We start from the raw sequence: 72,089 nt of genomic DNA on the forward strand, positions 1-72,089 counted from the left end.
CCCCCCCAGCGGCCCAGTGAGTGAGTGCACTGGCGGTGCTCTGCCGGATTACCGTGCCGGTGTAATGACCCGTGCCCCAGCGTCCCCCTCCCCCCCCCCCAGCGTCCCAGTGAGTGAGTGCCCTGTCGGAGCCCTGAGTCGCTGCCCTGCCGGAGAGGGGAGGAAGGTGGAAGCTGCGCCTGATTACTGTGCCAGTGTAGTGAAGAAAAATGGCAAAAAGGTACTGTACCCTTTCCTACCCTCTGTTACCCCTTCTTAACCCCGTCCACCCCCCCTCACCCCTGTCATCCATGTCCACCCCCTGTCTATCCCTGTCACCCATGTCTACCCCTCCCTGTCCACCCCCCTGTAACACATGTCTACCCCCCTATTCACCCCTCTATCCCTTTGTCACCCCTCTTTTATCCCCCATGTCATCCTTGTCCACCCCCGTTATCCCTGTTCACCCCCATATCTCCCGTGTCCACCATCCTGTCATCCATGTCCACCTTGGCCACCTCTGTCCATTCCTCTGCAACACATGTTTCCCCCCCCCATCCACCCCTCTGACCACCCCCCAGTCTACATCTGTCACCATTGTCCCTCCACCCTAATCACCCCTCTGTCCCTCCTGTCATCCATGTCCACCTTGGCCATCCCCCCTCTGTCACCCATGTACACTCCTCTACCCCCCATTCCATAGACCTGCATACGGGGGGCGGTGGGGTGACATCACACGGTGGCGGGGGTGGGGGGGAGGTCATGATACTCTGGCCCCGTGGTCGCCACCCGGCTGTTTGTGAGCTGGCACCGCTGTGTGCAGCTCAAACAGGTGGGTGGCGAATACAAGATTGCGGGGGTCCCCAGCGGCGGGACCCCCATGGGGAGACATCATATCCCCTATCCTTTGGATAGGGTATAAGATGTCTCAGGGCCGGAGTACACCTTTAAGATGTTAGCCGAGCTTTCTTACAATCTTACTGAGGAACCTTCTGACAATATTTTACCATTTCTTCTCACACTGTATGGTCACTGCAATTCTCTGTAAAGACGAGGTTACTCATTCCATTAACCCCTTAAGGACCCGGGCTTTTTCCGTTTTTTCATTTTCAATTTTTCCTCCTTAACTTAAAAAAATCATAACTGTAAAATTTTTTCCTAAAATTCTATATGATGGCTTATTTTTTGCGTCACCAATTCTTCTTTGTAATGACATTAGTCATTTTACCCAAACATCTACATTGAAACGGGAAAAAAAATCAATGTGCGACAAAATTGATGAAAAAAAACTCTATTTTGTAAGTTTTGGGGGCTTCCGTTTTTACGTAGTACATTTTTTGGCAAAAATTACACCTTATCTTTATTCTGTAGGTCCATACGGTTAAAATGATACCCTACTTGTATAGGTTTGATTTTGTATCACTTCAGAAAAAAATCCTGACTACATGCAGGAACATTTATACGTTTAAAATGGTCATATTCTGACCCCTATAACTTTTTTATTTTTCTGTGTTCAGGGTGCTATGAGAGCTATTTTTTTGCGCCGTGGACTGAAGTTTTTAGCTGTATCATTTTTGTTCTGATCAGGCTTATTTATCACTTTTTATTCACTTTTTTGTGGTATAAAAAGTGATCAAAAATGCGCTATTTTGGACTTTGGAATTTTTTTGCGCATACGCCATTGAACGTGCGGTTTAAAAAGCAGTATATTTTTATAATTCGGACATTTCTGCACGCGATGATACCACATATGTTTATTTTTATTTACACTGTGTTTTTTTTATTCTTGGAAATGCCGGGTGATTCAAACTTTTATTAGGGGAAGGGATAATTGAAAGGGTTAATGATTTTTTTTTTTTTACACTTCTCTTATACATTATTATAGCTCCTACAGGGCGGGCTATAACATTGCATTAACTGATCTTTACCACTGATTGATGCATCTCCATAGGAATGGATCAATCAGTGTTTTTGGCGATTGGATGCTCAAGTCTGGATCTCAGGCTTGAAGCATTCATTCGGCGATCGGACAGCGCAGGAGAAGGTAAGAAGACCTCCTCCTGTGCTACAGCTGTTCGGGATGCCGACATTATACCGCGATGATCCCGAACAGCTCCCTGAGCTAGCCGGGCACTTTTACTTTCGTTTTTAGCTGCGCGGCTCAGCTTTGAGCGCGCGGCTAAAGGGTTAATAGCGCGCGGCACTGCGATCAGTGCCGCGCGCTGTTAGATGCGGGTCCCGGCTTCACTATGATGCCGGGCCCACCGCCATATGATGCGGGGTCCTTAAGAGGTTAAAGTGGTACTCCAGTGGAAAACTAGATTTATTTTTTAAATCAACTGGTACCAGAAAGTTTAACAGATTTGTAAATTACTTCCATTTAAAAATCTTAATCCTTCCAGTACTTATAAGATGCTGTATGCTCTAGAGGTATTCTGTCTGACCACAGTGCTCTCTGCTGACATCTCTGTCCATGTCAGGAACCGTCCAGAGCAGGATAGGTTTGCTATTGGAATATGCTTCTGCTCCAGACAGTTCCTGACATGGGCAGAGGTGTCAGCAGAGAGCACTGTGGTCAGACAGAAAGGGAATTCAAAAAGAAAAGAACTTCCTCTGTAGTATACAGCAGCTGAGAAGTACTGGAAGGATTAGGATTTTTTTTATAGAACTAATTTCCAGTGGAATACGCCTTTAGGGGTGTGAAGTTCTTTATGGGAGAAGCACAGTTACTTATGAGTGTCCATGGGAGGTTATGCCTTATCTTTATGTCTACCATGCTACTGTGGTGTCCCAGTAAAGGTACATTGTGTCAAGGTATTTTAGGACCTGTCAGATTGAGACCTCCAGTGTCCTGGGGGCTCCCCTGCAGGGACTCAACCATTTCTAATCTGTATTTGCGCTGTTATAATTTAGCAATCCGTTAATAGGTGTCTGTAGCTTTAAGTATGTTGCCTAGCAACCTCAGGCTTAGTTAGGGTATGTGAGAGTGGAGGACTGAGGGCTAGACTGAACTTTTGTGTAAGGTGTTATATTATGTTATCACTTGTATGTAACTTTATTGTAAATCCTAAAGGGGATACAGACAACTCTATGATCCACAGCTGCCTGGCCAATGGGCTTTAGTTCAGCCTTCCCTTATAAAGGGTGGCATTTCCTGTGAGAGGAATAGAGGAGGAGAGGAGTAAAGCAATTCATTCAGTTCAGAGTACAGAGTGAAGAATCCGCAGAGGAGTGAGAGCAAAGATGAGAGAGAGAGAGATAAGAAAAGCATGAAGTAACCCCAACTAATATCAAGCCTTTACTTCAGCCTTGATCAGAGAATTCCTAAAGGACAATTCATTATCTTTCGGCGAAAAGCCACAAATCTACCGACACTTCAGTAAGTGACTTTGATCTCAAACCTAATATAGCGCAGACCTAAAACTCCTAGTCCGGCCGTAAGAGCCAAGCATATATGCAATATCAAGTCCAGGCACTGCAAGCTGTGTGGTCCTCTAGAGACTGTCTGGTAAACCTTTGGGAGACTTTGGTTGAGCGCTGTGGAGATTGTACCACCTATCTTCAAGTTAGTAAAGCCTCCGTTAAACTGCAACCTAGTGTGGAATCAATTCTTTCCTTGCTAGCCTGTGGGGAGACGGAGTTCCCTGGACCTGTAGTACCCCGGGAGATACCAAGACTACAGTGGCTTCACGCGACATTAAGGGTTAATACCATCCGACCCTGGGTTCATAACCCCCCCCCAAGAACCAAGTAGCTAACCCCAGCATAGTGGCGGTCACGGGTTTCACTCGTGGTTACCACACTACCAACCAAAAGAGTACAGTTTGTGTTGGTGGAAAATGCACTGAGCAATGGGGCAGTCAACGTGGTGGAACCTGGAGGCCTGTTTGTCTGTCAGTGTTAAGGTTTCTGCCAGTGGGCACGTCAGAGAGAGCACTGGTAACCAGATAGGACAGGGTGCGGGACAATCAAGGGCCAGCTATCACCAACAGACCACTGCAGACAGTGAACATTAGAGAGGAAGAAATGTGAGGAGGGGGGTCAGCAAAATGTGCAAGAACCCCTTGAATTGACAGGTGCCCTCCATACAAAAAGCTTATTTGTTGCAATGCCAAGAAATCTTACATTTGTGTTAAGCATTCGGGTCTTATATACGAAACATTTAAAGGGGTACTTTTTTTTGATCAACTGGTGCCAGAAAGTTAAACAGATTTGTAAATTACTTCTATTAAAAAATCTTAATCCTTCCAGTACTTATTAGTGGCTATATATTACAGAGAAAATTCTTTTCTTTTAGGATTTCAATTCTTTCATGACCACAGTGCTCTCTGCTGACACCTCTGTCCATTTTAGGAACTGTCCAGAGCAGCATATGTTTGCTATGGGGATTTTCTCCTGCTCTGGACAGTTCCTGACATGGACAGAGGTGTCAGCAGTGGGCACTGTGGTCATGACAGAAAAGAAATCCAAAAAGAAAAGAACCTCTGGAGAATACAGCCACTAATAAGTACTGGAAGGATTAAGATTTTTTTTCAATAGAATTAATTTACAAATCTTTTAAACTTTCTGGCACCAGTTGACTTAAAAAGAAAAAAGTCCACCAGAATACCCCTTTAACCCCTTAAGGACCCAGCCATTTTACACCTTAGGACCCGGCCATTTTTTGCACATCTGACCACTGTCACTTTAAACATTAATAACTCTGGAATGCTTTTAGTTATCATTCTGATTCCGAGATTGTTTTTTCGTGACATATTCTACTTTAACTTAGTGGTAAAAATTTTTGGTAACTTGCATCCTTTCTTGGTGAAAAATCCCAAAATTTGATGAAAAATGTGAAAATTTTGCATTTTTCTAACTTTGAAGCTCTCTGCTTGTAAGGAAAATGGATATTCCAAATATTATTTTATTTTATTCACATATACAATATGTCTACTTTATGTTTGCATAATAAAATTGACGAGTTTTTACTTTTGGAAGACATCAGAGGGCTTCAAAGTTCAGCAGCAATTTTCCAATTTTTCACAAAATTTCCAAAATCACAATTTTTCAGGGACCAGTTCAGGTTTGAAGTGGATTTGAAGGGTCTTCATCTTAGAAATACCCCACAAATGACCCCATTATAAAAACTGCACCCCCCAAAATATTCAAAATGACATTCAGTCAGCATTTTAACCCTTTAGGTGTTTCACAGGAATAGCAGCAAAGTGAAGGAGAAAATTCACAATTTCCATTTTTTACACTCGCATGTTCTTGTAGACCCAATTTTTGAATTTTTACAAGGGGTAAAAGGAGAAAATGTATACTTCTATTTGTAGCCCAATTTCTCTCGACTAAGCACATACCTCATATGTCTATGTAAAGTGTTCGGCGGGCGCAGTAGAGGGCTCAGAAGGGAAGGAGCAACAAGGGGATTTTGGAGCGTACGTTTTTCTGAAATGGTTTTTGGGGGGCATGTCCCATATAGGAAGCCCCTATGGTGCCAGGACAGCAAAAAATACCCACATGGCATACCATTTTGGAAACTAGACCCCTTGAGGAACGTAACAAGGAATAAAGTGAGCCTTAATACCCCACAGGTGTTTCACGACTTTTGCATATGTAAAAAAATTTAAAAAAATTTCAATAAAATGTGTGCTTCCCCCCAAATTTCACATTTTTGCAAGGGTTAATAGCAGAAAATAGCCCCCAAAATTTGTAACCCCATCTCTTCTGAGTATGGAGGTACCCCATAAGTTGACATGAAGTGCACTATGGGCGAACTACAATGCTCAGAAGAGAAGGAGTCATATTTGGCTTTTTGAGAGCAAATTTTGCTCGGGGGCATGTCGCATTTAGGAAGCCCCTATGGTGCCAGGACAGCAAAATAACCCCCACATGGCATACCACATTGGAAACGAGACCCCTTGAGGAACGTAACAAGGGGTACAATGAGCATTTACCCCCCACTGGTGTCTGTCAGATCTTTGGAACAGTGGGCTGTACAAAATTTTTAATTTGCGCAGCCCACTGTTCCAAAGATCTGTCAGACACCAGTGGGGTGTAAATTCTCACTGCACCCCTCATTACATTCCGTGAGGGGTGTAGTTTCCAAAATGGGGTCACAAGTGTTTTTTTTTTTTTTGCGTTTGTCAAAACCGCTGTAACAATCAGCCACCCCTGTGAAAATCGCCTCAAATGTACATGGTGCACTCTCCCTTCTGGGCCTTGTTGTGCGCCCCCAGAGCACTTTGCGCCCACATATGGGGTATCTCCGTAGTCGGGAGAAGTTGCATTACAAATTGTGGTGGGCTTTCTTCCCTTTTACCTCTTGTCAAAATGAAAAGTATAGGGCAACACCAGCATGTTAGTGTAAAAAAATTTTTTTTTTTTACACTAACATGCTGGTGTAGACCCCAATTTCACCTTTTCATAAGGGGTGAAAGGAGAAAAAGCCCCCCAAAATTTGTAAGGCAATTTCTCCCGAGTACAGCGATACCCCGTATGTGACCCTAAACTGTTGCCTTGAAATACGACAGGGCTCCGAAGTGAGAGAGCGCCATGCGCATTTGAGGCCTGAATTAGGGATTTGCATTGGGGTGGACATAGGGGTATTCTACGCCAGTGATTCCCAAACAGGGTGCCTCCAGCTGTTGCAAAACTCCCAGCATGCTTGGACAGTCAACGGCTGTCCGGCAATACTGGGAGTTGTTGTTTTGCAACAGCTGGAGGCTCCATTTTGAAAACAGTGGCGTACCAGACGTTTTTCATTTTTATTGGGGAAGGAGGGGGGCTGTGTAGGGCTATGTGTATATGTAGTGTTTTTTACTTTTTATTTTATTTTGTATTAGTGTAGTGTAGTGTTTTTAGGGTACAGTCACACGGGCAGGGGGGTTACAGCGATTTTCCCGCTGCGAGTTTGAGCTGCCGCGCAAAATTTGCTGCATCGCAAACTTGCAGCCTGATACTCACTGTAAGCCCCCTGCCCATGTGAATGTACCCTGTACATTCACAAGGGGGGGACCTCCAGCTGTTGCAAAACTACAACTCCCAGCATGCACAGTCTATCAGTGCATGCTGGTAGTTATAGTTTTGCAACAGCTGGAGGCACACGGGTTGGGAAACACTGAGTTAGGAAACAGACAATGTTTCCCAACCAGTGTGCCTCCTGTTGTTGCAAAACCACAACTCCCAAACATTCTCAGGCATGCTGGGAGTAGTAGTTCGGCAACATCTTTAGAGCCATATGTTGCCGAACTACAACTCCCAGCATGCTTGGAGTTGTAGTTTGCAACATCTGGAGGACTACAGTTTGCAGACCACTACTACAGTGGTTCCCAATCTGTGCCCTTCCAGATGTTGCAAAACTACAACTCCCAGTATGCCAAAACTGTCCAGGCATGCTGGGAGTTGTAGTTCTGCAACATCTGAAGGGCCAGATGTTACAGAACTACAACTCCCAGCATGCCTGGACAGTAAGGGCATGCTGAGGATGTGTAGTTTTTCAACATCTGGAAGGGCACAGTGGTCTCCAAACTGTGGACCTCCAGATGTTGCAAAACTGCAACTCCCAGCATGCCCAGACGCCAAGGGCTGTCTGGGCATGCTGGGAGTTGTAGTATATAGGGTCCCAATACAGCAATGCATGTCGCTTTACGGCGACGTGCATTGCTGTAAAGGGCCCGACCGCGGCTGAAGATCTACTCACCTGTCGCCGCCGCCGCCATCTTCCCCGCCGGGATCCGGGTCTTCAGGGACGAGGTAAGTACCGGGGCCGGTCCCCAGCACTCCCCCGTCCCCCGCCGCATCCTCCAGTCTTCCTCCCATCCTCTCCGGACTTCAAGGGGCCGGGCAGGACGGGAGGAAGTAACCGCCCCCCCTCCTGCGATTGGTCGGTTAACTAACCGACAGATCGCAGGGAATAGGAGGAGGTGGCAGGCTTGCCTCCTCGCTCCTAGGCTCCAGCATGGTCCTGGCTGTCTGTGACAGCCGGGATCATGCGAAATTACCGGGCGGTCGGGTCCCAGAGACCCGATCAGCCCGGTATCGCCGCAGATCGCAAGGGCGATTTCCCTTGCGATTTGCGGCAAACGCCGACATGGGGGGCATACATGGCTCCCCTCTGCGTTTGCCCTGGATCCCTGCTGAAGGATTTCTGCAGGGATACGCTTCCGATCTCCGCCGGGTGAGCGGCGGAGACCAGGAAAAGACATGACGTATGCATACGTCATGGGTCCTTAAGACCCAGGGTGTGATGGCGGATGCATACGTCATGGGTCCTGAAGAGGTTAAAGTACTGTGCACAACGTATATGTGGTTTATTGCTGGGGTATGCGTGCTGTTTAACAAAACATGGTGGCCGGGAAGTCTGACCATGAGGCTATTTGGTAGTAAATAGGCAATAGCATGAGGAACTTATTCTATGACCATTACATTGTTGGGTCTACATCAGATGTCTCAAACTGGTGGCCCTCCAGATGTTGCAAAACTTCAACTCCCAGTATTCCCGACAGACATTAGCTGCAGAAAATGGCTGTCTGGGCATGTCCAGGCATGCTGGGAGTTGACGTTTTAAATCATCTGGAGGGCCACCAGTTTGAGACCCCCGGTCTATATGCTTATTTTAAAATAGGCGGAAAGTGATGACTGTGTACTGCCGGTGTGAACTGTGACTTGTTGAGACATCAGCATTTGTGGCTTGTGTGAGGACACACCACTGGTGGAGAGATGTGAGAGCGACATCAGCCACCATAGAGCCACATGGAGCGACATCAGCCACCATAGAGCCACATAGAGTGACATCAGCCACCATAGAGCCACATGGAGCGACATCAGCCACCATAGAGCCACATGGAGCGACATCAGCCACCATAGAGCCACATAGAGCGACATCAGCCACCATAGAGCCACATAGAGCGACATCAGCCAACATAGAGCCACATAGAGCGACATCAGCCACCATAGAGCCACATGGAGCGACATCAGCCACCATAGAGCCACATAGAGCGACATCAGCCACCATAGAGCCACATGGAGTGACATCAGCCACCATAGAGCCACATGGAGCGACATCAGCCACCATAGAGCCACATGGAGCGACATCAGCCACCATAGAGCCACATGGAGCGACATCAGCCACCATAGAGCCACATGGAACGACATCAGCCACCATAGAGCCACATGGAGCGACATCAGCCACCATAGAGCGACATCAGCCACCATAGAGCCACATGGAACGACATCAGCCACCATAGAGCCACATGGAACGACATCAGCCACCAGGCCAGTATTTTACCGGCACAGCCTTTATTTTGCCGACCCTGCCGGTTATTTTTATATAAAAAATACTGGCAATTCAATGGCCGGTATTTATCCAACCAATCCGACTCCTGGAATGGATCCAACCAATCAGATTCCCGGAATGTTGCACCATATACTATACCAGTGTTTCCCAACCAGAGCGCATCCAGCTGTCGCAAAACTGCAACTCCCAGCATGCCCGGACAGCTGTTGGCTGTCCGGGCATGCTGGGAGTTGCAGTTTTGCAACAGCTGGAGGCACCCTTGGTTGGGAAACACTGGTTTAGAGTGGGCAGCAGAAGAGACAGCTGGAGCCGGGGGACAGACAAGTACCATCCGTGACATGAAAAGCACCTAAATAAGAATTGCTGAAGCAGCACAGGGACTACAAAGTGTTAACCCTGAAGTAGGATCATCTGAGAGAGATTAAGAGGTTGTATTATAATAGTCTGCCCCTGCTACGAGGGGCAAGAACTAGTATTAAAGGGGTTCTCTGGTGCTTACACATCTTTTCCCCTAACCAAAGGATAGGGGATAAGATGCCTGATCGCGGGACTCCCGCCGCTGGGGACCCCAGGATCTTGAACGCGGCACCCCGTTTGTAATCAGTCCCCGGAGCTGTCACGCCCCTTCCCGTAGGCTTGCATTGAGGGGCGGAGCGTGACGTCACACAGGGGCGGAGGCGTGACGTCACACGCCGCCGGCCGTGTGGTTGCCGTTAATCAGACCCGGAGCGAACACGCTCCGGGGACTGATTACAAACGGGGTGCTGTGTGCAAGATCACAGGGGTCCCCAGCGGCGGGACTCCCGCGATCAGGCATCTTATCCCCTATCCTTTGGATAGGGGATAAGATGTCTAAGCACCGGAGAACCCCTTTAAGATATTGAGCCCTCGGCTATGAGAACATTTGATCTGTCTTAGACTGCATTCACACTTTGTTTTTACATTACGAGTGCCAGATACGGCTGGGGGAGGGGCAAACCGGGCTCTCCCATATCCCAGCTGGACCAGCACTGAACTCCATTTACTTTAATGAGCCGACCGGAGTCAAACGCTGACTCCGGTCGGCTCATTTTTGACCCGTATGCGGTTTCCTGACCTCTAAAAAAACGGGAGATACATTTAACATTAAAACTAGATTAACATGCCAATCAGACCATGTTATGTATGTTATACAATGTATCTGTTCGTTACAATATGTAGGACGCACCACACAGCCCCTCCATAATCGATTAAATAAACATCGTTATAATATCCGTAATACATTTTTATTACATGGAGTCTCCAGGCATTGCGCACAATCTCATCCTGATGTACAGCATCCTATAACCATCACACCCATAGAGGCAATTCCAACACATATCTCAAATCGTATTGAACAGTAGAAAAGAAAAGAAATGTATTGGATATATCGAATGGGTACTTTAGTTCCGGATGGACTTAATGAACTCTCAGAAGTGATACTGTAAAATTATCCCATTCATTCCTTGGAAACAAACACAATAAATACACTTTCAACTAATCCAGATATATTCATACTTATATGCTTCATTTAATGCCACTCGCAGCCATTTAACTCTTTCAACTGACAGTTTACCTATTTTCCTTACCTTATTTCCTGAGTACATCCCGGGATATGCGCTTGTTCTAAAGCCGTTAGCAGCGATCGTTATATCCCCGCTCGCTCTCCCCTGTACTAGCCTAATAATGTACATAAACATGGTAAATGTCTCTACTTCGGCTGTTACACACTGCCATCTACTGGTGGATTTTCATCATAGCACTCAGCACTTTTTTATTTAACCCCTTAAGGACTGAGCCCTTTTTCACCTTAACCCCTTGGGGACGGAGCCCATTATGACCCTAAGGACGGGAGCATTTTTTGCAAATCTGACCACTGTCACTTTAAACATTAATAACTCTGGAATGCTTTTACTTATAAATTTGATTTCGAGATAATTTTTTTCGTGACATATTCTACTTTATGTTAGTGGTAAATTTTCGGCGATACTTGCATCCTTTCTTGGTGAAAAATTTGAAAATTTCATGAAAAATTTGAAAATTTAGCATTTTTCTAACTTTGAAGCTCTCTGCTTATAAGGAATATGGATATTCCAAATAAATTATATATTGATTCACATATACAATATGTCTACTTTATGTTTGCATCATAAAATTGATGAGTTTTTACTTTTGGAAGACATCAGAGGGCTTCAAAGTTCAGCAACAATTTTCCAATTTTTCGCAAAATTTTCAAAATCGGAATTTTTCAGGGACCAGTTCAGGTTTGATGTGGATTTGAAGGGTCTTCTGGTTAGAAATACCCGATAAATGACCCCATTATAAAAACTGCACCCCTCAAAGTATTCAAAATGACATTCAGTAAGTGTGTTAACCCTTTAGGTGTTTCACAGGAATAGCAGCAAAGTGAAGGAGAAAATTCAAAATCTTCATTTTTTACACTGGCATGTTCTTGTAGACCCAGTTTTTGAATTTTTACAAGGGGTAAAAGGAAAAAAATCCTCTCAAAATTTGTAACCCAATTTCTCTCGAGTAAAAAAATACCTCATATGTGTATGTCAAGTGTTCGGCGGGCGCAGTAGAGGGCTCAGAAGCGAAGGAGCAACAGGGGGATTTAGGAGAGTGAGTTTTTCTGAAATGGTTTTTGGGGGGCATGTCCCATTTAGGAAGCCCCTATGGTGCCAGGACAGCAAAAAACCCCACATCGCACACTATTATGGAAACGACACCCCTCAAGGAACGTAACAAGGGGTACGGTGAGCCTTAACACCCCACAGGTATTTGACAACTTGTTGTTAAAGTCGGATGTGTAAATTTAAAAAAAATATTTTTCCACTAAAATGCTGGGTTTTCCCCAAATTTTACTTTTTTACAAAGGGTAGTAGGAGAAAATGCCCCCCCAAAATTTGTAACCCCATTTCTTCTGAGTATGGAAATACCCCATGTTTGGACGTCAAGTGCACTGCGAGCGAACTACAATGCTCAGAAGAGAAGGAGCACCATTGAGCTTTTAGAGAGATAATTTGTTTGGAATGGAAGTCGGGGGCCATGTGCATTTACAAAGCCCCCCGTGGTGCCAGAACAGTGGACCCCCCACATGTGACCCCATTTTGGAAACTACACCCCTCACGGAATGTAATAAGGGGTACAGTGAGTATTTACACCCTACTGGCGTTTGACAGATATTTGGAACAGTGGGCTGTGCAAACAAAAAAATTTAATTTTCCATTTTCACGTACCACTGTCCCAAAAATCTGTCAGACCCCTGTGGGGCGTAAATGCTCACTGTACCCCTTATTACATTCCGTGAGGGGTGTAGTTTCCAAAATGGGGTCACATGTGGGTATTTATTAACCGCTGTAAAATCAGCCACCCCTGTGCAAATCACCAATTTCGGCCTCAAATGTACATAGTGCGCTCTCACTCCTGAGCCTTGTTGTGCGCCCGCAGAGCATTTTACGCCTACATATGGGGTATTTCCGTACTCAGGAGAAATTGCGTTATAAATTTTGGGGTCTTTTTTTCCTTTTACCTCTTGTGAAAATAAAAAGTAAAGGGCAACACCAGCATGTTAGTGTAAAATTTTTTTTTTTTACACTAACAGGCTGGTGTAGACCCCAACTTTTCCTTTTCATAAGGGGTAAAAGGAGAAAAAGCCCCCCAAATTTGTAGTGCAATTTCTCCCGAGTACAGAGATACCCCATATGTGGCCCTAAACTGTTTCCTTGAAATACGACAGGGCTCCAAAGTGAGAGAGCGCCATGCGCATTTGAGGACTAAATTAGGGATTGCATAGGGGTGGACATAGGGGTATTCTACGCCAGTGATTCCCAAACAGGGTGCCTCCAGCTGTTGCTAAACTCCCAGCATGCCTGAACAATCAGTGGCTGTCCAGAAATGCTTGGAGTTGTAGTTTTGCAACAGCTGGAGGCTCCGTTTTGGAAACACTGCTGTACAATACGTTTTTCATTTTTATTGGGGGGGGGGGGGGGGGACAGTGTAAGGGGGTGTATATGTAGTGTTTTACTCTTTATTAGGTGTTAGTGTAGTGTAGTGTAGTGTTTTTAGGGTACATTCACACTGGCGGGTTACGGTGAGTTTCCCGCTAGGAATTTGCGCTGCGGTGAAAAATTTGCCGCAGCTCATACTTGAAGCAGGAAACTTGCTGTAAACCCGCCCGTGTGAATGTACCCTGTACGTTCACATGGGGGGGGGGGGCAAACCTCCAGCTGTTTCAAAACTACAACTCCCAGCATGCACGGTCTGTCAGTACATGCTGGGAGTTGTAGTTTTGCAACAGCTGGAGGCACACTGGTTGGAAAACCTTCAGTTAGGTTCTGTTACCTAACTCAGTATTTTCCAACCAATGAGCCTCCAGCTGTTGCAAAACTACAACTCCCAGCATGCACGGTCTGTCAGTACATGCTGGGAGTTGTAGTTTTGAAACAGCTGGAGGCACACTGGTTGGAAAATACTGAGTTGGGTTCTGTTACCTAACTCAGTATTTTCCAACCAGTGTGCCTCCAGCTGTTGCAAAACTACAATTCCCAGCATGTCTGATCACAGAAGGGCATGCTGGGAGATGTAGTTATGCAACAGCTGGAGGTACGCAACTACAACTCCCAGCATGCCGAGACAGCTGTTTTCTGTGTGGGCATGCTGGAATTTGTAGTTTTGCAACATCTGGAGTGCTACAATTTAGAGACCACTGAACAGTGATCTCCAAACTGTGGATCTCCAGATGTTGCAAAACTACAACTCCCAGCATGCCCAGACAGCAAACAGCTGTGTGGGCATGCTAGGAGTTGTAGTTTTGCAAGATCTAGAGGGCAGTATAGAGATCACTGTGCAGTGGTCTCTAAACTGCAGACCTCCAGCTGTTGCAAAACTACAAATTCCAGCATGCCCACACAGCAAACAGCTGTCTGGGCATGCTGGGAGTTGTAGTTTTGCAACATCTGGAGGGCTACAGTCTAGAGACCACTATAGTGGTCTCAGACTGTAGCCCTCTAGATGTTGCTAGGCAACTACTCACCGACTTCCGTCGCATCCGGGAGCCGTCCTCTTCTGCCGCACGCCACCGCCGATCTCCGTCGCCGACCGCCGATCTCCGTCGCCGACCGCCGATCCCCGTCGCTCCGCTGCCTCCGCTGCCTCCGGAGGGGTAAGTGGACGTCGGCGCCCGGTCCTCTTCATTTTCCCCGTTCTGCCCCGCCTATTGTGGGAGGGCAGAACGGGGAAACCGAAAGTAAACCCCTCCGCCCCTGATCTGCTATTGGTGGTCGCGTCTAGACCACCAATAGCAGAAATAGGAGGGGTGGCAACTCTGCCACCTCACTCCTATCGCTTTAGGGGGATCGTGGGTGTCTTAGACACCCGCGATCCCCCTTCTATTCCGGGTCACCGGGTCACCATAGACCCGTAATGACCCGGAATTGGCGCAAATCGCAAGTGTGAATTCACTTGCGATTTGCGCCGATCGCCGACATGGGGGGGTCTAATGACCCCCCTGGGCATTTGCACGGGGTGCCTGCTGATAGATATCAGCAGTCACCCCGGCCCGGTCCCCGCCGGCGCGCGGCGGGGGCCGAAATTCCCACGGGCGTATGGATACGCCCTTCGTCCTTAAGTACCAGGACGCAAGGGCGTATGCATACGCCCTTCGTCCCCAACAGGTTAAGGACTCAGCCGTTTTTTGCAATTCTGACCACTCTCACTTTAAACATTAATAACTCTGGAATGCTTTTACTTATCATTCTGATTCCGAGATTGTTTTTTTGTGACATATTCTACTTTAACTTAGTGGTAAAATTTTATGGTAACTTGCATCCTTTCTTTGTGAAAAATCCCCAAATTTGATGAAAAAATTGAAAATTTTGCATTTTTCTAATTTGAAGCTCTCTGCTTGTAAGGAAAATGGATATTCAAAATAAAAAATAATTTTGATTCACATATACAATATGTCTACTTTATATTGACATCATAAAATTTATGAATTTTAACTTTTGGAAGACAACAGAGGGCTTCAAAGTTCAGCAGCAATTTTCAAATTTTTCACAAAATTTTCAAACTCGATATTTTTCAGGGACCAGTTCAGATTTGAAGAGGATTTGAAGGATCTTCATATTAGAAATACCCCACAAATGACCCCATTATAAAAACTGCACCCCCCAAAGTATTCAAAATGACATTCAGTCAGTGTTTTAACCCTTTAGGTGTTTCACAGGAATAGCAGCAAAGTGAAGGAGAAAATTCAAAATCTTCATTTTTTACACTCGCATGTTCTTGTAGACCCAATTTTAGAATTTTTGCATGTTGTAAAAGGAGAAAATTTTTACTTGTATTTGTAGCCCAATTTTTCTCGAGTAAGCACATACCTCATATGTCTATGTAAAGTGTTCGGCGGGCGCAGTAGAGGGCTCAGAAGGGAAGGAGCGACAAGGGGATTTTGGAGAGAACATTTTTCTGAAATGGTTTTTGGGGGGCATGTCACCTTTAGGAAGCCCCTAGGGTGTCAAAACAGCAAAAAAAAAAAAAAAACACATGGCATACCATTTTGGAAACTAGACCCCTTGAGGAATGTAACAAGGAATTAAGTGAGCCTTAATACCCCACAGGTGTTTCATGACTTTTGCAAATGTAAAAAAAATAAATAAATAATTACCTAAAATGCTTGGTTTCCCCAAAATTTCACATTTTTACAAAGGGTTAAAGCCGAAAATACCCCCCAAAATTTGAAGCCCAATTTCTCCTGATTCAGAAAACACCCCATATGGGGGTGAAAAGTGCTCTGCTGGCGCACTACAGGTCCCTGAAGAGGAGTAGTCACATTTGGCTTTTTGGAAGCAAATTTTGCTCTGGGGGCATGCCGCATTTAGGAAGCCCCTATGGTGCCAGGACAGCAAAAAAAAAAAAAACACATGGCATACCATTTTGGAAACTAGACCCCTTGGGGAATGTAACAAGGGGTAAAGTGAACCTTAATACCCCACAGGGGTTTCACGACTTTTGCATATGTAAAAAAAAAAAAAAAACATTTTACCTAAAATGTTTGGTTTCCCCAAATTTTTACATTTTTACAAAGGGTTAAAGCAGAAAATACCCCCCAAAATTTGAAGCCCAATTTCTCCCGATTCAGAAAACACCCCATATGGGGGTGAAAAGTGCTCTGCTGGCGCACTACAGGTCTCAGAAGAGGAGTAGTCACATTTGGCTTTTTGGAAGCAAATTTTGCTCTGGGGGCATGCCGCATTTAGGAAGCCCCTATGGTGCCAGGACAGCAAAAAAAAAACACATGGCATACCATTTTGGAAACTGGACCCCTTGGGGAATGTAACAAGGGGTAAAGTGAACCTCAATACCCCACAGGGTTTTCATGACTTTTGCATATGTAAATTTTTTTTTTGGGCGGGGGGGGATAGGGTATTTTGGTATAAAATTTGGAAGTCAATGTACCCTGGACTGGTACATTGGAGCCGAATTCTGGGGAATGAAAATTAGGGCAAAGGATGGAAATTTTTGTACTCCATGGAAGTGTGATACTCCCTGAAGCAGTCTATGCAGAGGCCCGGATTATCTGGGCAAGTGTCACACTGAATGATGGTGTCCCTCCGTCTCCCCTTCCTGTAACACACTCTGCATTTCTTCTGGGTTCGTCCCGACCTTCTAGAGTTGGGGATCACACCAGGAAAGTGTTGGCCCGGGACGATCCGGGGACCTAAATTTCCAGAGGTGCTCTGACCCGCTCCTTGGCGGTCACCAAAGATGAGGGCCTTTAGAACTACCTCTTGGAACTCCAGGTATGTCCCTGTGTTGCCAGCGTTCTGGTACAGTATAAAAGAGTTGTACATGGCAACCTGTACCATGTAGACCGCAACCTTTTTATACCATAACCGTGTTTTCCGCATGGCATTATATGGCTTGAGGACTTGATCAGAAAGATCAACTCCCCCCATATACTGATTGTAGTCCAGAATACAATCAGGCTTGAGGACCGGTCCCGCGGTACCTCGCACAGGGACAGGGGTGCTGCCATTCCCATGAATTGTGGTGAGCATAAGGACATCCCTCTTGTCCTTATACCGGACCAACAACAGGTTCTCATGGGAAAAGGCACGGGACTCACCCCGGGGGATAGGAGCATGTAGGGGATGGGGCGGAAGGCCTCTTTGATTCTTCCGGACTGTCCCACAAGCGACCGTGGAACCCAGCGGCGAGGGATGTGAAGAGAGGGATACTAGTATAAAAGTTATCCCCATAAAGGTGGTAACCTTTATCTAGCAATGGGTGCAAAAGGCCCCAAACGATTTTCCCGCTAACACCCAGAGTGGAGGGACATTCTGGGGGTTCAAAACGGGAATCTCGTCCCTCATACACTATAAACTTGCAAGTGTACCCAGAGGTACTCTCGCAAAGTTTATACATCTTCACGCCATACCGCGCTTCCTTGGTTGGGATGTATTGCCGGAAGCTGAGTCTCCCCTTGAAGCTGATGAGCGACTCATCAATAGAGACCTCCCGCCCCGGGACATAGGCCTCCCAAAATCTGGCCCCGAAGTGATTGATGACCGGCCTGATTTTATACAGGCGGTCATACGCAGGATCAGTTCGGGGGGGACATGCCGCATTATCAGCATAATGCAAACATCTCCAAATGGCCTCGAACCGGGGACGTGTCATGGCCATACTGTAGAGGGGTGTCTGGTAAAAGACGTCCCCACTCCAATATTGCCTGACACAGGGTTTTTTAACTATATCCATATGCAGCGCGAGGCCCCAAAAGGTCCTCATTTCGGCTGCATCGACTGGAGTCCAGCCGCCGGGTCTAGCTAAAAATGAGCCCGGGTTAGCGGCGACGAAGTGTTGGGCATACAGATTCGTCTGTGTAACCATCAAATTAACAAAGTCGTCACTGAAAAAATGACCGAAAAAGTCCTTTTCAGTGAACCAGACGTCCCCACTCCAATATTGCCTGACACAGGGTTTTTTAACTATATCCATATGTCTGTGTCTGTGTAACCATCAAATTAACAAAGTCGTCACTGAAAAAATGACCGAAAAAGTCCTTTTCAGTGAACCAGACGTCCCCACTCCAATATTGCCTGACACAGGGTTTTTTAACTATATCCATATGCAGCGCGAGGCCCCAAAAGGTCCTCATTTCGGCTGCATCGACTGGAGTCCAGCCGCCGGGTCTAGCTAAAAATGAGCCCGGGTTAGCGGCGACGAAGTGTTGGGCATACAGATTCGTCTGTGTAACCATCAAATTAACAAAGTCGTCACTGAAAAAATGACCGAAAAAGTCCTTTTCAGTGAACCCGACAATGTTAATTTTGATTCCTGAGTCGCCAACAAACTCAGGAATCACGGGCTCGTGGTCCGCTGGCTCAGCCCAGTCAAGTTCTCCGGTACGAGGTACCAGTGACCTTGGCAGGGGGGCTTCACTAGTATGAGCGCCAGGGGGACTCATACTAGCATGGGGCACAGGGTCAAGGGCAGAGGAGGTTTGCGGCACCGCACGGCGGCGTCTCCGCCACCTTGGCTCATCATCTGAACTAGATGATGAGGAGGACGATGAAATAAGGAAGCTGGGGTCTTCATCATCCTCTGAGCCGCTCTCGGTATCGGAGGCAATTCGGTCATATGCCTCCTCCGCCGAGAACACTCTGCGGGCCATTTCCCTACTCTAATGTGGATACGGGGGGGGGGGGGGGGGGTGTGTGTGTGTGTGGAAAAACTTTATTGGTGTATGTGCTGCGTGTGGTGTGGTGCGATATTACCTCCCTAACCCTCCCTAGCCTAACCTAACTAAACTAAACTAACCCGCCCTAACAGAAAGAAAAAAAATATAAAAATGGGGACTTTTATTTTTTTATTTTTTTTTAGAAAGGGGACTTCTAACGCAAAAAAAGACCTGCGCCACAAAAAAGCGTTTATCTAATCAATGGTGTGCGCACTGATTAGCGCTTGTGGCGGCAGGGGGCGCAGAAGTCAGTGGGGGGTCCGGCCACTCAGCCCAGAACAGTGGCTGGTGGCTTGTACACAGACCCCCACACAAAAAAAACGAAAAATAAAATTAAAAAAACGCTTAATCCCGAAAAAATGCACCCGCCTGAACCCAAAAAAACCGCTGATCAGTGATAAATCACCGATAGCGGTGGGACAGGCTGCACACACAGGTACGGTCCGTCCACACAGTACACGCCTGCTACTGGTGGCACGGAACACCTATGGGTGCAAAAAAAGAACGCGGTAACCGAAAAAAGTGCCTTTACCACCAAAAAAAAACGCTGATCAGTGATAAATCACTGACAGCGGTGAGGCACGCCGCACACACAGGTAAGGTCCGGCCACACAGTACACGCCTGCTACTGGGGGCACGGACCGCCTATGGGTGCAAAAACACGCTAGAAAACCCGAAAAAAAGCGCCGGCACCACAAAAAAAACGCTGATCAGTACTACGGGACTGATCAGCGGCGGGTGGGCTTTAACAAACGTTGGCGGACCGCTCTTTTATAACTAAGAGGGTCCGCACACACGCTTAGGAAAAAAAAAAAGAAAAAAAGATCTGCGCCCAAAAAAAACGCTGGCGGCAGACCGCAGCGACCCAGCAGGGCCGGGGTCACGCAGCTAAAGGTGCTACGGACCCACGGACACCCACTGAGGTACGCTGGAAAAAATAAAAAAATAAAAAACACTTTTTTTTTTTAACCCTAACCTGTCCCTACCTAATCTAAAGCTATCCCTGGGGATTTCTGTGCCAAGGGGCCACAGAAAGGGGGCAAGGGGCACTTTTTTTTTACTGAGGGGATGGTGGGCAGCACGGGGCTCCGTCCTGCACACCAGATCTCTCTGAAATGGCGGGCAGAACGGAGCAACATGCTCCTAGCCCACCAGATCCCCTCCCATTACATTGTGATTGGTATGGCCACTTTGGCCACCCAATCACAGCTGTACTGAGGGGGGTGGCCACAATGCCAGCCCCCAGTACAGCATGGATGGTGATTGGTGGTGTATACTACACCACCAGTCACCATCTATATCCAGGTCACAGGGTCACACGTGACCCTGATGACCTGGAACCGCTGCAGAACGCCGGTTAGTAGTTACCGGCGTCCTGCAGCGATCGCCGGTATAGGAGGTCCTCCGGACCTCCTCCGGCACACTGCCGGGATGTCTGCTGATAGAAATCAGCAGACATCCGGCTCCGATCCCCGCCCGGCGAGCGGCGGGGAACGGAATCGCAGCGCATCGCTCGTTGAATTGGCGAGCGATGCGCTGCGATCGCCGACATGGGGGGTCATCATATGCCGGGATGCCTGCTGAACGATTTCAGCAGGCATCCGGCTCCGGCGCCCCTCCGGCTAGCGGCGGGGGGCCGGGATATGACAGGACGTACTCAAACGTCCTGAGTCCTTAAGGACTCGGAAAAGGGGTCGTTTGAGTACGTCCTGCGTCCTTAAGGGGTTAATTAAATAAATGTATTATATTGGTTTTTATTTAGACAATATATCAGGCCTTTCATTACAATTATTTTACTTATTTATTCAATTGTTTTATGCTATTTTAGTTTTATTAATGTGTATGTTTTTTGCACACAGCTTCTACGGCACTCCGGAAGTTGTCATCGCCCCCCCCCCCCCCCCCCTTTTTTTTTTTTTCTTCAATTGTTGTCTTATAAAAGCAAGTATTTTCCAGTATGTACACTATGCCTGATGAAGATCCCTGTTCGGGATCGAAACGCGTTGCACTGTATATAATAAAACAATTTCATTCAATCCTGGACCAGCGCCGTCATTGAGAGGAACTCTTTTTCCATTCATTTCTCCGGTTTCCTGACCTAGAACCGTAGTTCTGCTGCTCAGCAGCAGCGTGAGTTAACTCTTTCCTTGCTTGGCTCCTGAATGGTATACATGGGTCCAGGGGCGGATCCAGAGTCGAGTCTCGGGAGGGGCACTATTAGAGTATTTTGTGTTGGCGGACAGAAAACAAGGTGTTGCTTACGGAACTTACAATATTATTAAATGTATCATACAGTCCTAACCTTCTTTAAGACTCTTAGGCCATGTTCACATGTCAGAATAATAATCAAATATACCAATTGCCACAGAATGGGAAAGTGCTAAAGAGGTTTTTACCATTTAAAACTACAGCTCCCAGTATGACCTAAGCAGTTGTGAGGGGATGCTGGGAGTTGTTGTTTCACCCATCATAACTGCAGTCACTCCAGCTCTGATAGGACATAGTGAGGAGGATACAGAATGATATGAGTGACTACAGGTGACGTCTTCTCTATAGTCTTTCCTTATCTAATTCAGATGTACTTACCACGGGACTTGTTCCAGCTAAATCTTCTCTCTGCAGACGCCCAGACGTCTCCTCACTATGATTCTGATCCTCTATATGAAAACAATAATTATTATAAACCTGCCAGACACTGTATTCTTCGAATATAATACTGGCACACACCCTCTGAATATAATTCTGACACACTGTACCCCCTGAATATACAACACACTGTACCCTCTGAATATAATACCGCCACACACCGTACCCTCTGAATATAATACTATCATACACTGCACCCTCTAAATATAATACTACCACACACTGCACTCTCTGAATATAATACTACCACACACTGCACTCTCTGAATATAATACTACCACACACTGCACTCTCTGAATATAATACTACCACACACTGCACTCTCTGAATATAATACTACCCCACACTGCACTCTCTGAATATAATACTACCTCACACTGCACTCTCTGAATATAATACTACCACACACTGTACCCTCTGAATATAATACTACCACACACTGCACTCTCTGAATATAACTTGCTGTGCAGTGCACCCTCTGAATATAATACTACCACACACTGCACTCTCTGAATATAATACTACCCCACACTGCACTCTCTGAATATAATACTACCACACACTGCACTCTCTGAATATAATACTACCCCTTACTGCACTCTCTGAATATAATACTACCACACACTGCACTCTCTGAATATAACTTGCTGTGCAGTGCACTCTCTGACTATAATACTACCACACACTGCACTCTCTGAATATAATACTACCCCACACTGCACTCTCTGAATATAATACTACCCCACACTGCACTCTCTGAATATAATACTACCACACACTGCACTCTCTGAATATAATACTACCACACACTGCACTCTCTGAATATAACTTGCTGTGCAGTGCACTCTCTGAATATAATACTACCACACACTGCACTCTCTGAATATAATACTACCCCACACTGCACTCTCTGAATATAATACTACCACACACTGCACTCTCTGAATATAATACTACCCCACACTGCACTCTCTGAATATAATACTACCCCACACTGCACTCTCTGAATATAATACTACCACACACTGCACTCTCTGAATATAACTTGCTGTGCAGTGCTCCCTCTGAATAAAATACCCAAATGTATTGTTGCCCATAAAAAAATGTAACACCCCAGAAATTCCTCATAATATACACTATACTTCTGAAATGCAGAACACTCTGTGCCTTCACATATAGTAATAATGCTCCATCTTGTGCCTCTTCATATAATAATTATGACCCGTCCCGTTCCCCCCACATAGTAATGCCCTGTGCCCCTAACATATAATGCCCCCTGTGCTGTGCCCTTCACATATAATTCCCCCGTTCTTTGCCCCTCACATATAATGCCCCCATCATGTGTCCCTCACATATAATGCCCCCCGTGCTGTGCCCCTCACATATAATGTCCCCTTTGCTGTGCCCCTCACATATAATGTCCCCTTTGCTGTGCCCCTCACATATAATGCCCCCGTGCTGTGCCCCTCACAAATAATGCCCCCGTTCTTTGCCCCTCACATATAATGCCCCGATCATGTGCCCCTCATATATAATGCCCCCATCATGCACCCCTCACATATAATGCCCCCATCATGCACCCCTCACATATAATGCCCCCATCATGCACCCCTCACATATAATGCCCCATGCTGTGCCCTTCACATATAATGCCCCCGTTCTCTGCGCCTCACATATAATGCCCCCGTTCTTTGCCCCTCACATATATTGCCCCCATCATGCGCCCCTCACATATAATGCCCCCATGTCCTGTCCCCTCAGGGGGCATTATATGTGAGGGGCACAGCACAGGGGGCATTATATGTTTGGGGCACATGACAGGAGCATTATATGTGAGGGGCACAGCACAGGGGGCATTATATGTGAGGGGCGCATGATGGCGCATTATATATGAGGGGCACAGGATGGGGGCATTATATATGAGGGGCGCATGATGGGGCATTATATATGAGGGGCGCATGATGGGGGCATTATATGTGTGGGGCACAGCACAGGGGGCATTATATGTGTGGGGCACAGCACAGGGGGAATTATATCATATAATGCCCCCTGTGCTGTGCCCCATACATATAATGCCCCCTGTGCTGTGCCCCTCACATATAATACCCCCTGTGCTGTGCCCCCCACACATATAATTTATATGTGTGGGCACAGCACAAGGGGCATTATATGTGAGGGGCACAGCACAGAGGGCCCCCTTGTCATGTGCTCTTCACATATAGTGCCCCCAGTGCTTTGCCTTGCAGCCCCTCACATTAAAAATTCCCCTAAGTTTTTAAATCCCCATCCTCCTGGCACATATTCTGTCCCCCGAATCCCCTGGGCCCTGAGCATACTCTTAGTACTTACTGTATGCCGGCCGCGGGGACGGGATCTCCGTGCGCCGGCGCGATGATGTGAAGTCATCGCGCCGGCCTGCAGTGGATCGCGACCCCGCAGCTCACACGCTGTGTACTCACAGCCAGTGGCGTTGCTAGGGTTGGTGTCACCCGTTGCGGTAGAAAATGGTGTCACCCCAGCATGCTGGGAGTTGTAGTTTTGCAACAGCTGGAGGCACCCTGGTTGGGAAACACTGACATAGATAGATAGGGAATATATATAGACCAGGGGTTCTCACCTATTTTTAGTGAGGGTCCGCTTATCCAGGTCTGCCATCCGGTAAAGGTCCAAGCTGTATGCTAATGCTTGGTGCACACCTAGCGGCCTCAGCGCCATGAAGGCAATAGCAAACTAACAACTGAAGTGTGGAGGATGTATAACCTGAATACTGCTGCACACTGTAACCACTGGATATAATACTGCCACACACACTGTACCCACTGAATATAATACTGCCACACACTGTACCCCTGAATATAATACTGCCACACACTGTACCCCCTGAATATAATACTGCCACACACTGGGCCCCTGAATATAATACTGCCACACACAGGGCCCCTGAATATAATACTGCCACACACTGTACCCCCGAATATAATACTGCCACACACTGTACCCCTGAATATACTACTGCCACACACTGTATCCCTGAATATAATACTACCACATACTTTGCCCTGAATATAAACCTGCCACCCACTGTGTCCCTGGTATATTACTGCTACCCACTGTGCCCCTTAAAATACTGCCATTCACTGTACCCCTGAAAATAATTCTGCCACACACTGGGCCCCTGTTATATTACTGCCACACACTATTCCCCTGCAACATTACTTGCAGATGCTATGCTCTAACGCTGACTAATTGCACCTCTGTGTCTCTTAAAACAATAAAATGATGCCACTGTGCCTATAGAATGAATGACGCCACTGTGACCCCAGAATGAATGATGCCACTGTGCCCACAGAATGAATGATGCCACTGTGCCTATAGAATGAATGACGCCACTGTGACCCCAGAATTAATGATGCCACTGTGCCCACAGAATTAATGATGCCACTGTGCCTATAGAATGAATGATGCCACTGTGACCCCAGAATTAATCATGCCACTGTACCCACAGAATTAATCATGCCACTGTACCCACAGAATTAATCATGCCACTGTACCCACAGAATTAATCATGCCACTGTGACCACAGAATTAATCATGCCACTGTACCCACAGAATTAATGATGCCACAGTACCCACAGAATTAATGATGCCACAGTACCCACATAATTAATGATGCCACAGTACCCACAGAATTAATCATGCCACTGTGACCACAGAATTGATGATGCCACTGTGACCACAGAATTGATGATGCCACTGTGACCACAGAATTGATGATGCCACTGTGACCACAGAATTAATGATGCCACTGTGACCACAGAATTAATGATGCCACTGTACCCACAGAATTAATAATGCCACTGTACCCACAGAATTAATCATGCCACAGTACCCACAGAATTAATGATGTCACTGTGGGTACAGTGGCATCATTAATTCTGTGGTCACAGTGGCATGATTAATTCTGTGGGTACAGTGGCATCATTAATTCTGTGGTCACAGTGGCATCATTAATTCTGTGGTCACAGTGGCATCATTAATTCTGTGGTCACAGTGGCATCATTAATTCTGTGGGTACAGTGGCATCATTAATTCTGTGGGTACAGTGGCATCATTAATTCTGTGGGTACTGTGGCATCATTAATTCTGTGGGGCACAGTGGCATCATTAATTCTGTGGGGCACAGTGGCATCATTAATTCTGTGGGGCACAGTGACATCATTAATTCTGTGGGTACAGTGGCATCATTAATTCTGTGGGTACAGTGGCATCATTAATTCTGTAGGCACAGTGACATCATTAATTCTGTGGGTACAGTGGCATCATTAATTCTGTGGTCACAGTGGCATGATTAATTCTGTGGGTACAGTGGCATCATTAATTCTGTGGTCACAGTGGCATCATTAATTCTGTGGTCACAGTGGCATCATTAATTCTGTGGTCACAGTGGCATCATTAATTCTGTGGGTACAGTGGCATCATTAATTCTGTGGGTACAGTGGCATCATTAATTCTGTGGGTACTGTGGCATCATTAATTCTGTGGGGCACAGTGGCATCATTAATTCTGTGGGGCACAGTGGCATCATTAATTCTGTGGGGCACAGTGGCATCATTAATTCTGTGGGGCACAGTGGCATCATTAATTCTGTGGGGCACAGTGGCATCATTACTTTTGGAGGCACAGTGGCATCATTAATTCTGTAGGCACAGTGACATCATTAATTCTGTGGGTACAGTGGCATCATTAATTCTGTGGGTACAGTGGCATCATTAATTCTGTGGTCACAGAATTAATGATGCCACTGTACCCACAGAATTAATGATGCCACTGTACCCACAGAATTAATGATGCCACTGTACCCACAGAATTAATGATGCCCCAGTACCCACAGAATTAATGATGCCACAGTACCCATAGAATTAATGATGCCACTGTACCCACAGAATTAATTATGCCACTGTGCCCCACAGAATTAATGATGCCACTGTGACCACAGAATTAAGGATTCCACTGTGACCACCAAATAAATGATGCCACTGTACCCATATAATTAATGATGCCACTGTACCCACAGAATTAATGATGCCACTGTAACCACAGAATTAATGATGCCACTGTACCCACAGAATTAATGATGCCACTGTAACCACAGAATTAATGATGCCACTGTACCCACAGAATTAATGATGCCACTGTACCCACAGAATTAATGATGCCACTGTGACCACAGAATTAATGATGCCACTGTACCCACAGAATTAATGATGCCACTGTGCTCCCATATGAACTTTGCCACTGTAACTCTCCATCTGTTGTAAAACTACAACTCCCATCATGCACAGACAAAAGGTCATGATGGTAGCTGTAGTTCTACAATAACTGGAGAGTCACAGATGGGGGAACACAAATTTTTACCTGAGAGCTTAGAATCGCCGTCCCAGGTCCCGCACTGCTCCGCTGCTCTGGCCTCTTCTAGTCAGGCCTGGCCAGAGCAGATGATGCAGGCAGCTAATGGTGCTACCTGCATCATAGGAGAAGCGCAGGGCAGGGACACATCGCTCCCTCGCTCCGGGCCGCGGCTATTCATTTGTATTGGCGTCTTAAAGACACAGCTACAAATGAATAAGGGGAGATCCAGCGGATGGTCCGAATGACTGGGGGACGGAGTCCGGATCTGGACCGTGGTCTGCCAGTTCAGTACCCCTGATATAGGACATAGATCAATGTTTCCCAACCAGAGTGCCTCCAGCTGTTACAAAACTACAACTCCCAGCATGCCTGGACAGCATTGTAGCTTTGCTTTGGAGACACCTTGGTTGGGAAACACTTATTTATGTCAGTGTTTCCCAACCCTCCAGCTGTTGCAAAACTACAACTCCCAGCATGCTAGGAGTTGTAGTATTGCAACAGCTGGGGGCACCCCTGGTGAGAAAGGGGGGGGGGGGGGTGAGCAGGGATTGTGCTGGGAAGGGGGGAGGGATGATGCTGGAAAAGGGTGGGCATGGATGGTGGGGGGTAGTTTATCTTACCTGCCTTAGAACACTGCTGGGCTCCTGTATCCTCCAGACACTTCCTGCTTGCTGGGGTCATGTGATGTTTTGGTGTCACATGACCCAAGCAGAGCAGTAGAAAGCTGCCAATCAGGGGGAAGAGAAGCCGAGTAAGTGCCGATAACTCCACAGACACGCTGTGTGCACGCTCCCTCTGCACTGCAGACTGAGTATACAAATATAGCTTGTGACAGGGATGAGCGCTGGGACAGGGTGTCACCCCACCATTCTAGGGGGCAGCAATCTCGGGGGGGGGGGGGGGGATAATTGCCCCGTTGTACCCCCCCTGGATCCGCCACTGCATGGGTCAGGGGTGTGGAAATTAAAAAAAAACTACTTGTTCAAGGGACTAAAGCGGAACACAATCTACTTGTCCCTCAGGAAAATCCACTTGTCCTGGTTGATGAAATAATTTCAACCAAAATAGTCTGATCCCCCCCCACTAGACCACCAGGGATGGATATAAGATCCTTTAGACACTGCTGACAGCGGTGATCTAATGGGTTAATAGGCGATCGCAGTATGTCAGACTATTAGTGGCGGGAGAGCTGTAGCGCCTCTTACACCCGAGACAAGACCAGATAAGTCTAGATGTAACTTTTTGATCACCTTATAAAAAATTTCTCACATGAAGTGACCAAAAATGAGCAATTCTGGACTATTCTTTACATTTACACCGTTCACCATACGGTTTAATTAACATTATATTTTAATAGTCTGGACATTTCCACATGCAGAGATATCACTTATGTTTATTTTTCTACATTATTTTTATTTAAAGAAAATTGGAAACTTATTAGGAAAGGGGCTTATTCACATATATACGCACTTTTTAAAATATTTTAATCACTATTTTTCAGTCTCAATAGGGACTTATGTGTTACTGGGGGGGGGGGTGTTCTGCTTCTCCAGTTTATGTGGTGCATTTTGTGTCAGAAAATGCTGGAAGTTGCATTTAGTTACTAGATAACTACAACTCCCAGCATGCCCTGATACAGCCTATGGTTGTGTGGGTGTTGCAGCATGTTCCACTGTATAGTAGGACAGTTAAGGTTATTGTAGGACATGCTGGGAGTTGTAGTTTTGGTTTGTGTCAGCTGCAGAGCCTTAGGCTGTGTCAAGGAATAATGGGAATTGCAGTTAGTAACTACAACACCCAGCATGCCCTGATGCAGCCTATGGCTCTGCAGCTGACCCGAACCAAAACTACAACTCCCAGCATGTTACACTTTATAGTTCTACAGTTTAGGTTATGGTGTAACATGCTGGGAGTTGTAGTTTTGGTTCAGGCGTGTTTGTGTGCATCCGTGGGGCTCTTGGTTGACGGGTGAGTATGAAGGGGGCGGGATTCTGGGGGTGCAATATAGTGCGGGTGCCACTGAAAATAAATAAAATTAGATGGCACAACTGCCCTAATGCCCGACGTGACAGTCCGCTCCTATACAAAACATTCATGCATACACATATCATACATACACCAGCCACTGCCCCCATATCCCCATACACAACCCCCGCCACTGCCCCCCCCCACATCATACATTACATACACACATACTGTTCCGCTCTCAAAACACTGACTATGTGTGGTTCTAAACGGACAGCTAAACACTTGTTAGAGACTCCAGTAAACAGAAGCCCATGCTTGTATTGTCCACCAGAGGACTCCAACTTTATTTTAGTCTGTGAAACTGCAATACAATACAATAACAACATATCAGTACACATGGAATCATTAGCCTAGCATAAATGACAAATAACTAAGCAGAAAGGCACTTACAGGTGATGATGTCCCAAACCTCATGGGAGAGATAGATACATGCTGCCTGCACAGTGGAAGAATGACCTCAAGATGGTGGAAGAGCTTCCTGGAACAAAGGTCACTTCCTGTCTGTATAAACTATCTGTGTAAGTAAAGCTGATATTAACTTCTGCCACTAGATGGCAGTGGTACACTACACAACCTATCATTATAATGCAGTTAACCTAAAAAGGCAGCACACTCCCTGCCTGATATAATACATTATATCACTACCTATACATATCTGATGTACAGGGAAAAACATATTAATAAGATAATGTATTCCTGACCAGAACTAGTAACAAACTATAACATAAGTCCACAATATTAGTGTCTCTTGGCTGTGGCACTTCAAGCTGGTAATCCACATGAAGAAATAGTTCTGTCCATAAACCCATCTTCAGATAGGAGAAGCCGCACTAGGCCAAACTATCTCCTACCCCATTTGTAATCCACAGAATGGAATTCAGCTCGTGGCAAATGCCACATTTGAAAACTCTCAGTGACAAGCTCTTAGTTATGTATTGAGCCAATAACAGAATAGAAATACTCAAAGGAGAACAATGACATCAGAAACTGGTCTGGCGTACACTTTAACAGTCCCTTGTTTCGTGACTTTTACTTCAACCTTTCTGACATTACCATCTTTACTTGGCAACGTATTTGTGACAATTCCCATAGGCCAGTTATTTCTGCTTCCTTGAATATCTTTCAATAACACAACATTTCCCACCTTGACATTGGGACCAGTCTCTGCCCATTTCTTGCGACTTTGTAAGGTAAATAGGTAATCTCTCCTCCATCTCTTCCAAAATGTATCAGCCAGACATTGGACTTGTTTCCATTGCTTTGCATGAAGTTCTGTTGTACTAAAGTCTCCACAGGGGGCTGATAAAGAGTCTACCTTTTGGGTCAAGAGCATAGCAGGGGTAAGAACTGTTGGGTTATCTGGATCTGTAGATATTGGTACCAAAGGTCTTGAATTAATGATGGCCATAACTTCTGCCATGAAAGTACTCAAAGTCTCATGAGTCAGGTGAGTGGGTTTGGATTGGAGCAACATTGCATCTAAAATTCGTCTAGCCACACCAATTAATCTCTCCCAAGCACCTCCCATGTGAGATGAGTGTGGAGTGTTAAAGAGCCATGTACATCCTTTGTCTTGGAGATAATCTAGAAGTTCTGCATCATTTGAGCATATATGCAGCTCCTTGCATGCTCCTACAAAGTTCGTACCTCTATCTGAGCGAATCAACTTAGCCGGACCACGAACAGAAAAGAATCTTCTCAGAGCATTGATGAAACTGGATGCTGACATGGACTCAATCAATTCTATATGCACTGCTCTTATAGAAAGACACGTGAAAAGAACAGCCCAGCGTTTGCTGTCAGCGCTGCCTCCTCTAGTTCGGCGTGTTACAACTTCCCAGGGACCAAACACATCAACACCCACACTAGTGAATGGAGGTTCAGGATTGACTCTATCTTTTGGTAATTCTGCCATCTTTTGGCTTTCAAATCTCCCTCTGAGCTTACGGCATACGACACATTTGTGAATGATTGCAGACACTAGACGTTTTCCACCAAGAATCCAGAATCCTGCAGCTCTGATTGCACCTTCAGTAATGTGTCGCCCTTGGTGTACTGTTTGACTGTGATAATATCTTATGATCAAGGTAGCAATGTCGTGATCGTGAGGAATGATGACAGGCTGTTTCTCCTCATCTGACAGCATGGCATAAGATAAACGGCCACCTACTCTCAATAGTCCATATTGATCTATAAAGGGACTTAGTTTTGTAAGACGGCTATGTTTAGGAAGCATCTTTTGCTGTTCAATACAGTCATATTCTTGCCTGAAACGTGCGCTGTACAGAAGAAATTATAACTCTCTTGGCTAGTGAAAGTTCTTCCAAACTAACCCTTTCATGGAAAACTCTCCAACTTCCAGGTTGATCATCATTAGGTTTCTTTTGGAAGCTTTTGGTAACATGGATTAACTTCGCTATAACCCTGTTCAGTCTCTTCCAGTCCGAAAATCTTACAAAACGATGTGGCTGCAGTCTAGCGTCAAGGGCTTTAGTACTGAAGCTTACTACTTCTGACCTAATTTCAGGATCAGCTTCGGGCTCCACTAAAGGGTAAACATTGGTGTCAGGACTATCTACAGCCGTCTGATACAGAAAAGTTGGCCCTGAAAACCATATAGAGTTCTGAAGGCAAGCTATCTGTGTAAGCCTGGTAGCATAATCTGCAGGATTTTGTTCTGAGGGCACATAGAACCATTGCTCTGGACGTGTTGTTTGTCTGATCCTGTTCACCCGATTAGAAACATATAAAAAGAATCTCTTTGTAGTGTTGCAGATATAGCCTAGGACTGTTTTACTGTCTGTAAAGAATTTCACAGCATCTAGGTCTAGGTCTATCTCGTCTCTCACTAGCTCATACAGTTCAACCGCTAGTACAGCTGCACATAACTCTAGACGTGGGATTGTGTGTGCTGGCCTAGGACTTAGCTTGGATTTTCCCATAACAAATCCAACATGGCAGACATTTCCTACATCGCTTACCTTCAAGTAAGCAACGGCACCTATTGCTATGACAGATGCATCTGAAAAGATGTACAGTTCTTTTTTGCAGGCCTGTGACAATGAAAGAGGTACATAACACCTGGATATTTGTAAACATTGTAAGGCTTGTAAAGACTCTGTCCATTGGACCCACTCATGGAGTCTTTCTTGTGGAAGTAAGGCATCCCACTCACTTTCTCCACTTGATAGTTCACGAACTAAGGCCTTACCTTTTATGGTGACTGGTGCCACAAACCCGAGAGGGTCGTAGAGACTGTTAACAGTGGATAGGATCCCTCTTCTTGTGAATGGCTTTTCTGCTGAAGAAACCTGAAACACAAAACAGTCTTTATCTAGATCCCAGCTTAGGCCTAGACTTTTCTGCAATGGAAGGGTGTCTGTTCCCAGGCAAAGGTCTTTGAGGTCTTTAGCTCTGTCTTCTGCGGTGAAAGCTTCCATGACTTGTTTGCTGTTAGAGGCAATCTTATGTAGTCGCAGATTAGACTCTGCCAGCATTTGTTTTGCTTTGTTGAGAATGTTAACTGCTCCTTCAGGTGTGTTCGCTGAAGCAAGTCCGTCATCTACATAGAAATGTCTCATCACAAAGTGCTTGGCATCTTGACCATAACGTTCTGCACCTTTCTGGGCAGCTTTCCGCATACAATATATGGCAACAGCGGGGGAAGGGCTGTTACCAAAAACATGTACTCTCATTCTGTACTCTGTTACCTCTTTATCTATGTAGTTATCCTTGTACCACAGGAAACGCAGGTAGTCTCGATGGTCCTCTCTCACTAGAAAACAATAAAACATCTGTTGCACATCAGCTGTGAAGGCAATAGGCTCCTTCCTGAAGCGTAAGAGGACACCCAGAAGTGTGTTATTTAGGTCTGGGCCACTCAGCAGTACATCATTTAGTGAAATGCCTTCCTGTTGAGCACTGGAATCGAACACAACTCTTATTTGATCTGGCTTGTGTGGATGGTAAACGCCAAACATTGGCAGATACCAGTGTTCTTTACCTTTATCCAGTGATGGTGCTAATTCAGCATGATTATTGTCCAGCATCCTTTTGATAAATTCTGTAAAGTCTTTTTTCACTTCAGGCTTTCTTTGCAAAGTTTTGCGTAGTGTGTTTAAGCGCTTCATGGCTTGCTCTCTGTTAGTAGGTAAATAACACCTTGGTTTGCGAAAAGGTAAAGGGGCTACCCAATTGTTGTTCTTATCTTGGAAAGTCTCTTTATCCATGATGTGGAGAAAGGTTTGATCATCTATGGACATTGCTTGTTTGTCATCATCTTTTGTCTTCTGGAACACTGAGTTCCCTAAATTGTCGGTCTTCAGACCACTACTAATATTCCTATCATAACTGGAAGGAGAGCCACAGTATGGTTTTAGGGTTTCTTTAACAACAAAGCTGTTTTGGCATGGACTGAGAAGGGACGTGCGTCCATTTGTTAACACAGATGTCTTAGAAGTGTTGACACTGTCAGGCCGATGAGCTGCTCCCAAACAAACTTCTCCTACTATAACCCACCCCAAGTCAAGTCTTTGCGCATAGGGGGCATTAAATGGTCCATTAATTTGTTGGCGTACCTTATGCACCTGTAGAATGTCTCTTCCAAGAAGTAGAAGAATAGAGACGTCTGTCTGGACAGCTGGAATAAGGTGAGATATTGCATTAAGATGAGGATGATGAAGGGCCACTTCTGGTGTAGGGATCTCTGATTTATCATCTGGTATCATATCACACTCTATCAAAGTGGGAAGTGAGAGATGGATCCTCTTGTCAAGAGACTCAATAGTAAAGTCAGTAGCTCTTCTCCCTGAAGTTTCTATCACTCCTGCACATGTCTTTAGGGTGTATGGAACTGCCCTTGATGTAATGTTGAAGGCATCAAAAAAGTCTGACCTTGCCAGCGACCTGTTACTTTGTTCATCCAGAACCACATACATCTTTACTGCCTTTTCTCTTTTCCCTGTGGGGTACACTGTTGCTAGGCAGATCTTGGAACATGAGCGTGGATTTGTACTGTCACCACAGATTTCAGTGCATTTGGACATTACTGGGATAGCTGATTTATCTTTTTGCTCCCTGCCCTCATCTTTTGGGGTTTCAGTGACCTCTAATGGTTGATGCAAAGTATTGGGGTGCAGAGCTGAGATGTGTCTGTCACTGCCACATTCTGAGCAATTTGCTTGTATTTTGCAGTCTTTAGCTATATGTTTGGTGGATTCACAACACTTGAAGCATATGCCGTTTTGTCTAAGAAAGGCTAACCTTTCCTTGATAGGTTTACTTTTGAACCCTTTGCACTTGTTTAGAGGATGGGGCTTTTTATGAAGTGGGCAAAGTCTGTCAGGGCCTTCAAAGGTGTTTACCTTGTAGCTGCTTGAATCTCCTGGGTCCTCAGAGGGAACTGTTGTCTTGTGGGTGATCACTGAAGTCCTATTGTAGGATCTAGGTGGCTTTTCTGCCTTAGGCAGTTGGCTGCTGGTGATGAAGGAAAAACTGGGATCGCACCTCATCTTAGCTTGCTGCTGTACAAACCTAGAAAACACAAAGAAAGGGGGGAAGGGGACACCATGTTCTTCTTTGTATTTAGCTCCAACACTCACCCATTTCTCTTGCAGGTGGTGAGGTAGTTTCTCCACTATAGGCTTAGTACCGTTGGCAGTATCTAAATGTGCAAGTCCCCTTAAATAACCTTCTTCTTTGGCACACTGGACTTCCCAAAGAATATCACCCAGCTCTTGCAGTTTTAAATTGTCTTTGCTGTTTAGCTTAGGGAAAGACTCCAGTCTTTTCATCAGAGCACCTTCAATTGCCTCTGGTGATCCATATCTTTCTTCTAGCCTTTGCCAGGCCATATCGAGTCCTACTGAAGGGTTAACTAGGTGTATCCTGCGCATCCTTCTTGCATGCTCTGCAGACTCAGACCCAAGCCACTTTACCATCAGGTCTAGCGTCTCAGCTGCTGTTAAGTCCAAGTCTTTGACTGCATTCAGAAAAGAAGCCTTCCATGCCCAGTAATTCTCTGGGCAGTCATCAAACTTGAGGAAGCCTGTATTAACCATTTCTTTACGGATAAGATATTTAGTGACGTCTTGCATGCTCTGGTGTTTGGGTTGCTGCGGTGAGGATTCTTCTTTTATCACTCTGGTACTGCCAGCCTCATGGGTTTGTTTTCGTGCGCTCAGGAGTTCTGATGGTTTTGGTTTAAATTCAGCTGACTTTGGATTGAGAAACGGTATTGTTGAGCTGCCACTTGAAATATCTTGGACATACGCCCTAGTGCGTTCTGCAGAGGAAAGCGGTTTCTCGGGCACATCTGGGCCTTCGTGGATAGATTCCATTCCAGACCGCTCAATATCCGCATAAGCTGCTGCTTCTGCTGCTGCAGCAGCGGCTGCACACTGACGTTGAAGAATATGCAACTTTGCTTCCTGTTCAGTTTTTTCTTTTATAATGGCAGCCTCTTTCTCTGATCTTTCCTTCATAATGGCAGCCTCTTTCTCAGCAAATTCTAGCTGAACGCGAGCAGCCTCTGCTTTGGCGCGAGCCCTGGCAAAAAGGGCACTTGCTGATGAAATCTGACTGGACCTTGCTGATCTAGATGAGCGTGAGCGTACATCATCCTGCTGGACACTTGGTGCGGTCTCCCTGCCTTGATGTGTCCCGGGTAGCTGATCTTCAGCATTATACTGACTTCCTGATCTTAGACTCATTCTGTCTGTGCAGCAACTACTATCTCCAGGCTTGTTGTGCTATCACCTTTTCACTTTTCCGCTCTCAAAACACTGACTATGTGTGGTTCTAAACGGACAGCTAAACACTTGTTAGAGACTCCAGTAAACAGAAGCCCATGCTTGTATTGTCCACCAGAGGACTCCAACTTTATTTTAGTCTGTGAAACTGCAATACAATACAATAACAACATATCAGTACACATGGAATCATTAGCCTAGCATAAATGACAAATAACTAAGCAGAAAGGCACTTACAGGTGATGATGTCCCAAACCTCATGGGAGAGATAGATACATGCTGCCTGCACAGTGGAAGAATGACCTCAAGATGGTGGAAGAGCTTCCTGGAACAAAGGTCACTTCCTGTCTGTATAAACTATCTGTGTAAGTAAAGCTGATATTAACTTCTGCCACTAGATGGCAGTGGTACACTACACAACCTATCATTATAATGCAGTTAACCTAAAAAGGCAGCACACATACACTCACACCATACATATACACCATACATATGCACACATCATACATAGGCCTGCTGCTGCTGCCCCCCCACATATCATACATTACATTACATACACATCACACAGACATCATACACACATTATACATTACATACACATCACACGCAGACAGACATCATACACACATCACACATACACTCACACCATATATATACACCATACACACATCACACATTACATACACATCACACATAGACAGACATCATACACACATCACACATAGACATCATACACATATACACTCACACCATACATATACACCATACATATGCACATATCTTACATAGGCCTGCTGCTGCTGCCCCCCCCCCCACATATCATACATTACATTACATACACATCACACATTACATACACATCACACAGACAGACATCATACACACATCACACATTACATACACATCACAAACAGACATCATACACACATTATACATTACATACACATCACACACAGACAGACATCATACACACATCACACATACACTCACACCATATATATACACCATACACACATCACACATACATCACAGACAGACATCATACACACATACACTCACACCATACATATACACCATACACACATTATACATTACATACACATTACACACAGACAGACATCATACACACATCACACATACACTCACACCATACATATACACCATACACACATTATACATTACATACACATCACACACAGACAGACATCATACACACATCACACATACATCACAGACAGACATCATACACACATCACACATACACTCACACCATACATATACACCAGTGTTTCCCAACCAGGGTTCCTCCAGCTGTTGCAAAACTACAACTCCCAGCATGCCCAGGGCATGCTGGGAGTTGTAGTTTTGCAACAGCTGGAGGAACCCTGGTTGGGTAACACTGATATACACCATACATATGCACACATCATACATACACCTGCCGCTTCCCCCCCATCATACATTACATACACACATCCACTCACACCATAAATATACAACCACCCTTCCTGCCGCCGCCTGCATTCTCGGCCTCCTCACCTGATCCGGCCATGAGTGGACATCAGAGCTGTAGTCACCGCCGGTGTGAGGTGAGATTTCCGTCCTCCCCCTCCCCCCTGCTCTGTGTTTTCCCCGTGCAAACTAGCAACCTCCCCGTGGTGGATTAGGTCCTGGGGAGACAGATCAGGGGGAGGGGGAGGGATAGAGCTGTGCACGGAGCTGTCTACATCCTTTCTCTCACCCTGCTGTGTCTTCTGAGCTCCGTCCATCCTCCGGGAGGGGAGATAAGTGGACTCTATGTCAGCTGGAGGCCACCGCCCCCTCCATACACTCTGAGTGCCGGTGTGAGACTTCCATCGGCTCCTGCGCCTTACACCGACATTAAAGAAAAATAAGGGGGAAGTCTGTCTGTCCCTGCTCGCCCGATACAGGGCTAAATCTATGAACAATTCACCTGCCCGGCGCCCAAAACTACTTGTCCCGGGCGTCGGGCGATAGGATTTCCACATCCCTGATGGGTACACTATGTACCCCAGTATGCTATACAGCTGGCGTAGGTAAGTAGTGATGCTCTGCACCCTGTATACGCTATATATCACTCCTCACCTCCTTACACTCTGGACTGGGCCCTCTGCATCTGACCCATGGAGTGGTACCTGAAGGCAGTAAAAAAAATTGCCACAGGATCCAAAAATGATTGTTACCACACACCAGCAAAAACGCAAGAAAAAGAACACAAGAAAAATTGAAAAAATGCAGGAAAAAGCTGTGACCGTTCTTCTGGCGTTTTTGCTGGTGACCAAAAATCTCAATGGAATCCAAGCCTCAAAGCAATAGAACAAAATCCCTATGTCCACTTTTACTGTGAGGTGCAGCTCAGGTGTACTCTGTGTGGAGATTTAGAACTTTGCACAAAATTTATCATGTGCCTTGCAATTGCACCAAATTTAGACCAACCAAAACAATCTACAAAAAACATGTACCTACAACAATGATAAATTTCCCCCAATGTATATGTGTGTGATTGTGTCTATGTAGCAGAGCCGAGTGTGTGATTGTGTATATGTAGTAGAGCTGAGTGTGTGATTTTGTAAATGCAGCAGAGCTGAGTGAGTGATCAGGTGTATGTAGCCAAGTTGAGTGTGTGCGTGGTCATGCTTATACATAATCACACATTCAGCTCTGCTCCATACACATGTCGCACACATGTTCTCCTCACATTTTCAAAGATTTCTTGTGCTGCTTTGAAAATATGTGAAAATTCATTTTTGCACCCCCAATTTTTTTTTTGCAGCCACATTGGATTTTTTTTTTGCGCCAAATTTTACATCACAGAAAATTCTGGCGGAAACATCTCACAAAATATTCCATGGTTACTAGTGCCCAGTGATAACTGTATAAATAAAACATTTCTGAGCTTAAATGTGAGTGCAGGTGCAGTGACCAATAAAAAAAAATTAAATAAATAAATAATTATATATATATATTATTTTTTTTTTTTTAATGCCATTTTCAATAATATTTTTTTTTTTTTTTTTTTTTTTTATAATTACTTAAATAACATCTTTTCCCACAAAAACAAAGAAAAAAAACCCCAAAAACAGTAAAACTGCAACACAATTTCTGTGATTTCCGGTATGAAATTTTTTATGTAAACTGGACTCTCACCCCTTTGAAAATATCATAGTTATATAGTTAGTACGGTCGAAAAAAGACATATGTCCATCAAGTTCAACCAGGGAATTGAAGGGTAGGGGTGTGGCGCGATATTGGGGAAGGGATGGGATTTTATATTTCTTCATAAGCATTAATGTTATTTTGTTCCAGGAATGTATCTAATCCTGTTTTAAAGCTGTTAATTTTTCCTGCTGTGACCAGTTCCTGAGGTAGACTGTTCCATAAGTTCACAGTTCTTATGGTAAAGAAGGCGTGTCGCCCCTTGAGACTAAACCTTTTCTTCTCCAGACGGAGGGAGTGCCCCCTCGTCCTTTGGGGGGGGGGGGGTTTTAACCTGGAACAGTTTTTCTCCATATTTTTTGTATGGGCCATTAATATACTTATATACGTTTATCATATCCCCCCTTAAACATCTCTTCTCAAGACTAAACAATTGTAACTCCTTTAATCGCTCCTCATAGCTAAGATGTTCCATGCCCCATATTAGTTTAGTCGCGCGTCTCTGCACCCTTTCCAGCTCCACAGTGTCCCTTTTATGGACAGGTGACCGAAACTGAACAGCATATTCCAGGTGAGGCCGTACCAATGCTTTATAAAGGGGGAGTATTATGTCCCTGTCCCTTGAGTCCATGCCTCTTTTGATACATGACAATATCCTGCTGGCTTTGGAAGCAGCAGCCTGACATTGCATGCTATTCTGTAGTCTGTGATCTACAAGTACACCCAGATCCTTCTCTACCAGTGACTCTGACAGTTTAATCCCCCCTAAGACATACGACGCATGCAGGTTATTAGTACCCAGATGCATAACTTTACATTTATCCACATTGAACCTCATTTGCCAAGTGGAGGCCCAGACACATAGTCTATCCAAGTCATCTTGTAACTTATGCACATCCTCTATAGACTGTACTGTGCTACAAAGCTTTGTGTCATCTGCAAAGATAGAAACAGAGCTGTTAATACCATCCTCTATATCATTGATAAATAAATTAAACAACAGCGGTCCCAGTACAGAACCTTGGGGTACACCACTAATTACCGGGGACCAATCAGAGTACGAATCATTGACCACCACTCTCTGGGTACGATCCATGAGCCAGTGTTCAATCCAGTTACAAACTAAAATTTCCAAACCCAAAGACCTTAACTTACCTGTCAGACGTCTGTGAGGGACAGTATCAAACGCTTTAGCAAAATCCAGAAACACTATATCCACAGCCATTCCTCTGTCAAGGCTTCTACTCACCTCTTCATAAAAGCAAATTAGATTGGTTTGACAACTTCTATCCTTAGGAAACCCATGCTGGCTATCACTTATAATACAATTATCCCCTATGTATTCCTGTATGTAATCCCGTATAAATCCTTCAAACAATTTACCCACAATGCACGTTAGACTTACCGGTCTATAGTTTCCTGGAGAAGACCTAGTGCCCATCATGTAAAGCAGAAAATATACGTGGACACGCCCACTTTTACAAAACTGACGTGAACGGTGTAAACCGCGGCACAAAGCTCTTTGAAATGTGTTCAATATTTTTGCGCCAAAATTTTGGCGCAAAATTGATTTTTTTGTGCCGCAAAATTCTTTGAGAATCTACCCTCTGTGTACTTTATAAATATTTATAATTCTACTATTGTGCAGAGTTTTGTTCGGCGCACACTGCTGCTCCAGCACTTCTAGCTATGTGAGCAGTGCCGTGGAGGTAGAGAAGGCGTGCACGGTAGAGCCAGGGGGGGAGGGGGTTATATATTTGCGCAAAATTTATCAAACGACGTGCACAACTTTTGTAAATTGTGTAAAGGGGCAGATCTGTGTCTACAACAGACCCTAATGAGAAATCTCCCCCAATGATTCTATAAACTGGCGGTCGATAATGAGTATATAGTTTATATACATTTTTTGTGTAGAGTTTTTTTTTTTTTAATATAATTTTTTATAGGAAAGAAATAAAAGACATTTTTGAAAAGGTTTCCAATCTCAGTTTTCGTTACTCAATAAAAAAGATTTACACCATTTTCTGAACAATATAATTTCAGTAGTATGTACCGTATATAAAGTATACAAAAAATAAGGTTGCAGCAGCAGCTCTCTTTGTCAAAAAAATCGAGGCTCTTAGCGCACTTTTTGATCAAAACGTGTCCCCATCCACCACACGGAGGTGGCCTCTTGTCGGATGAGACCCTAACATGCCTAATCCACTCACCTCTGCTGGGCATATCGCCTCTGACATGCAGGATCCTTTTATATTATGCATGTTTTGTGTATATCTATGTATCTATCTATAATACGGTATACACTTCTACAAATATATTTTTTTACAAAAATATTTTTCTCATTTTTGTTTATGTTGCATGCGCTATTTACTGTATTTGTTTTACCATTATGCATGTTATCACATCCTTGTCATTTTTTTATGCTTTCATATGCCCCTGGATTATTATAATAATCATTATTGCTATTATCTCAAATGTATATGCATTATTTATAGCCATGTTATTGCCTTCACAGTCAGTTCTCCCACTATATATTTTCATTCTTTGTATTATTTAGCCCTGGGTCCGATGTTCAACTTATTTTGTATATCCCTCCATTAGCAGCGATCTGTCTTTCCCCCTAGAATTTTTTTGTGCACGCATGCGCAGTATGAGTGACTGTGGCCATGTTTTCGTTGCCGAACCCACTCTATAATGTGAATGCGCGTTGCGTGCTCCATCACACGAGTGCCGCGGTGTCCAACGTCACTTCCGACCCAGCGGCTTACTATTTGGACAGGTGTGTTATTCCTTTTCTATTGGGTCACTATTATATAAATTCCGAACCTGTAGCCATTATTTGCAGCCAAATGTTTTAACATATATTGATATATATTTATTTTATTTAGTCTATTATGTACATTTTTAGAATCATGTTCTTTTATTAATAAAAAAAATATACATTTTCATACATCGATTTGTACTTTATTTGGTGTCGGGGTTACGCTTTTGGCGTTTGTAGGTATATATGCAGAAGGAATAAGTTGCAATATATAGGGGAAAAAAAGAAACATGGTGGTTGGGGTGCTGGTGACTACTCCCAATGAAGCAGAGCTGTAGTGTTCTGATCAATTCGGGAGCTGTGTATTCTTCCCCCACCATCACTTTCCTCCTCCTCCTATTCTCAAAAATGAGGAATCCTCCTGCCAGACTACCCAAATCTGTAGATAACGTTGGACTTTTTGTCAGAATTTTATTAATATTTGTATTTATATTTGTATATTATATTATATTTGTTTGTCTATGTTATAAAGTAATGTTCGTTCCCACCCAAATACCCAGTCCTCCGTATAAAGTCACCGCCCCCCCCCCCCCAAAAAAAAAACACCCTATACCCCGAGTTTTCTATACCTTTATTTAATAATAAAAAGCTTATTTCACCCTATAAAACAAATGGATGTAAATGTCCATGTTTACACCTGTCCTCAGAGCAGTGACATTCCGTATGACATCACACATGTGACTTCACAAATGGTGATAGCTGGAAAAAGAGGTGCAGAGCCCCAGAGGCCTTACTCTGAGGACTGCAATCTAGCGAGCACTAGTGTTTCTATATTGTTTCCTTGCGCTTTTTATTTTATTTTATCATGATTCGAGGGGACCACATCAGCAGGGATGAGGTCAATTTGGCCTGTAGCATGTGCTGGACAGTTACCATCCTCCTGGGTTCCCTCTTCACCACCGGCCCGAGTTTCTGGTTTGAAATCACCAGCAACCAACCGAGCCGGAATATCACCTCCAGCCACCTGCAAGGGCAGAACGATACCATCAGAGATCTGCCCAGCTTGAATACTACCAGCAGCGACATGAAGTGTCCCATCTGGACGAGGACCAGGATCAGAAAGATCACCCCTGTCCTGGTGAGTAATCAAACCTCTGCCAGCAGCGACATGAAGTGTCCCATCTGGACCAGGACCAGGATCAGAAAGATCACCCCTGTCCTGGGGAGTAATGACACCACTGCCAGCAACGACGCGATCAACTGGGATTCCATTACCAACAACCTGCAGAGCGGGCGGCCATCATCAAAAACTATCTTGGCTGGATCAGCACTTATGGTGACATGATCATCTGCCTGCTATGCTATATTCCCATCGATAACAACCTGCTGGACCTGTTCATAGATGCTGTTGACGACCTGATCTCGTTTGCTACTATCATCAGTGACCTGCTGTCCTGGATAGACACCACCACTGACTTGATCTTCTGGATCCCCACCATCACCAGCAGCTCCCTGCTTGCCTGGATGAACCCAGTCAATGAGTTTGTGACCTGGATTACCACCAACAGCACTATAGAGCTTCTTTACGTGATCTGTAACCCCACCGCCATCAGCTGGATCGGCTTCTTCAGTGACAGGCTCACCTGGATCGCCATCACACTCCAGCTTCTGACGTGGGTTATGCCAAGGGGGATAGTGACCAGCATCACCGGACCGATGGACTATATTAACTCGGTCAGACAGTTCCTGGGACGGGTCACCGTTGCCATCCTAATTGTCAATATCCCCGAGATTAAAGGTGTCATTACCATCATCGCCAGTATACTATGGGTATTCACCACCAACCTGTATGTATGAACACTGGAAAAGATGAATAAACATTTTTATTAGACAAATATTCCAATAGTTGTAATTATTGTTATAATAGACAAAGTAGGGAATTTATTATAAATCAGTGTTTTATATGTCAGTGAGAAACAAAAATATCTCGGAGTAAGGTGCCCCAAATGTATGAAGAGCCGCAGTTGAATATGGTTTCACATAACTACAACTCCCAGCATGCTCAGACAGCCAATAGCACTGCTCAGCCTCTGATTGGTGGAGCACTTTGTCGTACGGTAATAACTCAACTAACCCCTTCCCACAGAATGCCTTATATAAACGGCCGATTGGGCAGGTCCTTCGCGCATTCCGCCGTTTATAAAAGGCATTCAGTTAACCCGGCGATGCGCGGCATCGCATGGGTTAGCTGGCAGAAGTCCCGCTGTTACCAGCAGGAGACAACTTCTGCAAGCCTCCCCCAGGACCATCTGTGGATGGAACTAGTCAGCAATCCCTGTGATTGGTCCCTGTGGACCAATCACAGTGTGTCAGCTGACTGGGGGGTGGGTGTCTCAGCTGACTGGGGGGGGGTTTAAAGTTCATTTCCCTCAGTCTGCCCGTTCCTAGAAGTCGGGCAGAGCGGGGGATGATGAGTGCTGTGGGGGGGGGGGGGTGATGGGGTGGCCCACGGCACATACCTGGGACCGGCGGCAGGCACAAGTGGAGGAGGCAGCTGTGGCATCAGATGCAGCAGTGAAGATCGCTGTAATGTGATCTTCACTGTTGCTTCTAGGAGTTTTAAAACTACAACTCACAGCATGCCCAGCCTTTGGCTGTCTGGGCATGCTGGGAGTTGTAGTTTTGCAACATCTGGAGGGCCACAGTTTGGAGACCACTGTGCACTGGTCTCCAATCTGTGCTCTTCCAGATGTTACAGAACTACAACTTTCAGCATGCCTAGACTGTCTGGGCATGCTTGGAGTTGTAGTTTTGCAACAACTGGAGGCACACTAGTTGGGAAGCATTGTCTGTTTCCTAACTCAGTGTTTCCCAACCTGTTTGCCTCCAGCTGTTGCAAAACTATAACTCCCAGCATGCACTGACAGACCATGCATGCTGGGAGTTGTAGTTTAGCAACAGCTGGAGACACATGGGTTGCGAAACACTGAGTTAAGTAACAAACTGTGTTTTGCAACCAGTGTGCCTCCAGCTGTTGCATAACTACAACCCCCAGCATGATCGGACAGCCAAAGGGCATGCTGGGAGTTGTAGTTTTGCCCGTCCCCCATGTGAATGTACATTCACATGGGCAGGTGTTTACAGCAAGTTTCCTTGCTGTAAACCCCTGCCCTTGTTACATAAACCCCTGCCCTTATTATGTACCTTGAGGGGTGTAGTTTCCAAAATAGTATGCCATGTGGGGGCTTTTCAGCTGTTCTGGCACCATAGGGGCTTCCTAAATGTGACATGCCCCCCAAAAATCCTTTCAGAAAAACTCACTCTGCAAAAACCCATTGTCGCTCCTTCCCTTCTGAGCCCTCTACTGCGCCCTCCGAACACTTGACATACACATATGAGGTATTTCCTTACTCGAGAGAAATTGGGTTACACATTTGGGGGGATTTCTCTCCTTTTACCCCTTGTTAAAATTCAAACACTGGGTCTACAAGAACAGGTTAGTGTAAAAAATTGAGATTTTGAATTTTCTCCTTCACTTTGCTGCTATTCCTGTGAAACACCTAAAGGGTAAACAAACATTCTGAATGTCATTTTGAATACTTAGAGGGGTGCAGTTTTTATAATGGGGTCATTTGTGGGGTATTTCTAATATGAAGACCCTTCATATCCACTTCAAAACTGACATGGTCTGTGAAAAATTCCGATTTTGAAAATTTTGTGAAAAACTGGAAAATTGATGCTGAACTCTGAAGCCCTCTCATGTCTTCCAAAGTAAAAACATGTCAACTTTATGATGAAAACATATTATATTGTATATAATATAATAATATAAAGATATCTCCCGTATGATGCAAACATAAAGTAGACATATTGTATATGTGAATCAATATATCATTTATTTGAGATGCCTATTTTCCTTACAAGCAGAGAGCTTCAAAGCTAGAAAAATGCAAACTTTTCAAATTTTTCATAAAATTTTAGAATTTTTCACAAAGAAATGATGCAAGAATCGACAAAAATTTACAACTAGGATAAAGTTGAATTTGTCACGAAAAAACAATCTCTGAATCAAATTCATAAGTACAAGCATCCCAGAGTAATTAATGCTTAACCTCTTAAGGACTCAGGGCGTAGCCCGGTGTGAAAAACGGGGTCACACCGTGTCGGTCCCGGCTGCTAATCATAGCCGGGACCCTGGGCTAACAGCGCGCAGCATCGATCGTTGTGCCACACGCTGTTAACTCTTCAGACGCGGTGATCAAAATTGAAGCCGCGTCTGAAAATGAAAGTAAACGCTTCCCGGCAGCACACTAGGGCTGATCGGGACATCGCGATAAAATTGCTATGTTCCGATCAGCTGGGACGCAGGCGGAGATCTCCTTACCTCTCTCCGCGGCGTCCGATCGTCGATTGATTGCTCCAAGCCTGAGCTACAGGCTTGAGCAATCGAGCCCCTATCTGACTGATCCGTGCAAAGCTATGGCTTTGCAGGGATCTGCATAGGAGATCAGTGTGTGCATTGTTATAGGTCCCTATGGGAGCTATAACACTGTAAAAAAAAGTGAAAAAAAGAAGTTAACAAAGGTCATTTAAAAGGGGTACTCTGGTGAAAACCTTTTTTCTTTTAAATCAACTGGTGGCAGAAAGTTAAACATATTTGTAAATTACTTCTATTAAAAAAATCTTAATCCTTCCAGTACTTATTAGCTGCTGAATGCTACAGAGGAAATTCCTTTTTTTTGGAACACTGATGACATCATGAAGACAGTGCTCTCTGCTGACATCTGTGTCCGTTTTAGCAACCATGCTGCCTTGCAGTGCTGGAGACTTGGATTCAAATCCCACTAAGGACAACAATAAATAAAGTGTTATTATTATTATAATAACGTCAGCAGAGAGAACTGTGCTCGTGATGTCATCAGGAAGTACAGGAAGGATTAAAAAAAATTTAAAAGTAGTAATTTACAAATATGTTTAACTTTCTGCCACCAGTTGATTTAAAAGAAAAAAGGTTTTCACCAGAGTACCCCTTTAACTCCTTCCCTAATAAAAGTTTGACCCCTTTTCCCATAAAAAAAAAAACGAAATAAACATATGTGGTATCGCTGCGTGCGAAAATGTCCGAACTATAAAAATATATTGTTAATTAAATCGCTCGGTCAATGGCTTACACGCAAAAAATATTCCAAAGTCCAAAATAGTGTATTTTTGGTCACTTCTTATATCATGAAAAAATGAATAAAAAGCGATCAAAAAGTCCGATCAATACAAACATGGTACCGATAAAAACTTCAGAACACGGCGCAAAAAATGAGTCCTCATACCGGCCTGTATGCAGAAAACTAAAAAAGTTATAGGGGTTAGAAGATGAGAATTTTTAACATATAAATTTTCCTGCATGATGTAGTTATGATTTTTTTCCGAAGTAATACAATATCCAACCTATATAAGTAGGGTATCATTTTAACCGTATGGACCTACAGAATAAAAATGATGTGTTATTTTTACCAAAAATGTCACTGCATAGTAGAATTGGTGGCACAAAAAATTGAATAGGTGCAAAATTGAAAGTGTTATGATTTTTAGAAGGTGATGAGGAAAAAATGAAAATGCAAAAACGGAAAAATGCTGAGTCCTTAAGGGGTTAAAGTGACAGTGGTCAGATCTGCAAAAAATGCTCTGGTCCTTAACCCCTTCAGGACGGAGCCCATTTTGGCCTTAAGGACCAGAGCATTTTTTGCACATCTGACCACTGTCACTTTAAACATTAATAACTCTGGAATGCTTTTAGTTATCATTCTGATTCCGAGATTGTTTTTTCGTGACATATTCTACTTTAACATAGTGGTAAATTTTTGTCGATACTTGCATCCTTTCTTGGTGAAAAATCCGTAAATTTGATGAAAAATTTGAAAATTTTGCATTTTTCTAACTTTGAAGCTCTCTGCTTGTAAGGAAAATGGATATTACGAATACATTTTTTTTTGGTTCACATATACAATATGTCTACTTTATGTTTGCATCATAAAATTGACGTGTTTTTACTTTTGGAAGACACCAGAGGGCTTCAACGGTCAGCAGCAATTTTCCGATTTTTCACAAAATTTTCAAACTCAGTATTTTTGAGGGACCAGTTCAGGTTTGAAGTGGATTTGAAGGGTCTTCATATTAGAAATACCCCATAAATGACCCCATTATAAAAACTACACCCCCCAAAGTATTCAAAATGACATTCAGTCAGCGTTTTAACCCTTTAGGTGTTTCACACGAATAGCAGCAAAGTGAAGGAGAAAATTCACAATCTTCATTTTTTACACTCACATGTTCTTGTAGACCCAATTTTTTAATTTTTACAAGGGGTAAAAGGACAAAATTTTTACTTGTATTTGTAGCCCAATTTCTCTCGAGTAAGCACATACCTCATATGTCTAAGTGTTCGGCGGGCGCAGTAGAGGGCTCAGAAGGGAAGGAGCGACAAGGGGATTTTGGAGAGTACGTTTTTCTGAAATGGTTTTTGGGGGGCATGTTACCTTTAGGAAGCCCTTATGGTGCCAGAACAGCAAAAAAAAAACACATGGCATACCATTTTGGAAACTAGACCCCTCGGGGAATGTAACATGGGATAAAGTGAACCTTAATACCCCACAGGTGTTTCACGACTTTTGCAAATGTAAAAAAAAAATAAAAATTTTTACCTAAAATGCTTGTTTTCCCCAAAAATTTTTATTTTTAAAAAGGGTAATAGCAGAAAATACCCCTAAAAGTTTGAAGCCCAATTTCTCCCGATTCAGAAAACACCCCATATGGGGGTGAAAAGTGCTCTGCTGGCGCACTACAGGTCTCGGAAGAGAAGGAGTCACATTTGGCTTTTTGAACGCAAATTTTTCTCTGTGGGCATGCCGCATTTAGGAAGCCCCTATGGTGCCAGGACAGCAAAAAAAAAAACACATGGCATACCATTTTGGAAACTAGACCCCTCGGGGAACATAACAAGGGGTTAAGTGAACCTTTATACCCCACAGGTGTTTCACAACTTTTGCATATGTAAAAAAAAAATTTTTTTTTTACCTAAAATGCTTGTTTTCCCAAAAATGTTACATTTTTAAAAAGGGTAAAAGCAGAAAATACCCCCCAAAATTTGTAACACAATTTCTCCCGAGTACGGCGATACCCCATATGTGACCCTAAACTGTTGCCTTGAAATACGACAGGCCTCCAAAGTGAGAGCGCCATGCGCATTTGAGGCCTAAATTAGGGATTGCATAGGGGTGGACATAGGGGTATTCTACGCCAGTGATTCCCAAACAGGGTGCCTCCAGCTGTTGCAAAACTCCCAGCATGCCTGGACAGTCAACGGCTGTCCGACAATACTGGTAGTTGTTTTGCAACAGCTGGAGGCTCCGTTCTGGAAACAGTGGCGTACCAGACGTTTTTCATTTTTATTGGGGAGGGGGGATGTGTAGGGGTATGTGTATATGTAGTGTTTTTTACTTTTTATTTTATTTTTTGTGTTAGTGTAGTGTAGTGTTTTTAGGGTACAGTCGCACGGGCGGGGGTTCACAGTAGTTTCTCGCTGGCAATTTGAGCTGCAGCAGAAAGTTTGCGGCAGCTCAAATTTGCAGCCAGATACTTACTGTAATCCTCCGCCCATGTGAGTGTACCCTGTACGTTCACATTGGGGAGACATCCAGCTGTTGCATAACTACAACTCCCAGCATGCCCGTTGGCTGTTGGTGACTGCTGAGAGTTGCAGTTTTGCAACAACTGTAGGCACACTGGTTATGTATCACTGAGTTTGTGACCTAACTCAGTGTTTCACAACCAGTGTGCCTCCAGCTGTTGCAAAACTACAACTCCCAGCATGTACGGTGCATGGTGTACGGTGACTGCTGAGAGTTGTAGTTTGCAACAGCTGGAGGCACACCGGTCGTGAAACACTGAGTTAGGTAAAAAAAAACTCTGAGTTTCCCAACCAGTGTGCCTTCAGCTGTTGCAAAACTACAACTCTCAGCAGTCACCGACAGCCAACGGGCATGCTGGGAGTTGTAGTTATGCAACCAGCAGATGCACCACTACAACTCCCAGCATGCACTTTAGCTGTTTGTGCAAGCTGGGAGTTGTAGTTATACAACAGCTGAAGGTACACTTTTCCATAGAAAGAATGTGCCTCCAGCTGTTGCAAAACCATAAGTCCCAGCATGCCCATAAGGGAATGCTGGGAGTTGTGGTGGTCTGCCTCCTGCTGTTGCATAACTACAGCTCCCAGCATGCCCTTTTTGCAGGCTGGGAGCTGTTGCTAAGCAACAGCAGGAGGCTGTCACTCACCTCCAACGATCCAGACGCTGCAGGTCAGTCCCGCCGCCGCCGCTGCTCCTGGGGCCACGATCCCAACATTAACGCCGGGGATCGGGGTCCCCAGCACCCGGGGTGCCCGTCCCGCACCCGCTCACGTCCTCCAGAAGAGGGGCGGAGCGGGTGCGGGAGTGACACCCGCAGCAGGCGCCCTGATTGGTCGGCCGGTAATCCGGCCGACGAATCAGGGCGATCGTGAGGTGGCACCAGTGCCACCTCACCCCTGCAGGCTCTGGCTGTTCGGGGCCGTCAGAGACGGCCCCGAACAGCCAGTAATTCCGGGTCATCGGGTCACTGGAGACCCGATTGACCCGGAATCGCCGCAGATCGCTGGACTGAATTGTCCAGCGATCTGCGGCGATCGCCGACATGGGGGGGCATAATGACCCCCCTGGGCGATATGCCGGGATGCCTGCTGAACGATTTCAGCAGGCATCCGTCTCCGGTCCCCAACCGGCTAGCGGTGGGGGCCGGAATTCCCACGGGCGTATGGATACGCCCTCGGTCCTTAAGGACTCGGGATGCAGGGCGTATCCATATGCCCTATGTCCTGAAGAGGTTAAGGCCAAAATCACCTCGGTCCTTAAGGGGTTAAAATTATGAAATATGGTCATAAAAATATTAATTATGAAAAATTATGAAAATGTATCATTAGGCAGGTAGTACCCCCAAATTAGACCCCCCCATTAGACAGGTAGTAGCCCCAAATTACACCCCCCCAGTAGACAGGTAGTACCCCCAAATTAGACCCCTCCCCCAGTAGACAGGTAGTACCCTCAGATTAGACCCCCCCCAGTAGACAGGTAGTACCCCCAGATTAACACCTCCCCCTCCCGCAGTAGGCAGGTAGTACCACCAGATTAACCCACAAGTAGGCAGGTAGTCCCCCCAGATGAACTCCCCAGTGGGCAGTTTGTACCCCCAGATTAGACCCCCCCCCCAGTAGGTAGGTAGAACCCCCTGATTAGACAACCCCCACCCCCGGCTGGTACCTTTTTAGTTGCCGGGGATTCAGGGCAGCACCTTCCCCTAGATAAGAGCAAGCACAGCTACACGCGTAATGATGCTCGGTCACGTCACACTCTCAGAATACCTAGGGCCGGCGTCAGAACGTAGGCCCTTGAGTTCTGGGAGCGTGACGTGACCGAGCGTCATTACGCGCGTAGCGGTGCTTGCTCTTATCCAGCCTGGCCCACAGGGTAAGCGGCTGAAATGGGATATTTCCTGGTTGACAAATAGGCCAGTCCGGCCCGTGTTACTGTACAGGGCAGGAGGACGGCCCAGCCTGTGGCCCTGACAGGTATTATAAAGATATGCAGGTTCATGAACTATTTCTCCCGTGTCTATCTTCCGTCACAAAATAACGGCCGTTATTAATAACGGGCTATAACGGGTTAAAATGGCTATTAGAAAAACCCCATAGACTATGAAGGGATTTTCTAACGACAGTATAGGATTTTGTAACTGACGTTTTCAGCTGATTTTCAGACGGAACTTCGAACGGATGTTTAAAAACTGAGAATTTTGTAGGGTGGAAGAAGCCTCACAAACACAATGATATATATAAATGAATATCAATTAGATATCATTAGTAAGAAAGCATTACAAGCTTATTAGTTAATTGACTATAGTAGAACAATACAATTGAGTAGGAAGTAACTTGTTACAACATAAGCTACTTTGGTTCGGATATCGTATACAGACTATCTAGAGCAGTGATTTCCAACTGGGGTGCCGCGGGATTTTGACGGCAAATATTTTATTTTTTTATTCACCAGCCTGGCCTGCGCGTCTGAAATTTATGGCGCCGCAGGGGGGAAGGGAAGTATGTGTGCGCTTTGCTGTGCGTGCACACATATCGCAACCCCCTGCGGCCCAGTGAGTGAGTGCACTGGCGGTGCTCTGCCGGATTACCTTGCCGGTGTAGTGCCCCGTGCCCCAGCATCCCCCTCCCCCCCCCAGCGGCCCAGTGAGTGAGTGCACTGGCGGTGCTCTGCCGGATTACCGTGCCGGTGTAATGACCCGTGCCCCAGCGTCCACCCCCCTCCCACCCCCAGCGTCCCAGTGAGTGAGTGCACTGGCGGTGCTCTGCCGGATTACCGTGCCGGTGTAGTGACCCGTGCCCCAGCATCCCCCTCCCCCCCAGCGGCCCAGTGAGTGAGTGCACTGGCGGTGCTCTGCCGGATTACCGTGCCGGTGTAATGACCCGTGCCCCAGCGTCCCCCTCCCCCCCCCCCCAGCGTCCCAGTGAGTGAGTGCCCTGTCGGAGCCCTGAGTCGCTGCCCTGCCGGAGAGGGGAGGAAGGTGGAAGCTGCGCCTGATTACTGTGCCAGTGTAGTGAAGAAAAATGGCAAAAGGTACTGTACCCTTTCGTACCCTCTGTTACCCCTTCTTAACCCCGTCCACCCCCCCCTCACCCCTGTCATCCATGTCCACCCCCTGTCTATCCCTGTCACCCATGTCAACCCCTCCCTGTCCACCCCCCTGTAACACATGTCCACCCCCTATTCACCCCTCTATCCCTTTGTCACCCCTCTTTTATCCCCCTTGTCATCCTTGTCCTCCCCCGTTATCCCTGTTCACCCCCATATCTCCCGTGTCCACCATCCTGTCATCCATGTCCACCTTGGCCACCTCTGTCCATTCCTCTGCAACACATGTCCCCCCCCCCATCCACCCCTCTGACCACCCCCCAGTCTACATCTGTCACCATTGTCCCTCCACCCTAATCACCCCTCTGTCCCTCCTGTCATCCATGTCCACCTTGGCCATCCCCCCTCTGTCACCGATGTACACTCCTCTACCCCCCCATTCCATAGACTTGCATACGGGGGGCGGGGGGGTGACATCACACGGAGGCGGGGGGGGGGGGGGGTGGTCTTCATACTCTGGCCCGTGGTCGCCACCCGGCTGTTTGTGAGCTGGCACCGCTGTGTGCAGCTCAAACAGGTGGGTGGCGAATACAAGATTGCGGGGGTCCCCAGCGGCGGGACCCCCATGGGGAGACATCATATCCCCTATCCTTTGGATAGGGTATAAGATGTCTCAGGGCCGGAGTACACCTTTAAGATGTTAGCCGAGCTTTCTTACAATCTTACTGAGGAACCTTCTGACAATATTTTACCATTTCTTCTCACACTGTATGGTCACTGCAATTCTCTGTAAAGACGAGGTTACTCATTCCATTAACCCCTTAAGGACCCGGGCTTTTTCCGTTTTTTCATTTTCAATTTTTCCTCCTTAACTTAAAAAAATCATAACTCTAAAATTTTTACCTAAAATTCTATATGATGGCTTATTTTTTGCGTCACTAATTCTTCTTTGTAATGACATTAGTCATTTTACCCAAACATCTACGTTGAAACGGGAAAAAAAATCAATGTGCGACAAAATTGATGAAAAAAACCTCTATTTTGTACGTTTTGGGGGCTTCCGTTTTTACGCAGTACATTTTTTGGCAAAAATTACACCTTATCTTTATTCTGTAGGTCCATACGGTTAAAATGATACCCTACTTGTATAGGTTTGATTTTGTATCACTTCAGAAAAAAATCCTGACTACATGCAGGAACATTTATACGTTTAAAATGGTCATCTTCTGACCCCTATAACTTTTTTATTTTTCTGTGTTCAGGGTGCTATGAGAGCTATTTTTTTTGCGCCGTGATCTGAAGTTTTTAGCTGTATCATTTTTGTTCTGATCAGACTTATTGATCACTTTTTATTCACTTTTTTGTGGTATAAAAAGTGATCAAAAATGCGCTATTTTGGACTTTGGAATTTTTTTGCGCATACGCCATTGAATGTGCGGTTTAAAAAGCAGTATATTTTTATAATTCGGACATTTCCGCACGCGATGATACCACATATGTTTATTTTTATTTACACTGTTTTTTTTATTCTTGGAAATGCCGGGTGATTCAAACTTTTATTAGGGGAAGGGATAATTGAAAGGGTTAATGATTTTTTTTTTTTTTACACTTTTCTTATGCAATATTATAGCTCCTACAGGGCGGGCTATAACATTGCATTAACTGATCTTTACCACTGATTGATGCATCTCCATAGGAATGGATCAATCAGTGTTTTCGGCGATTGGATGCTCAAGCCTGGATCTCAGGCTTGAAGCATTCATTCGGCGATCGGACAGCACAGGAGAAGGTAAGAAGACCTCCTCCTGTGCTACAGCTGTTCGGGATGCCGACATTATACCGCGATGATCCCGAACAGCTCCCTGAGCTAGCCGGGCACTTTTACTTTCGTTTTTAGCTGCGCGGCTCAGCTTTGAGTGGCTAAAGGGTTAATAGCGCGCGCCACTGCGCTGTTAGAGGCGGGTTCCGACTTCACTATGACGCCGGGCCCGCCGCGATATGATGCGGGGTCCTTAAGAGGTTAAAGTGGTACTCCAGTGGAAAACTAGATTTTTTTTTTAAATCAACTGGTGCCAGAAAGTTTAACAGATTTGTAAATTACTTCCATTTAAAAATCTTAATCCTTCCAGTACTTATAAACTGCTGTATGCTCTAGAGGTATCTCTTTTCTTTTAGAATTTCCTTTCTGTCTGACCACAGTGCTCTCTGCTGACACATCTGTCCATGTCAGGAACTGTCCAGAGCAGGATAGGTTTGCTATTGGAATATGCTTCTGCTCCAGACAGTTCCTGACATGGACAGAGGTGTCAGCAGAGAGCACTGTGGTCAGACAGAAAGGAAATTCTAAAAGAAAAGAACTTCCTCTGTAGTATTTTAGGCCCTGTCAGATTGAGACCTCCAGTGTCCTGGGGGCTCCCCTGCAGGGACTCAACCATTTCTAATCTGTATTTGCACTGTTATAATTTAGCAATCCGTTATTAGGTGTCTGTAGCTTTAAGTATGTTGCCTAGCAACCTCAGGCTTAGTCAGGGTATGTGAGAGTGGAGGACTGAGGGCTAGACTGAACATTTGTGTAAGGTGTGTGACGATCCGTCTTGGGGATTAGCTCTGGGATCGTCCTGGACTACGCCACAGGATGCGTTTCTTCTCAATAAACCAGCAAACAAACGCTTATAATGCAAATCTGGCACCTTGCCAGTTTTATTAGACGGGTTGCAGGGAAAGAAATAAACAAAAAGCAGGAACAATACAAAATCCTAGACCGTCTGGTCACTGACTAAACAGATCAGCTTGTCCTGACTAACAACCGCTGAGCTTCCCTCAGCCGGTTAAACATATGTCCCCTGCAACCTTCTACTCACAATGTCACTCTCTTTGAGCCCCTCATAGCTCGGGCTGTGTACTCCTCAGCAGGCTCTGTCTCTTCCCTACAGCCCACATGCTGTCTCCTAGGAAGAGCCCACATTAGACTGAGTCTCCATCTCATATACACACCTCCCTTCCCTCCTGCCTCATTACTTAAGAAGCAGGTGAGAGCTTCTGCAGGGCGAGCCAAGGAAATACACCCTTTCCTTGCCACACTGCCACAGGTGTTATATTATGTTATTACTTGTATGTAACTTTATTGTAAATCCTAAAGGGGATACAGACAACTCTATGATCCACAGCTGCCTGGCCAATGGGCTTTAGTTCAGCCTTCCCTTATAAAGGGTGGCATTTCCTGTGAGAGGAATAGAGGAGGAGTAAAGCAATTCATTCAGTTCAGAGCACAGAGTGGAGTTCAGAGTGAAGAATCCGCAGAGGAGTGAGAGCAAAGATGAGAGAGAGAGATAAGAAAAGCATGAAGTAACCCCAACTAATATTAAGCCTTTACTTCAGCTTTGATCAGAGAATTCCTAAAGGACAATTCTTTATCTTTCGGCGAAAAGCCACAAATCTACCGACACTTCAGTAAGTGACTTTAATCTCAAGCCTAATATAGCTAAAACTCCTAGTCCGGCCGTAAGAGCCAAGCATATATGCAATATCAAGTCCAGGCACTGCAAGCTGTGTGGTCCTCTAGAGACTGTCTGTTAAACCTTTGGGAGACTTTGGTTGAGCGCTGTGGAGATTGTACCACCTATCTTCAAGTTAGTAAAGCCTCCGTTAAACTGCAACCTAGTGTGGAGTCAATTCTTTCCTTGCTAGCCTGTGGGGAGACGGAGTTCCCCGGACCTGTAGTACCCCGGGAGATACCAAGACTACAGTGGCGTCACGCGACATTAAGGGTTAATACCATCTGACCCTGGGTTCATAAACCCCCCCACCCCACCAAGAACCAAGTAGCTAACCCCAGCGTAGTGGCGGTCGCGGGTTTCACTCGTGGTTACCACACGTTTTTGGCATCACGAACAGGATTCAGGTGTACGCCTTAACTATTCAGGCACTAAATCAAGTCCTTCCCCCAAGTCTGAACTGTGTACGGGACTGTGTCATAGAAAACAAATTGTCTGCCGAGGTGCAAATACAAGTGGTGGGGAAGGTGAAGTTTATTGCATTATTAGTCACGAGAAGTGTTCTCTAAAGTCAAAGAACCGCCATGTGTAAAGGAAAGACAGAAATGATGCTTCGCGCCAAAAACTTCCCAGTACCTGAAAAAGTTAAAGAGCTTCTGGAAAAGAGCGCCAAGGACTCCCGCCGAAGTCTTCGCCCCGCCCCTGGGCAGGGAAATAGTGTGGTTGGTCCAGAGCCAAGTGGAACGGAAGAAGTCCAGCCCCTGTTGCCAAGGGGTTGGATGAAGAGGATACGCTGCTGTGCAACTTCCGGTCCCAGGCGCAGCTGATGACGCACTTCCGCCTGGCGGCCATTTTGGTGGAGACCTTCATAAAAGGGAAGGCATACAGCGGCCTCTTCAGTCTGCAGGAAGTACTACAGAGGAGAGCAAAGATGGCGGAGACCAAGAGCGACATGTGTGCTGAGAGTTCCAGGATGGAGTCCGAGGGTCGGAAGATTGCCACGGCGGCATCGGAGATGTTCCGGGAGCTGGCGGAGAAGTTGCAGCGACTGTCCCTCGGGGCCAACGAGGCCTACTGCCAAGTGCCGTTGCCGGAGGATGACGGCGAGTGGGCCGCAACGCCGCTCGGGAGTTCCAGAGACCCGTCGCCTGTGAGGTTGTCGCCCCATCACCGCACCTGGGGCCCGTGGGCAGAAATCCCGACGGAGTCGGGATTGAGTACCCCAGCGGAAGCTGATTTCTCCACTCCCTCTTCTAATAGCCCCGAAGCCAGCCCCGAGGCAAAGGTCCCACCACCTCCACAGGCCACGGCCGCCCAAGACCAGTCAGCCCCTCAGTCGGCCGAGCGCCCACCATCACCCCCGCTTCCTAGATGGTTGTTCGGGGATGAGCCAGCCATCATCAAGTATAAGTGGGAAAATATCCTTCCATTGCCTGGGAAATCCCTGCCTCCCATTCCTCCGGCCCGGTCAGAAAAAGCCCAAAGAGATGCCGAAGTGGCTGCCATACTAGAGCAGATGAGGGCGGAGAGGCTAGAGCGCTACGGGCCGAGGCGGCTATCGTTTGAGGAGAGGGAACGGCAGCAGCAAGATACCAAACAGCTAGAGTCATACTACATTCGCAGGCTCGAGCAACCTAAGGAAGGCGAGCCTCCCCTTGAGCGCAGGAGAGCTACAGTCATCAAGTTTGACCGCATCAGGGGCTGCGGCACTATAATGGACTGTCACCACGGAGGCACCCTCTTTGTGAACCGGAGGGCGGTGCAAAGACACTATCTGCCTCCTGAAAAGCACTCTCTAAAACCTGGGGAAATCGTTGAGTACACCCCTGTGACAGGGGCGGATCCAGAGTCGAGTCTCGGGAGGGGCACTATTAGAGTATTTTGTGTTGGCGGACAGAAAATAAGATTACGGAACTTACAATATTATTAAATGTATCATACAGTCCTAACCTTGTTTAAGACTTAGGCCATGTTCATATGTCAGAATAATAATCAAATATACCAATTGCCACAGAATGGGAAAGTGCTAAAGAGGTTTTTACCATTTAAAACTACAGCTCCCAGTATGACCTAAGTAGTGGTAAGGGGATGCTGGGAGTTGTTGTTTTACCCATCATTACTGCAGAACTTACAAGTGACTCCAGCTCTGATGGGACACACACAGGAGGATACGGAATGATATCAGTGACTACAGGTGACGTCTTCTCTATAGTCTTCTCTTATCTAATTCATGTTACGCCGAGCGCTCCGGGTCCCCGCTCCTCCCCGGAGCGCTCGCTACACTCCTCTCACTGCAGCGCTCCGGTCGGTTCCACGGACCCGGGGCGCTGCGATACCGCCTCTGGCCGGGATGCGATTCGCGATGCGGGTAGCGCCCGCTCGCGATGCGCACCCCGGCTCCCGTACCTGACTCGCTCTCCGTCAGTTCTGTCCCGGCGCGCGCGGCCCCGCTCCCTAGGGCGCGCGCGCGCCGGGTCTTTGCGATTTAAAGGGCCACTGCGCCGCTGATTGGCGCAGTGGTTCCAATTAGTGTTTCCACCTGTGCACTTCCCTATATCACCTCACTTCCCCTTCACTCCCTCGCCGGATCTTGTTGCCTTAGTGCCAGTGAAAGCGTTTCCTTGTGTGTTCCTAGCCTGTGTTCCAGACCTCCTGCCGTTGCCCCTGACTACGATCCTTGCTGCCTGCCCCGACCTTCTGCTACGTCCGACCTTGCTTCTGTCTACTCCCTTGTACCGCGCCTGTCTTCAGCAGCCAGAGAGGTTGAGCCGTTGCTAGGGGATACGACCTGGTCACTACCGCCGCAGCAAGACCATCCCGCTTTGCGGCGGGCTCTGGTGAAAACCAGTAGTGACTTAGAACCGATCCTCTAGCACGGTCCACGCCAATCCCTCTCTGGCACAGAGGATCCACTACCTGCCAGCCGGCATCGTGACAGTAGATCCGGCCATGGATCCCGCTGAAGTTCCTCTGCCAGTTGTCGCTGACCTCACCACGGTGGTCGCCCAGCAGTCACAACAGATTGCGCAACAAGGCCAACAGCTGTCTCAACTGACTGTTATGCTACAACAGTTACTACCACAGCTCCAGCAACCATCTCCTCCGCCAGCTCCTGTACCTCCTCCGCAGCGAGTGGCCGCTTCTGGACTACGACTATCCTTGCCGGATAAATTTGATGGGGACTCTAAGTTTTGCCGTGGCTTCCTTTCCCAATGTTCATTACACTTGGAGATGATGTCGGACCAGTTCCCCACAGAAAGGTCTAAGGTGGCTTTCGTAGTCAGCCTGCTGTCTGGAAAAGCCCTGGCTTGGGCCACACCGCTCTGGGACCGCAATGACCCCGTCACTGCCTCTGTACACTCCTTCTTCTCGGAAATTCGAAGTGTCTTTGAGGAACCAGCCCGAGCCTCTTCTGCTGAGACTGCCCTGTTGAACCTGGTCCAGGGTAATTCTTCCGTTGGCGAGTATGCCGTACAATTCCGTACTCTTGCTTCTGAATTATCCTGGAACAATGAGGCCCTCTGCGCGACCTTTAAAAAAGGCCTATCCAGCAACATTAAAGATGTTCTGGCCGCACGAGAAATGCCTGCTAATCTTCATGAACTTATTCACCTAGCCACTCGCATTGACATGCGTTTTTCCGAAAGGCGTCAGGAGCTCCGCCAAGATATGGACTCTGTTCGCACGAGGCGTTTCTTCTCCTCGGCTCCTCTCTCCTCTGGTTCCCTGCAATCTGTTCCTGTGCCTCCCGCCGTGGAGGCTATGCAGGTCGACCGGTCTCGCCTGACATCTCAAGAGAGGACACGACGCCGCATGGAGAACCTCTGCCTGTACTGTGCTAGTACCGAACACTTCCTGAGGGATTGTCCTATCCGCCCTCCCCGCCTGGAAAGACGTACCCTGACTCCGCACAAAGGTGAGACAATCCTTGATGTCCACTCTGCTTCTCCACGTCTTACTGTGCCTGTGCGGATGTCTGCCTCTGCCTTCTCCTTCTCTTCTGTGGCCTTCTTGGACTCTGGATCTGCAGGAAATTTTATTTTGGCCTCTCTCGTCAACAGGTTCAACATCCCAGTGACCAGTCTCACCAGACCCCTTTACATCAATTGTATAAACAATGAAAGATTGGACTGTTCCATACGTTTCCGCACGGAGCCCCTTCTAATGAGCATCGGATCTCATCACGAGAGGATTGAACTTTTGGTCCTCCCCAATTGCACCTCGGAGATTCTCCTTGGACTTCCCTGGCTTCAACTTCATTCCCCAACCCTGGATTGGTCCACTGGGGAGATCAAGAGTTGGGGGCCCTCTTGTTCCAAGGACTGTCTAAAACCGGTTCCCAGTAACCCTCGCCGTAACTCTGTGCTTCCTCCAGTAACCGGTCTCCCTAAGGCCTATATGGACTTCGCGGATGTTTTCTGCAAAAAACAAGCGGAGACTCTACCTCCTCACAGGCCTTATGATTGTCCTATCGACCTCCTCCCGGGCACTACTCCACCCCGGGGCAGAATTTATCCTCTCTCTGTCCCAGAGACTCTTGCCATGTCTGAATACGTCCAGGAGAATCTAAAAAAGGGCTTTATCCGTAAATCCTCCTCTCCTGCCGGAGCCGGATTTTTCTTTGTGTCCAAAAAAGATGGCTCTCTACGTCCTTGCATTGACTACCGCGGACTTAATAAAATCACGGTTAAGAACCGCTACCCCTTACCCCTCATCTCTGAACTCTTTGATCGCCTCCAAGGTGCCCACATCTTTACTAAATTGGACTTAAGAGGCGCCTATAACCTCATCCGCATCAGAGAGGGGGATGAGTGGAAAACAGCATTTAACACCAGAGATGGACACTTTGAGTATCTGGTCATGCCCTTTGGCCTGTGCAACGCCCCTGCTGTCTTCCAAGACTTTGTTAATGAAATTTTTCGTGATCTGTTATACTCCTGTGTTGTTGTATATCTTGATGATATCCTAATTTTTTCGGCCAATCTAGAAGAACACCGCCAGCATGTCCGTATGGTTCTTCAGAGACTTCGTGACAATCAACTCTATGCTAAAATTGAGAAATGTCTGTTTGAATGCCAATCTCTTCCTTTTCTAGGATACTTGGTCTCTGGCCAGGGACTACAAATGGATCCAGATAAACTCTCTGCCGTCTTAGATTGGCCACGCCCCTCCGGACTCCGTGCCATCCAACGCTTTTTGGGGTTCGCCAATTATTACAGGCAATTTATTCCACATTTTTCTACCATTGTGGCTCCTATTGTGGCTTTAACCAAAAAAAATGCCGATCCCAAGTCTTGGCCTCCTCAAGCGGAAGACGCCTTTAAACGACTCAAGTCTGCCTTCTCTTCGGCTCCCGTGCTCTCCAGACCTGACCCATCTAAACCCTTCCTATTGGAGGTTGATGCCTCCTCAGTGGGAGCTGGAGCTGTCCTTCTACAAAAAAACTCTTCCGGGCATACTGTTACTTGTGGTTTTTTTTCTAGGACCTTCTCTCCGGCGGAGAGGAACTACTCCATCGGGGATCGAGAGCTTCTTGCCATTAAATTAGCACTTGAGGAATGGAGGCATCTGCTGGAGGGATCAAGATTTCCAGTTATTATTTACACCGATCACAAGAACCTCTCATACCTCGAGTCTGCCCAGCGGTTGAATCCTCGTCAGGCCAGGTGGTCTCTGTTCTTTGCCCGATTTAATTTTGAAATTCACTTTCGGCCTGCTGATAAGAACATTAGGGCCGATGCTCTCTCTCGTTCCTCAGATGCTTCTGAAATTGAACTCTCTCCTCAACACATCATTCCTCCTGACTGCCTGATTTCCACTTCTCCAGCCTCCATCAGGCAAACTCCTCCAGGAAAGACCTTTGTTTCTCCACGCCAACGCCTCGGAATCCTCAAATGGGGTCACTCCTCCCATCTCGCAGGTCATGCGGGCATCAAGAAATCTGTGCAACTCATCTCTCGCTTCTATTGGTGGCCGACTCTAGAGACTGATGTGGTGGACTTTGTGCGAGCCTGCACTATCTGTGCCCGGGATAAGACTCCTCGCCAGAAGCCCGCTGGTTTTCTTCTTCCTCTGCCTGTTCCCGAACAACCTTGGTCTCTGATTGGTATGGATTTTATTACTGACTTACCCCCATCCCATGGCAACACTGTTATTTGGGTGGTCGTTGATCGATTCTCCAAAATGGCACATTTCATCCCTCTTCCTGGTCTTCCTTCAGCGCCTCAGTTGGCTAAACAATTTTTTGTACACATTTTTCGTCTTCACGGGTTGCCTACGCAGATCGTCTCGGATAGAGGCGTCCAATTTGTGTCTAAATTCTGGAGGGCTCTCTGTAAACAACTCAAGATTAAATTAAATTTTTCTTCTGCATACCATCCTCAATCCAATGGACAAGTAGAAAGAATTAACCAGATCTTGGGTGACTATTTACGACATTTTGTTTCCTCCCGCCAGGATGACTGGGCAGATCTTCTACCTTGGGCCGAATTCTCGTATAATTTCAGAATCTCTGAATCTTCCTCCAAATCCCCGTTTTTCGTGGTGTACGGCCGTCACCCTCTTCCCCCCCTCCCTACCCCCTTGCCCTCTGGTCTGCCCGCTGTGGATGAAATTTCTCGTGATCTTTCCATCATATGGAGAGAGACCCAAAATTCTCTCTTACAGGCTTCTTCACGCATGAAGAGATTCGCGGATAAGAAAAGAAGAGCTCCTCCCATCTTTTCCCCTGGAGACAAGGTATGGCTCTCCGCCAAATATGTCCGCTTCCGTGTCCCTAGCTATAAGTTGGGACCACGCTATCTTGGTCCTTTCAAGATTTTGCGCCAGATTAATCCTGTCTCTTACAAACTTCTTCTTCCTCCTTCTCTTCGTATTCCTAATGCCTTTCATGTTTCTCTTCTTAAACCACTTATCATTAACCGTTTCTCTCCCAAATCTGTTCCCCCCACTCCTGTCTCCGGCTCCTCGGACATCTTCTCCGTCAGAGAAATTTTAGCATCGAAAAAGGTCAGAGGGAAAACCTTCTTTTTAGTGGATTGGGAGGGTTGTGGTCCAGAAGAGAGGTCCTGGGAACCTGAGGACAATATCCTGGACAAAAGTCTGGTCCTCAGGTTCTCAGGCTCCAAGAAGAGGGGGAGACCCAAGGGGGGGGGTACTGTTACGCCGAGCGCTCCGGGTCCCCGCTCCTCCCCGGAGCGCTCGCTACACTCCTCTCACTGCAGCGCTCCGGTCGGTTCCACGGACCCGGGGCGCTGCGATACCGCCTCTGGCCGGGATGCGATTCGCGATGCGGGTAGCGCCCGCTCGCGATGCGCACCCCGGCTCCCGTACCTGACTCGCTCTCCGTCAGTTCTGTCCCGGCGCGCGCGGCCCCGCTCCCTAGGGCGCGCGCGCGCCGGGTCTTTGCGATTTAAAGGGCCACTGCGCCGCTGATTGGCGCAGTGGTTCCAATTAGTGTTTCCACCTGTGCACTTCCCTATATCACCTCACTTCCCCTTCACTCCCTCGCCGGATCTTGTTGCCTTAGTGCCAGTGAAAGCGTTTCCTTGTGTGTTCCTAGCCTGTGTTCCAGACCTCCTGCCGTTGCCCCTGACTACGATCCTTGCTGCCTGCCCCGACCTTCTGCTACGTCCGACCTTGCTTCTGTCTACTCCCTTGTACCGCGCCTGTCTTCAGCAGCCAGAGAGGTTGAGCCGTTGCTAGGGGATACGACCTGGTCACTACCGCCGCAGCAAGACCATCCCGCTTTGCGGCGGGCTCTGGTGAAAACCAGTAGTGACTTAGAACCGATCCTCTAGCACGGTCCACGCCAATCCCTCTCTGGCACAGAGGATCCACTACCTGCCAGCCGGCATCGTGACAATTCAGATGTACATACCACCGGGACTTGTTCCAGCTAAATCTTTGCAGAACTTGACGCCCAGATAGCTCCTCACTACGATTCTGATCCTCTATATGAAAATAATAATTATAAACCTGCCAGACACTGTATTCTTCGAATATAATACTGGCACATACCTTCTGAATATAATTCTGACACACTGTATCCCCTGAACAAACAACACACTGTACCCTCTGAATATAATAACGCCACACACCGTACCCTCTGAATATAATACTATCATACACTGCACCCTCTGAATATAATACTACCACACACTGTGCCCTCTGAATTTAATACTACCACACACTGCACTCTCTGAATATAATACTACCACACACTGCACTCTCTGAATATAATACTACCACACACTGCACTCTCTGAATATAATACTACCACACACTGCACTCTCTGAATATAATACTACCACACACTGCACTCTCTGAATATAATACTACCACACACTGCACTCTCTGAATATAATACTACCACACACTGTACCCTCTGAATATAATACTACCACACACTGCACCCTCTGAATATAATACTACCACACACTGTAACCTCTGAATATAATACTACCACACACTGCACTCTCTGAATATAATACTACCACACACTGTAACCTCTGAATATAATACTACGACACACTGTGCTCTCTGAATATAATACTACCACACATTGCACTCTCTGAATATAATACTACCACACACTGCACTCTCTGAATATAACTTGCTGTGCAGTGCACCCTCTGAATAAAATACCCTAATGTATTGTTGCCCATAAAAAAAATGTACCACCCCAGAAAATCCTCATAATCTACAATATATTTCTGAAATGCAGAACACTCTGTGCCTTCACATATAGTAATAATGCCCCATCTTGTGCCCCTACATATAATAATTATGAACCGTCCTGTTCCCCCCCACATAATAATGCCCTGTGCCCCTAACATATATTGCCCCCTGTGCTGTGCCCTTCACATATAATTCCCCCATCATGCGCTCACATATAATGCCCCCATCATGTGCCCCTCACATATAATGCCCCCCGTGCTGTGCCCCTCACATATAATGTCCCCTTTGCTGTTCCCCTCACATATAATGCCCCCCGTGCTGTGCCCCTCACAAATAATGCTCCTGTTATATGTACCACACATATAAGGCCCCCTGTGCTGTGCCCTTCACATATAATGCCCCCGTTCTTTGCCCCTCACATATAATGCCCCGATCATGTGCCCCTCATATATAATGCCCCCATCATGCACCCCTCACATATAATGCCCCCATCATGCACCCCTCACATATAATGCCCCCATTATGCGCCCCTCACATATAATGCCCCATGCTGTGCCCTTCACATATAATGCCCCCGTTCTTTGCCCCTCACATATAATGCCCCGATCATGTGCCCCTCATATATAATGCCCCCATCATGCACCCCTCACATATAATGCCCCCATCATGCACCCCTCACATATAATGCCCCCATTATGCGCCCCTCACATATAATGCCCCATGCTGTGCCCTTCACATATAATGCCCCCGTTCTTTGCCCCTCACATATAATGCCCCGATCATGTGCCCCTCATATATAATGCCCCCATCATGCACCCCTCACATATAATGCCCCCATCATGCACCCCTCACATATAATGCCCCCATTATGCGCCCCTCACATATAATGCCCCATGCTGTGCCCTTCACATATAATGCCCCTGTCATGCACCCTTCACATATAATGCCCCCTGCACTGTCCCCTCAGGGGGCATTATATGTGAGGGGCACAGCACAGGGGGCATTATATGTTTGGGGCACATGACAGGAGCATTATATGTGAGGGGCACAGCACAGGGGGCATTATATGTGAGGGGTGCATGATGGCGCATTATATGTGAGGGGCACAGGATGGGGGCATTATATATGAGGGGCACAGGATGGGGGCATTGTATATGAGGGGCGCATGATGGGGGCATTATATGTGTGGGCACAGAACAGGGGGCATTATATGTGTGGGGCACAGCACAGGGGGAATTATATCATAATGCCCCCTGTGCTGTGCCCCATACATATAATGCCCCCTGTGCTGTGCCCCTCACATATAATACCCCCTGTGCTGTGCCCCCCACACATATCATTTATATGTGTGGGAACAGCACAGGGGGCATTATATGTGAGGGGCACAGCACAGGGGGCCCCCCTGTCATGTGCTCTTCACATATAGTGCCCCCAGTGCTTTGCCTTGCAGCCCCTCACATAAAAAATTCCCCAAAGTTTTTTAATCCCCCTCCCCCCTCCTCCTGTACGATATAGTGCCCTTAACAGTGGCACATATTCTGTCCCCCAAATCCCCTGGGCCCTGAGCATACTCTTAGTACTTACAGTATGCTGGCCGCGGGGACGGGATTTCCGGGTGCCGGCGCGATGATGTGACGTCATCGCGCCGGCCTGCAGTGGATCGCGACCCCGCAGCTCACACGCTGTGTACTCACAGCCAGTGGCGTTGCTAGGGTTTGTGTCACCCGTTGCGGTAGAAAATGGTGTCGCCCCAACATGCTGGGAGTTGTAGTTTTGCAACAGCTATAGGCACCATGGTTGGGAAACTCTGACATAGATAGATAGGGAATATATATAGACCAGGGGTTCTCACCTATTTTTAGTGAGGGTCCGCTTATCCAGGTCTGCCATCCGGTAAAGGTCCAAGCTGTATGCTAATGCTTGGTGCACACCTAGCGGCCTCAGCGCCATGAAGGTAATAGCAAACTAACAACTGAAGTGTGGAGGATGTATAACCTGAATACTGCTGCACACTGTAACCACTGGATATAATACTGCCACACACTGGGCCCCTGAATATAATACTGCCACACACTGGGCCCCTGAATATAATACTGCCACACACTGTATACCCTGAATTTAATACTGCCACACACTGTACCCCTGAATATAATACTGCCACACACTGGGCCCCTGAATATAATATTGCCACACACTGTACCCCCTGAATATATTACTGCCACACACTGGGCCCCTGAATATATTACAGCCACACATTGGGCCCCTGAATATAATACTGCCACACACTGTGCCTCTGGTATATTACTGCCACACACTGTACCCCTGAATATAATACTGCCACACACTGGGCCCCTGAATATAATACTGCCACACACTGTACTCCCTGAATATAATATTGCCACCCACTGTACCCCCTGAATATATTACTGCCACACACTGGGCCCCTGAATATAATACTGCCACACACTGTGACTCTGGTATATTACTGCCACACACTGGGCCCCTGAATATAATACTGCCACACACTGTACCCCCGAATACTGGCACACACTGTACCCCTGAATATACTACTGCCACACACTGTATCCCTGAATATACTACCACATACTTTGCCCTGAATATAAACCTGCCACCCACTGTGCCCCTGGTATATTACTGCTACCCACTGTGCCCCTTAAAATAATACTGCCATTCACTGTGCCCCTGAAAATAATTCTGCCACTCACTGGGCCCCTGTTATATTACTGCCACACACTATTCCCCTGCAACATTACTTGCAGATGCTATGCTCTAAGGCTGACTAAAACAATGAAATGAAGCCACTGTGCATGTAGAATGAATGATGCCACTGTGACCCCTGAATTAATGATGCCAGTGACCACAGAATTAATGATGCCACTGTGACCACAGAATTAATGATGCCACTGTACCCACAGAATTAATGATGCCACTGTACCCACAAAATTAATGATGCCACTGTGTCCCACAGAATTAATGATGCCACTTTGTCCCACAGAAATAATGACACAACTGTATCCCCAGAATTAATGATGCCACTGTGCCCCACAGAATTAATGATGCCACTGTGCCTACAGAATTAATGATGCCACTGGGACCACAGAATAAGTGATGCCACTGTGATCAGCGAATAAGTGATGCCACTGTACCCACAGAATTAATGATGCCACTGTACCCACAGAATTAATGACACAACTCTATCCCCAGAATTAATGATGCCACTGTGACCACAGAATTAATTATGCCACAGTACCCACAGAAATGATGATGCCACTGTGCCTCCAGAAGTAATGATGCCACTGTGCCTACAGAATTAAGGATGCCACTGTGTCCCACAAAATTAAGGATGCCACTGCGACCACAGAATTTATGATGCCACTGTGCCCACAGAATTTATGATGCCACTGTGCCCACAGAATTTATGATGCCACTATACCCACAGAATTAAGGATGCTACTGTGTCCCACAAAATTAAGGATGCCACTGTGACCACAGAATTTATGATGCCACTGTGCCCACAGAATTTATGATGCAACTGTGCCCACAGAATTAAGGATGCCACTATACCCACAGAATTAGGGATGCCACTGTGTTCCACAAAATTAATGATGCCACTGTGCCCCAGAATTAATGCCACTGTGCCCCCATATGAACTTTGCCACTGTAACTCTCCATCTGTTGTAAAACTACAACTCCCATCATGCACAGACAAAAGGTCATCATGGTAGCTGTAGTTCTACAATAACTGGAGAGTCACAGATGGGGGAACACAAATTTTTACCTGAGAGCTTAGGATCGCCGTCCCAGGTCCCGCACTGCTCCGCTGCTCTGGCCTCTTCTAGTCAGGCCTGGCCAGAGCAGATGATGCAGGCAGCTAATGGTGCTACCTGCATCATAGGAGAAGCGCAGGGCAGGGACACATCGCTCCCTCGCTCCGGGCCGCGGCTATTCATTTGTATTGGCGTCTTAAAGACACAGCTACAAATGAATAAGGGGAGATCCAGCGGATGGTCTGAATGACCGGGGGACGCAGTCCGGATCTGGACCGTGGTCTGCCAGTTGAGTACACCTGATATAGGACATAGATCAATGTTTCCTAACCAGGGGGACTCCAGCTGTTGCAAAACTACAAAACTTAGCATGTTGGGAGTTGTAGTTTTGAACAGCTGGAGGCACCTTGTTAAGGAAACACTGATCTATGTCCTATCTCAGTGTTTCCCAACCAGAGTGCCTCCAGCTGTTACAAAACTACAACTCCCAGCATGCCTGGACAGCACTGTAGCTTTGCTTTGGAGATACCTTGGTTGGGAAACACTTATTTATGTCAGTGTTTCCCAACCCTCCAGCTGTTGCAAAACTACAACTCCCAGCATGCTAGGAGTTGTAGTTTTGCAAAAGCTGGGGGCACCTCTGGTGAGAAAGGGGTGGGGGGGGGGGGGGGTGAGCAGGGATTGTGCTGGGAAGGGGGAGGGATGATGCTGGAAAAGGGTGGGCATGGATGGTGGGGGGTAGTTTACCTTACCTGCCTTAGAACACTGCTGGGCTCCTGCATCATCCAGGCACTTCCTGCTTGCTGGGGTCATGTGATGTTTTGGTGTCACATGACCCAAGCAGAGCAGTAGAAAGCTGCCAATCAGGGGGAAGAGAAGCCGAGTAAGTGCCCGATAACTCCACAGACACGCTGTGTGCACGCTCGCTCTGTGACAGCCAAGGTTTGTGAATGGTGGAGCGGAAGCTTACAGCTTTGGCTCCACCATTCTAGGGGGCAGCAATCTCGGGGGGGGGGGGGGGGGGGGGGGGCAATTGCCCCGTTGCCCCCCCCCCCCCTGGATCCACCACTGCCCTGTGAAGAGCCTGAGAGGGGAATGGGCTGCTGCTATTACCAGGCCCAGCCGTCCAACTCAGATCCCCTTTGCATACTTCCCTTCAGAAGAGTGGGACTCTTACCCCTTTGGACTCTTCACTCCAAATGTCAAGGAGATCGTCGTCCGAGAGGACTACCCTGACACTTCTGCAGCAGTTATCCAGTTTAAAGAGACAACACCCTAAAAGACAGCGCACCCAATTCATCCACAGTGCACCCAGGCCTATCTCATCGGAGGTGTGGCCCCCAACATGGGAACCCACAAAAGTGCCAGGGCCCCCTCCTGCAGTGGCGTAGGTTTGGCCCAAAGAGCCGGCACCAACTGATCATCCTTCTGTGGCACAAGCTGCTGCAGTCCAGGTGGTAGTGAATGTCCAACCTACCATCTCAAATTCTACCCTGTCCCATGTGTCCTGGGATACCCACGTCGACCCCTTGCAAGGGGCCCAGTCCCGAAGAGCTTGCTTCATTAGTCAGCCGATGGCTCCTCCTAGCAGTCGGGATTGGGAAGAAAGAGAACATCCCGTTCGTGCTGCATTAAAAAGAAAGAATAAAGCACCAGAGTGATGCTATCTGAAAATGTTTATTGTTCCTTATGGTCGTAGGACTAACTGTGTTTTGTTCCAGGTTCAGCAACGGTTTAAGTCCAGTGCCTGACACATGGTGTCAAGAAGATTTTACAGTGAAGAAACTGGAATTGTAAGTTTTGTGCCCGGCCTAGCCGAGAGACTCCCGTATTGGAGATTCTAAAAGTTGTGTCCAGTTCACCTAATATTTGTGATTTTGAGCGAAGGACATTATAGACTCCCTTTTGTGAGAACCATTGAACGCTCCATAAAAAACTTCTTCATGATATTTATGGTTGAATTGTGTCAGTTTTCTGTCCTACAATTGCATGGTCTCTGACCCTCAGCAAATTTAGTACAAGCTAGTTGTACACCAAGTGGTATTATCATGTACATATGTCACACGTAAACAGGTAGAAATGTATATGTGGTTGTACCCGAGAAGGGTAATATGTATAAATTTACTGTGCTACAAAGTCAAAGCACAAAATCCTGCGTGGTGGTAGTTGTTTTCTATTGGGGTTTATCCAGACACAGTCAGGAGTTACTTACACTGCCCCCATCGCCGACTTCATGTGTCAATAGAGATGGTGTTGCGTAGATCCACAAGTTCTAATTTTGGACAACCCCCAGCAAGATATAGGGATTAGTCTAAAAACATGTACATAAACATATGTAGATAAACTACATACACATAAGTCAGTATACACCTCAAGTATACTTCATTGATCATTCACTACAAGTGTATCTAATGGGTAAACCATTATTAGCTCAAAGCCTCTTAACCCTGTTTGTGCACAGGAACCTACCTGGCCAGTAAGTATCCTGTCCCTAACCTAAGCACAACAGTAAAGAAAAAGGGTTATATAAAAATGTCTAGCTTTGTATTACATGTATACATAAAAATGTCTAGCATAAAATAAAATGTGTTCTGGGGAGAAGTGCTTGATTGCCCAAGGGCCCCAGTAGCCAAGGCATTGAGTAGAGAGCCTCCGGCAGCCCAATCCGCACCTATTAGTATAAGAAATGTATCTAATGTTACATAATATAAGGTGATATAATGTACAGTAAAGTCATATAAGTCTGTATATTCAGCTACAAAATTGTCTAGTTAGACATGCCAATTGTGTATAGTGTATCATATGCATAGTCCACTTGTGGTCGGATTCTTATATGTACCGTAAGTAGGGTACCATTAGCATGGATAATTCGGCCTGGGGTGTCCTATAGAAAGGGGGCAAAATACATCAGTTAGGTAATGCATGAATTAATGGCTAAGTATAACCTACTTCATATGAACCCGAAATAGACAACATGCTCCAGTTAACAGCCGTTGGTTGGAACGTGTCAATGGAACAGAGCGATAAAAGTGCCCTAACTTACTTAACATCTAAGTGATAACTGACAAAGAGAAGCCCCTACCCAGGAGCTGGCTCAGCTGTTATGGAGCCGAAACCAAAAAGGAATTCTGGATATACCACTTGGCACTACTGGATGCATAGCGCCTACCAGAATGGTACTACCAGGGTGCACATGGATAAAGGTAACCCAAGTGACAGAGATAGGAAATGTTGGAGAATTGCTAGATAGACAGAAGGTACAATGAGTCGGTTAGATTGAGAAGTGGCCAAAACACAGACATCAGTAGGTATTTGGATAGGTAGTGCGTGGAGAGAAAGAAAAAAATAATAATAATTTGCATGTGTCCCTTGCTACACATATAAGTATTCCTATTGAACCATGCTATACATAAGTGACAACAAAAGAAAGACCCCCATAGACAAAACATAAAAGAATATAACATACTTAACCTGAGGTTTTGTGTACCAGTAAGGCAGTATCCTCATACTTGCAGGTGTAAAGAAGATAATTACTGCTACGCCCGAGGCTTATCGCAAAAGAAAATATACATGACCAGCAGGTTACAAACTCCAATATGGGCAAATCTACCA

The 72,089-nt window shown here is 46.2% G+C and overlaps 2 protein-coding genes across 2 annotated transcripts; both read right to left on the reverse strand.

Moving 5' to 3' along the window:
• Positions 1–29,274: 29,274 nt before the first annotated feature.
• On the reverse strand, positions 29,275–31,285 carry LOC130340140 (uncharacterized). Its single transcript, XM_056554119.1, has 2 exons — positions 29,496–31,285; positions 29,275–29,406 (listed from the first exon to the last, which is right to left on the reverse strand). Exon 1 carries the CDS (start codon positions 31,249–31,251, stop codon positions 30,067–30,069), a length of 1,185 nt encoding a protein of 394 aa, XP_056410094.1. The 5' UTR covers positions 31,252–31,285; the 3' UTR covers positions 29,275–29,406; positions 29,496–30,066.
• Positions 31,286–31,360: 75 nt separating this feature from the next.
• Positions 31,361–36,306, reverse strand: LOC130340141 (uncharacterized). Its single transcript, XM_056554120.1, has 2 exons — positions 36,092–36,306; positions 31,361–36,002 (listed from the first exon to the last, which is right to left on the reverse strand). Exon 2 carries the CDS (start codon positions 35,813–35,815, stop codon positions 31,361–31,363), a length of 4,455 nt encoding a protein of 1,484 aa, XP_056410095.1. The 5' UTR covers positions 35,816–36,002; positions 36,092–36,306.
• Between the last annotated feature and the right edge of the window lie 35,783 nt (positions 36,307–72,089).

The sequence above is a fragment of the Hyla sarda genome, unplaced genomic scaffold (assembly GCF_029499605.1).
Source record: "Hyla sarda isolate aHylSar1 unplaced genomic scaffold, aHylSar1.hap1 scaffold_566, whole genome shotgun sequence".
Taxonomy (NCBI): domain Eukaryota; kingdom Metazoa; phylum Chordata; class Amphibia; order Anura; family Hylidae; genus Hyla; species Hyla sarda.

Bases quoted from the DNA above. Each gene is read 5' to 3' on its own strand.
- LOC130340141 (XM_056554120.1), bottom strand. From the start codon at position 35,815: ATGAGTCTAAGATCAGGAAGTCAGTATAATGCTGAAGATCAGCTACCC.
- LOC130340140 (XM_056554119.1), bottom strand. From the start codon at position 31,251: ATGCTGTCAGATGAGGAGAAACAGCCTGTCATCATTCCTCACGATCAC.